Source organism: Herpailurus yagouaroundi, unplaced genomic scaffold (genome assembly GCF_014898765.1).
Source record: "Herpailurus yagouaroundi ecotype Mexico unplaced genomic scaffold, PumYag 77, whole genome shotgun sequence".
In the NCBI taxonomy this organism is placed as follows: Eukaryota; Metazoa; Chordata; class Mammalia; order Carnivora; family Felidae; genus Herpailurus; species Herpailurus yagouaroundi.
The window spans coordinates 25,105,001-25,166,308 of record NW_024412388.1 but is presented as its reverse complement, the minus strand read 5'-3'; the positions used below and the strand labels follow the sequence as shown (position 1 = coordinate 25,166,308).

Below are 61,308 nucleotides of genomic sequence, written 5' to 3'. Positions count from 1 at the left end.
CATACCATTGTGCATTTGTGCAATTGTGAGTCAAGCCTCAACTTCAAACCAAGCCTCATGTGTCTCTCAGGGCCAGGGGTAGACTCAAGAAGGCACTAGGTGGCCCTAAGCAGGTCCTTCTCTCTCTCCTTGGGCCTCAGTTTCCCCATCTCTGTTGGGGAGGGACTGGGAATCTAGTTAATTGATTGCCAAGGTTCTGGCTCTGATTGGCCAGGGTTCTGTAAGCCTAATGCAGGGTTTGTCCTAGTCAGAACCTAACAAGGCCATTTGCTCTGGGTCTTTCTCTCTGGGGTGGCAGCAGGAACAGAAAACAACAGAGATGACGTCTCTTGGCAGCACAGAGCTCAGCCAGAGAGGTCATCCCCGGAGGCTGACAGCTCACACCTAGGCAGCATTCCCGGCTTCCTCTCTCTGTTCACCATCCCCAAACACTTCACTAGGAGGTCAGCTGCAAAGGGCCATGTCACAGGCTTAAATGAAGGGGGCTTGGAGAGGAGTGGGGTTGGTTGGGGGGTGGGAGGGAGGGGGGGGGGAGTAGTGGGTGCTGGCCAAGGTGCTGAATTATCATTATTGCCCACCCGGGAGTGGGTTATTTCTCCTTCCTCTGGGACACCCACGATTCTACTCTGTCTCCCTGGGAATCCTGACCCACCCTTGAAGAAAGGGTGATGGGAAACAGAGTAGAAACAGAGATAGAAAGAAAGAGAGATGCAGTAAGGAGGCATAGCCTCCAAAAAAAAAAAAAAATAGCAGGAAAGGATACTTCTATTTTGAAATGTGTTCATTTCCTTTGTTTTTCCTTTTATCTGGATGAAATGACAGTATGTTTGTTTTTGTTTTACACTGGGTACAGAATAAAAGTCTTTTATCTTCTTTCACAAATTTGACAGTTCTATTATATTTCTGACTATTTCAGAATGCCCCCCACTCACCCCGGGAATTAGATGAAGTATGGGAAGGATTGCCACTTTGGACCAGAGGCCTAGGGGCTTCCTACTTTGATGTCATGACAAGGGGGACCTTTCAAGAGGCTGGATCCAGGGGCACAAAGCCCAATTCCTGTTGAGTTCCCCAAAACTGTGGTCCTGAGTGTGATCAAGCCTGAATGCCAATGGGGCCTGGGGGATCCTGAGGCCCAGAGAGGGTTGATTCCTAGCTCAAAGGCATATAGCACATGGCAGAGCCAAGACCTGATGTCCTGGTTCCCAATCAGTACACAGGAGAGGAAGAGCAGCCAGCTGAGAAGGCCCCGCCTAGGCAAGGAAAAGGAGCACAGAGGACCAGCTGGAAGGGGGCTGGAGCAGGGCTGAAGAGGGAGGCGCTCAGAGAAGGATCTCATGTCTAAGGTCAGCAGGGGTGGAGGGGTACCCTCAGTCAGCACCTGCACCCCTCAGAGAGGAGGAGAGAACAAAGGGGTCACAGGGTTGGGAAGTCCTCTCTGCGATGGAGACAACCCAACTGAACATGTCAGTAAGCACCACAGGATGGCTGCTGAGAGACCACTGACATCAACTTTACAGAGAAGAAAACTATGACCCAAATGAGAAGACACCAGCCTGTGGGCCATAGCCAGGCCTGGCCCAGGCCTCCTGCCTCCCCACCATGTGCTCTTTCCACACAACCTTCAATCTCCCCTCAGTGGATTCTGGTGCCTCCTCCCACCCCTGGGGAACCCGGAGCCTGAGCAGAAGGAACAAGGGAGTGGCCATGGCCCCCACAGCCCTGGGCACCAGAAGCGGAGTGCCTTCCTCTGTCCTTTTCCCCAAGAACGAGGGACAGTTAGCCTGGACCCTAATCCCCTTCCCCAGGGCAAAGCCAGTTGGTGCCTGCCTACACCTGGGACCTCCTTTGCTGGCAACACAGTCTGGAGCCAGAATCAGCCACAGTAGGAACAACGTCACCTGGGTAGCTGCTGGACCCACAGGGAGTTCCAAGTAAGTGAGGACATCAGGGGCGATAGCCCAAGGGAGTCCCCTGATTCCATGGCGCGAGAGTTAGCCCTGGGACTTGGGTGATTTAGAGGTTTTGGAATTTTTTTCCTAGGGAAGGGACTTTTGCCCCCTCACACCCTGTCGGCTGAGCCGCTGGGCCTGCTTCCTCTGTCTACCACAAACCCCAGGCAGAAGCCCCTCCCTCACCAGACTGCCAGATCTACAAACCAGGAATGAGGTCCTGGGGCCCAGCAGCAGTGTTCTTGCCACGGGGAGAAGGAAGATGCAGATAAGGGCTCCAGGAGGTCCCAGAAAAAGCAGAACTGGCTGGACATGTGTGCATCTCACAGGTGTGGAATGCAGGGTCGAGACCTGGGAGAGCCTTGCTACACCAGGAGTGGACTCTGGCTCCATCCCTGACTCTCCAGTGACCCTGGACAGTCCCCTTCATCTCCACCTTAAGAGTGTTCATTCTTCATTGGTTCCCATCCAAAAGGGATGGGTAGCCCTGGGTGATGGGGCAAACTCGAGTTCTAAGGTTCCAGCTTGAGGCTGTCTCGGGGAAATTGCCCCACATGGCCCACCCCTTCACCCTCCCTCCTCTTCCTCTGTCACACTCCTTCCTCCATCAAAACACACCCTCCTGTGCTCCTCAGGATAACTGGCTTATGGTTCGAGATGCCGCCCCCTTCCCATCCTCTGTGCATTCATAATAGAGCCACTCCTGAAAGGGTAGCCAGAGGTGGGATTTCAGGGACCACACCAAGCAGGTAGGCAAAAGTTTATAGGGACAGTAGAAAGAAAGAGGGGGCTTTTTGAAAATGACTCTATTCGGGCAGCACGAGAGCAGCTGTTACTGGATGGGCACAGAGCTGGCTAGCAGTGGCAGTGGCCCCCGTGTACCTGGCCAATGCAAGCGCTGCTTTTGGCCCAGCCTTCAGGCATCACTCCCTGTCCCCAATACCCCTACACAGGGTGCTGGCCATGACATGGCTTTTCCGTTTCCAGGGGCTGCCTGTGGAAGAGAGAAAGACTGCATAATAATGGTGGAAGGAGAGCACTCAGAATATTAGGATCCCAAATGGAGCATGTTAAGCATGCTTTGGTCCTTAACACCTCTGCTTCTGTCATACTCATCCCCCTGCCTGGAATGCCCTTTCCCTCCTTTTTTCCTCCTGTGGAAATCGTATTCGTCCTTCATCCACCCAAGGTGCAGCTCTCCCAGGCTTTCAGACTTCGAAGAACTCAATCTCCCACCATCACGAACATCTTGAGGCAGGGATCACATACCCCAGCTCTGCCCACTGGGTGCAGAGACAGGCTCAAGAAATGCTTGCTGGCTGGAACTGGCTAGTGCCAAAGCTGGATCTTGAAGCCACCCCAGCTCCAAGTTGGGAGGCAATCTTAGAGACCAGAGAAATCTCCTCCCTAAAGACGCTTGGATGGAAACTGAGCCCACAGGGTGAGCCCACTGTCCTGCCCCCCATCCCAGCCAGATTCCACACTGGGAGAACCAGAGAGAGCCAGCAAAGACCAGGAATGTTGTTTGATTGTTTGCCTTTTTAAAAAATTACAAAATAACTTACCCTCATTGTTTAACAATTCAAATAAATGAAAGACTATAAAGCAGAAAACTCCCTCATCTGGCTCCCAGAAATCAACAGCTGTTAACAGTTTGATTCAGGTCCTTCCAGGCATTTTTGCTTATGCATAAACAAAACTAGAGCTTTCTTTTACGAAAATATGATCATTCTTCATGTTTCTGTGTGTTCTGTGGAGTAAATTCCTACAAATGGAATTGCTGGTCAAAGGCTTGCTCATTTAAAGTATGTCGCTTTCCTGAGTAAATTGTTTATTTTATTTTTATTTTTTTAATGTTTATTTATTTTTTTGAGGGGGGAGGGGCAGAATGAGAGGGAGACAGAGAATTCGAAGCAGGCTCCAGGCTCCGGGCTGTCAGCACAGAGCCCAATGCAGGCCTCGAACCCACAAACCACGAGATCATGATCTGAACCGAAGTCAGACGCTCAACCAACTGAGCCACCCAGGCACCCTGAGTAAATCTTTTTCTTATTACGTGCTCATTATAGAAAATTTAGAAAATACAGTCAAGACACAAAAAGGAAACATCATCCATCAGCCACTGTTCAGAGATAACCACTGATGGTGCTTGGGTGATAACATTTGCAGTCTTTTTTCCCATGTGAGTATGTTTATATACAAGAATCAGAACACACTTTCTTATTGCTCCATAGCCTGTTTTCCCCACTTTATAATAGATTGTATTCATTTTTCCAGGTTGTCAAAAGTCTTCTACGCATCAGTTTAACACCAAGAGGGATGTCTGATCTCAGAGCCCCTGGAGGCCTGCTTTTCCGGCCCTCCTTTCTGAGTAGGGAGCCTGTTGCCACAGCTGTTCCAGGATCTAACCTTGGTCTGCCCCTCCTTTTTAGAAAGGGGAATGCCCTGAGCCCCTGCCTACCTCCACCCCTCCTGAGCTGAGGCCCCAACACCCCACTGATGGGCACAGAGCCCCCCTGCAACTGCTCCACGGATACCCTCCTGTGCAGTAAGTAGAACCCCGCTCCTTTCCTCTACCACTTTCTTGAACATTGGGCTCCTCCCATCATGGGGTGGGGAGGGCTCGGGTGGACTTTGAGGCAGAGGAAGGCCTCTAGACTCAAGTGGTGGCGTGTGGGATTCAAGAAAAATGTTACCCTTGTACTTCAGCCATCTCTTTAGCCAGCTTTCCCCCATTCTCAAGGGACGGGGCAAGGAACAGGGTCAAGCCCATGCTAGGGGTGGTGGGGAGGGAGCTCGGCCACTTGAACATTTTCTGGTTCCTAAAGCAAATACCTAGCTTCCCAGCCCAGGCTCACCCTCTGCCCCAGGAATTTTCCAGCCAAATACTGTGGACTTGAGCGTGATCTTGGGCAAGACCCTTCTCTGCTCCAGGCGGGGGGAGGGTGGTGAGGGCGGGGGTGGATCTCAGTGACCTCACCAACATACCATGTGGTTCCTAAGGCATTTTCCCAACTCTGGAATTCTATAACCCAATTCGAAGCCATGTTTCCAAATGCTCTCTTTTTTCTCCAAGTCCCTGCACACCTTATGATTTATTGAATCTAATTGTGCACCAAGCCTTGTTTGAAGCATTATTAGTATAGTAATTATTATTAGCTGTCATCTCAGTTAATCCTTATGACAAGCCTGAGAGGAGGTACTACTTTTATCCCCATTTTACAGATAAGAACACTAAGTCCAGAGAGTTAAGATGATTTTCCAATTAAGCAGTAGAGTTCAGATTTGAACCCAGGGCTGGGTGACTCCCAAACCCATGCTCCTTGTCAGCTTCCCATCCCCATGCCATCCTGCGATATGTGTAGGGATCCGTTTCCTTGCTACAGTTGGGGAAACTGAGGTCAGAGAACGAAGGTGAATTCCTCAAGGTGACACAGCAAGTTCATGGCAGAGCTTGGTAAGTCCAGCTTACCCCCACCTACTGCCCAGCACTGGCTAATTTCCAAGAAGGGAAGTTGATGAATCAGAAAAAGCCCTTGAGCTGGAGTCAAAATGCCCAGAACTGAATGGGGGTGGAGTGGCCAGGTGAGGAAGGTCATATTTGGTCAGGCCACACTGGGTCCACCCTCCCTGAGTTCAGTCCAAAGAAGTATTGCTTTGGGCAAGTTCTGAAGAAAGAAAAGGTGGCATTACGTGTGGGGTGGGGATGGTCCAGCCAGAGGACTCCCCTCCTTCTCTACCTTCTTCCAAAACAGCCCCACTGTGCTCTCCACTCTCTCCCTCTCTCTTTCAGTCATTCACCCAACAAACCCCTCGAGGGTGCCTACTAGGTGCTGTCACTGAGATAAGCAATGACAGGTGCATCCCAGGTCTCTATCAAAGAGTCACAGCACATGGGCAGAGGCAAGGCTAGAGAAGAGGCTGCTGGAGAAGCAGAGGTCTGCAGGATAAGAACTGCAGGATGGGCAAAGTGTACCAGGAAGAGGAAACAGCATATGCAAGGTAGCCGGAAATGAGGCTATGTAGCTGAGGGTTGAATGTGATGCAGGGAGGCAGAGCGATGCCGCTGGAAAGGAAAGCAGGGCTGGGCCATGCCACTCTGTGAGACATCTGAGGACACTGTGGAGCCAGGACAAGGTTTTGCTTTATTTTTTTTAATGTTTATTTATTTTTGAGAGAGAGAGAGAGAGAGAGAGAGAGCGCGCAAGCATGAGTGGGGGAGGAGCAGAGAGAAGGGGAGACACAGAATCCAAAGCAGGATCCAGGCTCTCGAGCTGTCAGCACAGATCCTGATGGGGTTCGAACCCACAAACCGTGAGATCATGACCTGAGCCGAAGTCACGCTTAACTGACTGAGCCACCCAGGAGCCCCAGCAAGGTTTGAAGCAGGGGAGAAGTGAGGTCATATTTGCATGTGGTAGGGCAAAGCTGGAGGCAGGGAGTCCAAAAAGAAGGCTGAAAGGCTGGTAAGGCTGAAGCACAGGATAGAGAGAAAGACAGGAGTGAGAATTCTCCTGGGAGCACTGGGGGCTGTTTCAGAGCTGTATTGCTCAGCCCCACTCCTTTACTACAAGAGCCCCAGTGAGGACAGGTACAGCAAGCTGGCAGTTCCACGGAACAGGACTCAGAGCCCCCATGCTGTTCCTGGCACCGGCAGAACCCTTAGAGTGTGATTCTTGCAGTCTCGCAAACCGTGGCATCCCTGGGTATGTTTGTTGGCAGGGAGCTCATTAGTTCTGCCACAGCCCATCCCACTACTGGACAATAATAATCAGGAGGACTTTCCTTATGTGGTTCCTCTTGTGTCCCCACTGGTCCTAGCTCCGTCTTCTGTGTCCCCCAGACAAGAATGGCCTCCTTTTCATAGGATGGCCTTTTAAAGATCCAAGGACACCTCCCCATTCTTCAGCTGAATAAACTAAGGCAGTAGTACTGGATTCCTCTGCTGCCTAAGCACCTTAGAGGACGCGAGAAAAGAGGAGTCAGCCCGGGTTTGAATCTTGGCCTTGCCCCTTTCCAGCTGGGTGATCTGAGGCAAGACATTTCACCTCCCTAGCCTCAGTTTTCCTGTCTGAGAAATGGGAATGATACTATCTATCCTTACTCTGAGGGCCAAGTGGGTCAATCTAATATTAATACATAGTGAGAGCTAGAATTTGTTGAGGGACTGTCGCGCGCCAGGTGTTGTCTTACTGGGCTGGCCCATTCTTGTTGGGAAACACGTCAACAGCATGAAGACCTGGCAGCATGCAGACCTGGGTTCAAATCCTGCCTCTGCCCCTAACTAACTCAGACAAGCCAACTTCTGCATCTCAGCTTCTCCACCTGGTGGGGGGTGGGGGGGAATATCACCGGCAGCTTGTCAGGTTGGATAAAACAAGGCATATAAAGCACGTGGTGTTATTAACATCGCTTCTCTCCCCTAATAGTCCACAACCGTGTACCAAGTACCATATACTTCTAAGTGTAAACCTCTGGGGGAAAGGAACTATTGGCTCCTTGCCCAAGGCCACTCAGTCTTTGCCTCCAAGTCTATTCTTGTCTCCTCCAGACCTGGGACCCCAATATTCTGTGGGCACAGCTACCGAGGGCAGGGGCACTGCCTGCCCCTGGGAGCAGTCTGCTACCCCTGCCCTGACCTCTCATTCCCTTTGGCCACACGTGGGTGGCTCGCAGGCTGCAGTGATCATTGTCCCAGCCCTGTTCTCCTCATCCACTCTGCTGATCTTCAGCTGCATGTTATGGAAGACATGCTCCCAGTGGTCTTGGGCCGCCCACCCCAGCCCACCGTCCCCGTCAGGGGCCCAGGTAAGCCACTGAAGGGCCAAAAGACTGAGGAGTTCCCATTTCTGTTTTATTCTCAGTCTCCTTGTGCATAACACTCGGGAAAACCCTATCAAATCTGCATTGCCCAAAGGTGTGATATGTGTGACCCTTAAGAGAAGAAATCCTCTCATGAGAAGAAACCATGTTGTATGGCCTCATAGTCTCCTGTGCCCTTGTCCAGGTTCTGTTGGACATTACTCACAAACCCTCAGGTCAGGAAGCCCATTCTGCAGCCCCTGTAACTATGGCTCTGGGTGACTATGAGACCAAGGCTGCCCTTGGCCACATGCTTCCCACTATCTCTCTGGGAACCCCCCTTCCCTGGCCTGGGGGGGTCTCCACAGGGAACCTCACCAAGGGCAGGAAGTCCTTCTCCAGGGACTGGATGAGAGCATACCTGGTTTCATCCCAACTGGGCACTGGCTTACCAGATTATCCAAGGCTTAGTGTACCTGGAATTTTCCACTTGTCATATCTTAAAACACCCACCTCACCTTTGCTTTCCTGAGGTCATGGAGTTTCTGCTTATTACATGGTTCTTCTGGGGAACATGGCCTAAGCCCCTGACAGGCAAAGCCTGGATGGCATGGAAATTGCCAGGGCCCTGAACCCCTGTCCAACCTGGAGCCTCTCCTCTATCTTACCCACTGCCTGAGCTCTGGGATTCAGAGGAGCAACAAAAAGAGGGAGTGGGTCTCACACACCTAATACAAAAGCCCAGAATTCTCACCACTGCCCTAAGATCTCAAACATTTGCTCTGTCCGCCAGCCACAGATTCACGGCTCCTTCCACCCATCCAATGATACCCAGGTGTGCTGGGTGCTGGGTTCTTAATGATAAATGAGATCCAGACTAGTAATCTAGTGCTTGGAACAGAACAATGACAATGAGAAGGCTTGGATGCGGTACAGGAGTTTGTGGAAGCATAGGGAAGAGGCCATTAACCAGACAGGGAAGGAGAGTTAAGGGAATTTCCAAGAAGTGGCATCTGAACCAAGGACTGAAGAATGACTAGCAGCTTGCTGGAAGAAAGGTGGAAGAGGATAGTATAGGAGGCAAAAACGGAAAGTACAGTGTAGGAGTTGGCAAAATATGACCCACTACCTGGTTTTACAAATAAAGTTTTATTGAAACATAGTCATATATCCGTTCACTTATGTATTGTCTCTGATTGCTTTTGCTGTACACAGCAGAGTGGAACAGTTGTAACAGAGATAGTATGGCTTGTAACGCATAAGATACTTACCATCTGGCCCTTAACAGAAAAAGTTTGCTGACTCCTAGAGGTTACAGAACTCAGACTGCCCTTTAGGAATATAAAGGCTGGAGGGTAGAGGGAGGAAATGGAGAGCAAGCAGCTCACAGAGTCCTTAATGGATTGACCCAGGAAAAGACATACCTGATTTAAACTATCTATTCAGATTCTCTCTTCCTAGGAATTTGAACTGTGGCATATAAGACCCAGAAATAGAGCTGATTCACAATAACGTCTGCGAACCTCTGCTGCTGAGGCCCCAACTTGACTTCACTAGTTACTATCTGTGCTAGCCAAGCTACTTCCTATCTAAGCCTTGGTCTCCTAGCTTGTAAATGGAAATAACTTAAATGGTTGCTATGGTTAGCAAGTCAGGTGCAGTTCTAAGCGCTTTAAACGATCATTAATTTAATCCTTAGAACAACGGTATGAGGTAAGGACAATTATGCCATTTCACAGACGCAGAAACTGTGGCACAAAATGTGAACCTGCCCCAGGAAACAGGCAAGAACAGACAGAACCAGGATTACAACACAGGCAGCGAGGGGTCGGAACCTGTCAAAGTAACTTGACAGGCTTGCGCGGATGAAATGAAATAAAGCGAGCGAGGGGCGAGGGCGGGGCATGGCACACAGTAAGCACTCTATTCTTTCAAAATGTAAAATCACTTTGGCCTCCAGCTCAAGATTTCGTTCAAAGCCCCTGTTTTTCTGCGTGAACTCATCACGTGTCTCTCTCGGGTACGAAACGTACAGGCATAGAGGAAATTTGAAGACAAGCCTCCCGGCACCCTACTGACCCCGGGTCCTTTTACTCGAGGACCCTCCCACTTTGTAAAGCGAGGCGGAAGTAGCTGGGGGGGGGGGGAACATGCCCACCTCCCGGGGTTACTTTGAGCCTTTCTAGCCCGGCCGAGACCAGGTCGCCGCCTTCCCACGCCGCTTTCGTCCCGGCCTGACCCCTTTCCTGTGGGAGCCCCGCCCACGGCAAAGGTTTGGTTTTTCATTGGTGGAGGCTGGTAGCAGCGTCCGTCTTTCAACCAATGGACTCCGCTCTCTCTTCCCTTTGGTGAAGTCGGCTTCTCCTCCGGGCCGGCAGAGGGCGCGATAGCACGGGGCTCGAAGCCTAGGAGGCTCTCTGGCACGGAAGTGACATCACGCCACCGGAAATCCGCGGCCGCCGCGGTTGAGAGCCGTGCGTTCGGTGTTCCGTGAATCCTTGGCGGAATCGTTTCCGCCCTCGACTGGTGCTAAGTGAGAAAACCGAGCTCCTGCAGGCAGGGCCTTGCACGTATTCACTCAGCGAGAAACTCTCCTGAGACCAGCGCGCTCCCACACGGCTCAGCGGAGGGACAGCCCCTATGGGAGCATTCCTCCGCCTGGGGGGCCGCCCGAGGCTGGTCTCCCAGAAATACCCCCTTTCACAGATGGGGAAAACGAAACCCAGCGAGAGACAGGGTAAGGTTACCAGTTTTAGCAAATACAATGCAAGACGCCCAGTTAGAGCTGAATTTCAGATAAACAAGTGACGTTTCTCTGTAAGAGAATACTTACAAATACTGCACGGGATAATCGTTTACTAAAAAAGCGTCCGTCGTTTGTCTGAATTCAGGTTTATCTGGCAGTCCTAGGCCAAGGCCACCTAGCTAAGTGGAGGAGCAGAAAGAGCTCTTGTGGCACCGTGTGTGCCTTCCTTCCCAAGGACCCTCCCTCTGCAGGGTCCTGGCTGCTCTTCTGGAGCTGAGCCGAAGGGGCTAGATGCCCACCCGCCCCGCCCTCCATGACTAGTTTACTCAAAAGACGCTAAACACCTAGCCTACAGGCACAAATCCAGTCTCCAAGTGACGCTGGCAATTAAGAGATACTCCATATCTTTGTGGGGTTAACAGATTGGCAAGAAGAAAAAGTAGACAAAAATTACCTTGTGATCAACCGCTCTTTAGTATGATTAGATAGAGGATACTATGAATGCTTACAAAGCAGTACGTAACCAAGGCACAGAGGAGGAGAAAAGGGAGAGGTGCCTACGCTGAGATCTGAAAGATTCCTTCTTTCAGCAGTTATTTGTGGAACAGCTATGTATAGGGCACAGTTCTAGGCACTGGGGACAGGGCAGTGAACAAAATAAATCTGTGCCTTTAAGAGCCGAATTCCAAATAGACGGTATAGTCTGTCAGAAGGTGAGCTATGGGGCGGGGTGGGGGAAGGGGAAGGGTACCAAGAGATAACAAAATGCTGGGGTGGGAATGTTAGTTTTTAAAGAGTGGTGGTGAGCAAGGCTTCACTGAGAAGGTGACATTTGAGCGAAGACCTGAAGGAGGGGGAGAAAGAGATCATGGAGCTCTTTGGGGCTGTAAAGAAATGGTGCCTGGCATGTCAGAGGAACAGAAATAAAGGAAATGGTGTATTATCTCCAATAGGATAGCTTCCTAAGGATATTCAGGGACAATCCTGATGTGGGGTTGTTTTGTTTTTTGTTTTGGTTTTGTTTTGTTTACCTAAAATAATGCCTTTAGGATCTAATTCTTATAAAATGTGACCTCACCTAACATGGACAGGGGGCCATTTTGTAGAGGGTGTTCAAAAAGGCCTTTCCAAGGTGGTGACATTTAAGGTGACCCTTTAAAATGAGAATGAGTCAGCCCAGGAGAAGCAGAAGGAACAGTGAGAAAATGAGGGGCGCCTGGGTGGCGCAGTCGGTTAAGCGTCCGACTTCAGCCAGGTCACGGTCTCGCGGTCCGGGAGTTCGAGCCCCGCGTCAGGCTCTGGGCTGATGGCTCAGAGCCTGGAGCCTGTTTCCGATTCTGTGTCTCCCTCTCTCTCTGCCCCTCCCCCGTTCATGCTCTGTCTCTCTCTGTCCCAAAAATAAATAAACGTTGAAAAAAAAAATAAAATGGAGCAGAGTATTGAGTGGGAACTTCCATCCTGTTGCCTTCCTTGTGGTCCCTTTATAGCTGGAATGAGCTGGCCTGGGCAGGTCTGTTTCCAAGGGGAGGGATGACACCCAGAGAGCCACAGTTTCCCTCTAGGACAAGGGTAGACAGAGGTGACAACTGTGTCCCTTGGACCTCTGTAAGGCTCCCTGGCTGGGCCCTTAACCAGGCTGTCGGGGGAAGGAAGTGCATGCTACCACCAGCCCACCAGGTCTCTTTCCTCTGATCTTTTTGAATATACTTTCAATTATCTTTTCCAAGGTCCTGTCATGCTTCTGTTCCAGAATCATGTGGGGCTCCCTACGGCCTACAGAATTAAGATCAGACTCCTTACTCTCATTCAGGCTTCTCTATGACCACACTGCCCTGTGAGTTCCGTGAGGACTCCTCTGCATCCCCAGAGTCTACTGCAGGGCATGGCCACAGTAAATACTCAAGGAATTTCCTTTCAACATCATTTACTGAGCACCTAATGATGTGCCAGGCCCTGAGCTGGGTGCTTTATACCATTTTCTTACTCAATCTTCACAGTAACCCTTTGAGGGCAATTTGGCAGCCGCATTTTACAAATGAGGAAACATATTCAGACAGGTCAAGTTGCTATGTTTATTCACTTGTCCACATGACATACACTTTTTGAGCACCTAGTTTGTTCTAAGTAATGAAGACCTAGCAGTGAAAAAAATAAAAGTTCTTGCCAAGCTCACATTCTGGAGGAGCTGACAGATTATGCACAGACGAACATGTAAGGGAGTGTGTCGAGTGCTGATAGGTACTGTGAAGAATAAAACCAGTTAAGGGAGAAGAGAGAGCCTGGAAAGTGCCTTTTCCAAAGAGTCATCAGAGAAGCCCTTGCCTGGGGAAAACATTTGAGTAGAACCTGAATGGAGTGAGCCCCACAGATAACCCGGAAAGGTCATTTCAGAGAGAGGGGGCAGTAAATGCAGGCCCAGCATGGGTGCCGTGCGTGGAGTGTTTGAGGAATAGAGGGGCCAGTATGTCTGGGGAGTAGTGAATAAGGGAGAAAAGGGAGCCCGAGAAGAAACTGGGCAAGGACTTTAAGTGTTATTCTTGATGAAATGGGAATCAGAGGTGACTGGATCCAGTGCTGAGTAGAGTGGACAGTGGAGGGGAAGGAGGGGGCCAGTCCCTGGGTGAGAGGTGACAGGAGTGGCTGTAGCAGGTCTGTTAAGCTCCCGGAGTAAGTAAGTGAGCTAGTAAGCCCACGGGAGGAGGCACAGATGGATTATGGGGAGGTGTTGAGAGGAGGGTGTCCCTTAGGTGAGGTCCCAGGGCAGGATGGGGTTGGGAGAGGCCACCAGGAAAGTGATCTCTGGGGCAGCCAGCATGGCACGCAGTTTCACTGCCAGTGGCTTGCTTAGGGAGGCACTCAAAGGAGGCAAATGCCTGTGCAGCCCAGGCTCCAGGAGACCCCAGTCAAATTCCCCTGTACAGGCCTGAAAGGCCCTCAACATTCTCCACGTGTTTAATACTTTTCACACAGAAAAAAAGATGGAAATGACAAAAACAACTGAAAAGAAATGACTGTTTATTACCAAGTAAGTCACATCAACTTCTCTGTATAGCTTTCTCAGAAAAGTAAGTTTCACACATTTCTTGCAGCAAATGGAACATGAAACCTTTTGAAAGGCTCCAGTGAGAAATCTGTTCAAACTCCCTGCCAGCTGCTGTCACTTTAAAAGCCACAGACGCATCTCCCCAGTGAACCTGCCTCAGACAAGGTAATGAGTTAGGCCTAGATCTCACTGCAGCCAGCGGTCTTAGCAGGGCATCTGCTGCCCTTGGAAGGAGACACCCGCTTCCAGCAGAAGAACCTATGTTTGCCCTCTCCTTCCCTTCCCTCCAAAAAAGCAGGAGTGGGCCCAGGTCTGCTTGGGCATCAAAACAGAAGTCTCAGAAATGGCCTCATAGACGAGGGCTGAGCCCAGCACGGTAATATGTAAAACCTGGTCATGGGTGAATAACTAAGGGGCAGTAGAGTGACCCTTTCTGATTGGTCTCTGAATCTCTTGGTGTCCTGTCAGCCTATTTAGTGTCAAAGTATCAAAAAGTAGGCCAAGCCTGGAAAAGATATCTCTGCTTTTGACAAGCACCCAGTTCACTCAGAACACACTGCCTCATTAGATGACCTCAGAGCCACACGCAGGACCCAGGACTGGCTGAGATGCTGAGACAGGATGATGAGATATGATATTATGACTTACAATAATAAATGTACATTTTGTTTTCACCCCCATTCCTGGCACAGAGATCCTAAAAATCTTTGGAATTTCCTAAGCGATGAGAGTGACAAAGGTGTCTTTTGTTATATCCTACCCTCAAACTCTGGGGAGGGGAGGAGGCTGGAGACTGAGTTCAATCACCGGTGGCCAATGATTTCATCAGTCCCGTGTAGGTAATGAAGCCTCCATAAAAACCCAAAGGACAGGGTTTGGAGAGCCTCCAGGCTGGTGCGACATGGAGGTGCTGGGAGGGAGGTGCACGCTTTCTCCACACCTTGCCCTGTGCATCTCTTCCTCTGGCCATTCCTGAGTTACATCCTTCCACAATAAACCAGGAATATAGGAAGTAAAGTGTTTCCCTGAGTTCTGTGACCCATCCTAGGAAATTAATTGAACCCAAGGAAGAGAGTCATTGGGACCTCCAATCTACAGCCCGTTGGTCCAAACACAAGGCACAGCCTGGACTTGGTGATTGGTATCTGAAGTGGGGTGGGGCGGGGGCAGTGAGGAAGTCTTCTGGGACTGAGCCCTCAACCTATGGGATCTGAAGTGATCTCTAAGCAGATGGTGTCAGAATTGAATTGGACTGTGGGATACCCAGCTGGAGTCAGAGAATTGCTTGGCGGTGTGGGGGAGGAAAAAACAACAACAACCCACATACCAGGCTGACCCAGAGAGAAGCTCAAGTGAAGGTATAAAAACATTATTAATATGTCTGGAACAGACAAATCCATGGGGATGCAAAGTAGATGAGTGACTGCCAGGGGCTGGGGAAGGGGAAAAAGAGGAGTGAATGCTGACGAGCACAGGGTTCCTTTTTGAGGTAATATACATGTTCTGGGATCGGACAGTAGTGATGGTTGTACAAACTCCGTGAATTATACTAAAAACCACTGAATTCCGTGCTTTGAAAGGGTGGATTTTAAGGCACGTGAATTACATTTTAATGGTTTTTAATTGCAGAAGAAAAATCTTTTGAATCCCCTGTAGCAGCGAGGGGAACTCTAAATCTGAACTCCTTTGCTAAGCAACTCACATACCCCAGGTGCATAGCCTGGGACCCTAGCAGTGTGAAGGAGGCTTTATCCTGATGATAGACTTCCAGTCGAGAAGACGTCAGTCTCAGGGCCCCTGGCACTGGATGTGGCAGTGCCCCGGGGCCACCCTGTTATGGCAGTTACTGCCTGAGTAAGTGACACCAACCTCCATGTATTTGTATTACTCCTACTGCCTTGCAGACCTGCGAGGAGAGTAAGGGTGCAGGTCTCCTCAAGACCTCTCAAACACCCATCTCTTTGCTCTTTATCTTTGGCATGTATTTCCAGAGCCGTGTCAGATATTCAGTTGCCCCTGTGTTGGGCCAGGCCTTAGGCTGGGTATTGGGTTCACATCGAGGCCCCTCACCAGTCAGGAGATGCAGCTCTAGGGCTGAAGGGTGGCAGGCAGCTCTGACCCCTACCTCAACCCTAACAGCTCACTCCTCCTCATGACACCAGGCATCGCAGCCTATGCAGAGGAAAGAGATGAGTCAGAGAAGCTGGGTGCCAGTGGGAGAGACTGCAGCCAGGTCAGGACTGAAGCAGAGGGCATGGGGTCATCAGTGTAGGGTGGGCTAGGCCCTGGCCTAGCCCAGGCTGCTTTGTGAATTGAACTGCTAGATTCCACTGAAGTATTAAAAAAAAAAAAAAAAAAACCTAAATATTTATTTGCTTCATATTTACAAAGTAGGAAGGAGACCAAGGGAGACCCCCAAGAACACCCCCACACCTGGCTGACCAGGCCCCTTGCGCTGCAGAGGAGTCAGACACAACTGGAAGGGACAGGATTTATGTTGCATACTTGAACTACAGTGAGTGTAAGACTGGTCCTATTTACAGGGCAGAAACACTACAGGTGGGGCATGGGAGGCAGCAGAGTGAGCACCAGAGTCCTGGCCAAAGGGTGCCCCTGCTCGCTGCCTTCCCCAAGTCTCCCAGAGGCATCTCTGCGGCCCCGCTAGAGTTCTCCAGGGGTGGGGGGGAACGGGGTCCGCTCACATGATGCTCGCCGGCGTGAAGACAGGGCCCACGCACAAGGTGTCTGTGATCTCCCAGCCACAGGACAGAGGCTTGCACATGCCCTCGGTGTCCTCGTCCTGTTCTGCAGGCAGCAGCTGCCCTCGAAGGGCTTCCCTGCAGGCAAGAGAGGGGCACTGGAGGCAGCCAGCATGGGGCCCACAGGCCAGGGGCTCCTGAAGGCCCCTGCACCAGAAGACCCAGCCCCCTCGGTATAGGGTTCCCACATGGGCCCCAGAGCCCAGCCTAGGGCAGGAGTGGGGCAGGTCTGCTGAACTGTCCCCGCACCGCTCTATTCTCCCCTATGGTCCACCTCCACAGTAAGGGGAGAGGAACCCACATTTATTGAGCACTCACACTATATGCCAGACGTTGTGCCAGGCACTTTACTTACAGTGTCTAATTGTATCCTCCCCCAAATCATATAAGCGCAGCATTATTATCCCCATTTTACCGGTAAGGAAGTTGAGACCCAGAGAGAAGTGACCTGCACAAGGTCACATCCTTAGAAGGTGGTAAAACTAGGATTCAACCCAACTGTTTCCATCTAAATCCCACAGTCTTTATAGCCCAGGCTTAGGACTTCAAAGAATAAAATCACCTCCTGCCCCCTCTCAAAATCCCTACGAACCTACCTACCCAGGTTGATAAATGGCTCTACCATCTGACCAGCTGCTCAGCCACAAGTTGGGAATCTTGTTCTCACACCCAGTCCATCCCTGCCAAACCCAGCTCCAGAATTCCCTCACAGGCACCCATCTCTCTCCATTCCCAGTGCTGCCACCATCTCTAGCCGGGGCTACACGGCCTCCCTGCTCTGCTCCTGCCACCACACGATTCAGGCCCAGGTTCGTCTTTCCAGGAGGCAAATTCCTGTCCTTGAGTCATCAGCAGCTTCTGTTTGCTCTCAGACGCTGCTCAGCCCAGTCTCCCACCTGCAGGAGGGCCTCCCTCTTTGCTGATGTGTGCAGTTGGTGATCAGGCTGTTCCTTCTGGTGGAAGGCTCCCCAGGCCAAGCACCCTCTGTCTGTCTCCTCATCGCTCCAAATGAATTGGCCCAGTTTCTTAAAAAGTATCAGTGGCTCTCTAGTGCCTTCAAGATCAAGTCCAACCTGGACCTGCAAGGCCCTCCTCCATCCAGTCTTCCGCACAGGCCACTCCAGTCAGGCACAACTACTTGCAGCTCTGTGAATGGACTGGACTCAAGCCCCCACATCTCTCGGCCCAGACTGCTCCCTTTCAGCTTTCCCGCGCCTGGCTGCCTCCTCCGTACCCATCAGCCCTGACCACCCCTCCCCAGTCTGCCGTCTCTCACTCCCCAGTACCTTTCTGCCCTCTGTGCCAGTGTCCACGTGTGCAGGTCACCATGCTGTCTGAGGTGCTCTTTTCCCCGCAGGGCCCAGCACAGAGCCAGGCTTGAAAGCAAGCAGGATGTCTTGCCGGGATTTCTTTGATACGGGGAATTTTTCGGCATGGTCATTTTAATACATCAAAATTTTTTGTTTCTAGTGATGAAGAAACTGGCTCCCCACAACCTCCTCTGTTTGCTTAAGGTGGAGCTGGGATGGGATAAGGAGGCCTGTGTGGTACATTTTTTAAGTTTGTTTCAGGCCTTGTCACAATATCCCTGAGGTCACAATGGCTGCATCAGTCCATCCTGTGTCCTTGCGGCGAGGAGGTACAACCAAGGACTGTTGACTGGATGAATGAAATGTGACTTTGATGCTGCGCCCCATCAAGCGGGGGTTGCTACATTGTTGGGGGGAGGGGGTCCCTCAAGCATCTAGTGTGTCCCCCAGGACACAGGCAGCACTCACTCCTGAGGCCCAACATGGAAGTCCCCCCAACTGCTCCTGCCTCCCCAGGCATCTCCCAGCCCCGAAAGGGGGCTCTTCACCACTGACCAAAACTCTCTGTGATAGCACGGATCCTGCAGAGTTGTGTGCGGGTGAGAGGAAATAATCATATGATTCCTGACCTAAGGCCTGACAGGCTCAACAAACGTGACTTCTGTCTGCCTTGTGCCCCCCTTGCCACCCTGAATCCCAGCACTGGCCCGGTGAGGCAAGCAGGGCTAGTGTGTGCATTTCCTGTGAGGCTCGGCCAGCAGGCAAGTCGTTCCCGGGCCACAGAGCAGCCACCCAACTGGTCTGCTCAGTCCACATCTGCCCTTGTCCTCCCTTCTTTCCCCCCCCCCCCCCCCCCGAGTAGCCACCGTGGTCTTTCTAAAACCCAAACCTGACCGCGTCACTCCCCTGCTTCAAATCAGTCCATGCTTTGCACTGCTCAAAGCCTTTCACTCGGCTTTCAAGGCCCTTCCCAGATCCAGCCCTGCTCCCTCTCCAGCCACAGCCAGCCTCAGTTTCTTGAGGGCAGCATGCTCACTCCCTGTTCCTTCTGCCTGGAGCCCCCTACTGCCTCCTGCTGGCTAACTCCCATTCATTTACCATCTTCTTTCCTTTGGGGAAGTCGGTCTGGGCATCAGGGAGGGTTCTCAGGTTCCACAGCCCAGCCTCGCCCCCCGGTATTATGAGGAGTGCCTGTCTACCTGTGTCTCTCACAGGGTGCTGAGCTCCTCAGGGGAGGCTCCATCTCATTCATGGTCATGGCAAGGTGCCAAGTGCAGGCCTCACTCGGAATCAGCAGCCAAGAGCTACTTGTCAAGCTGGATTACATGCAAGCCAGTCTCCATTCTCAGATTTACCCCCTTTCCCTACCTGTTCCCTTCTCCTCCCCCACCCCCTTCTCAGGGCCCCCTTACCAGGCCACCCGGGACATGGCATACGTGACTCGGCATGTCTGGGCCCCCTCAAGGAGGGAACCCATGCCCACAGTGTAGGCGCCCATGTTCTCAAAGACCAGCCAGTCCCCTACGTGTAGTTGCGGCAGCCACAGGCCCTCAGCTATGCAGTCACAGCCATCGACCACAGGGCCCCACAGGCTGCTGCTGTACAGGGGCTGCTCCATGGATGATTTCTGCAGGAGACAGGGATAGTCACATTGAGCGCAGCCTTAGCATTCCTCCCTCAAAAGCTTTCCATGGCTCCCATAAGCAGTTCAGTAAAGACTGGATGGGCACGTAAGGCCCTCCAGCTTCTCTGCGCTCATTGCCTTATACATCCTGAAGCCACAATGCCTGGTCTTAAAGCCAGCCTCCAAGACTTACTAGCTGTGTGACCTTGGGCAAGGTACTTAATCCCTCTGTGCCTCAGTCTGCTCATTTGTAAAATGGGAATAATTGTAGTACCTGTCTCCTAGGGTTACTGAAAGGATAAGTGAGCATATGTAGAGCATTCATAACAGTATCTGGCACATGACAAGGGCCCAGTAAGGTAGCGCTATCATTATTGTTACTGTTACCACCTCCTCGCTTTAGTCTTCACTGGCATATCTGCCGCTTTCCGAACCTCTGTAGCTCTTCCCCCTTCCTCAAATCCACCTTGACCTCTGGGCCCAGCCCTGGGGCTCCCTTTTCTATGAAGGCCTCCCAGTTGCTCTCATTTCTATGCCAGGCCCCATCGGAGAAGCCAGAAGTACATAGGTGAGTAGAACCCACCCTCCCTTGGGCTCTCAGACAGGGGACGAAGATGGGCCTCCAACAGATAATCACAGGGTGGCCTGGCAGAGGTCACAGAGGACCCCATGGGGTAGACAGAAATTCCTCCCATTCAGGAAAACTGAGGCTCTGAGAGATTGAGTGGCTTGCCCAAAGACACAACCACCAATTACATAAAATGTTTTTTCTTAAATGACTGAAAAATCCAGGAAAGAACTCTGTAACACAGACCATTTGCTGACAACCAGTGCAATTTGTCACAGTGTGGGATCCTGCCAGGCAGGTCCTAGGAGGAGAAGTCATGACCGAAAGATGGATGTGAGCAAACCCTGACTGCCTTTTAGTCCCCTTGTCCATCCCTGCTGTGCCATGTTCCAGTCACTCCAGTTGCCCTGGGCTCCCAGGGAAACCCTGTTTCCCTTCCCCCAGCCCCAGCACACCCCATGATGTTCCCTGAGGAACGCCACCAACTCCTAATTTTCCTTCAGATCTCAGCTACAATGGCTTCGTGAAAGTCTTTGCTAAAGCTCCATGCTCCACCCACAAACTTTGCCTTCATGGCCTTTGTCAAAATTTATAATTAGGTATTTGTGAAATGTATCTGCTCAGGCCTGTCTTCCCTGTCAGACTATAAGTTCCATGACCCCAGAGATCATGAATGACCTCCTTGTTCACCCCACCGTCTCCTCCATGCCTAGCAATCTGGCATATAGTAGGTGCTTTTATGAATAATATCTTTTAAATGAATGAATGAAGGGGTGCCTCGGTGGCTCAGTCAGTTGGGCGTCCGACTTCAGCTCAGGTCATGATCTCGCAGTCCATGAGTTCGAGCCCCGTGTCAGGCTCTGTGCTGACAGCTCAGAGCCTGGTGCCTGTTTTGGATTCTGTGTCTCCCTCTCTCTGACCCTCCCCCGTTCATGCTCTGTCTCTCTCTGTCTCAAAAATAAATAAACATTAAGAAAGAAAAAAATTAAAATAAATAAAATGAATGAATGAATGAATGAATAGCAAATATGAGTGGTGAGAAAGGGAAGGAAGGAAGGAGAGACAAAGGGAGAGAGAGAAAGGGAGGAATAGAAGCCATCCAGAGTCTAGAAGGAGGTAGTAGAGAAGACCAATGAGGAAAAAGAAAAGGTGCTTCAATTCCTTAGCCAGCAGCAGGAATGCATAAAATTGAGAAAGAAAAGCTATAGATTCCATAGGCAGAAAAAATATTCATGTATATGAGAAGTTAGTAAGCCATTAGTCTCATTAATAAAGAAAAACATGCACAGGGGCGCCTGGGTGGTGCAGTCGGTTAAGCGTCCGACTTCAGCCAGGTCACGATCTCGCGGTCCGGGAGTTCGAGCCCCGCATCGGGCTCTGGGCTGATGGCTCAGAGCCTGGAGCCTGTTTCCGATTCTGTGTCTCCCTCTCTCTCTGCTCCTCCCCCGTTCATGCTCTGTCTCTCTCTGTCCCAAAAATAAACGTTGAAAAAAAAAATTAAAAAAAAAAAAAAAAAGAAAAACATGCACATATTAAAAGTCAGAAATTCAAACTATCCTATATTCATTAATTGATCCATTCAACAAATACTTATTGAGCACCTACTATGTGCCAGGCTCTGATCTAGGGGCTAGTTCTGATCTAGGGGCTAGTTCTGATCTAGGGGCTAGTTCATATTCTAAAAAAGGGAGACAAATATATCCTTGTTCATATAACTTAATGTTCTTGTTTATGAGCTTTTTGTTAATAAGTAAAATTGATCTCAATTGCTCTGAAGTATTTCCCTTAGCTCCACTTCTTAAAAAACATTAAGCTAATTTCTAAAGCTTTTGGGGGAAAATTCTATATATGAATCTATGAGGATCCTGAGAAAAGAGGTTCCAAAGGTTCTTTCACAATAAAGTAAAAAGAAAAGACACACTTGCATTATAATGAGTTCTCTTCTTATTAGTGGCATAAATAAAAAATCAGTGGGGAAAAAAATTAACTTCGCAGGGAATAATGCAAAGCTATCCTTTTGCCATTTAAAGCCATTTTTTTAGGGGCACCTGGGTGGCTCAGTCAGGTGAGCATCCAACTCTTGGCTTCAGCCCAGGTCATGATCTCCTGGTTTGTGAGTTCAAGCTCCACGTCAGGCTCTGCACTATCAGTGTCGTCCAAGAGCCTGTTTGGAATTCTCTCTCCCTCTCTGACGCCACCCGGCTTGTGCTCTCTCTCTCTCTCTCTCTTGCTCTCAAAATAACTTAAAAAAAATTTTAAGCCATTAAAAAAAAAAAAAGAAACAAAAAGTGCAAAATAAATATTCCAAAAGCATGTGGCAACACACTTGTTAAGTCCTCACTCTTTTTATGAGTCTGGAAACTGAGTGGAAATGGACAAGCACCTGTAAAAATATCAGCTGCCCAATATGCTACGAGGCCCCCCTCTGTGAGAGGGCAGAGCGTGTCCACCACTACTTGACAGCTCATCTGAGAGGCAGCTGCAATTCCCATTTTACAGGTAGGAAAAGTCAGAGAGTGCAAGTGACCTGCTGCACATTCTGGAGGACGTTAGTAGCAGAACTCCGAGTGGTCCTGGACAAGGGGCCTCCTAGCTGCACCAATGGGCTGCCTTCCTCAAAGAGGCCCAATAAGTAAGTGGATCCACAGAAGAAATAAGATCAAACACTTAAAATGTTTAGTGGCCCTGATGGAGTCCTCACATAATTCCCCAACTTTTAAAGAATGAATCAAGGGGCGCCTGGGTGGCGCAGTCAGTTGAGCGTCCGACTTCAGCCAGGTCACAATCTCACGGTCTGTGAGTTCGAGTCCCGCGTCAGGCTCTGGGCTGATGGCTCAGAGCCTGGAGCCTGTTTCCGATTCTGTGTCTCCCTCTCTCTCTGCCCCTCCCCCATTCATGCTCTGTCTCTGTCTGTCCCATAAATAAATAAAAAAACGTTGAAAAAAAATTTTTTAAAAAAAGAATGAATCAATAATCCCTATTCTACATAAAGTACACAAAAACATTTTAAAAGGAAAAAAATGGAATGAACAAGAGCAGCACACAAAAAGGGGAAAAAGCAGAACAAAAACATATGGTCACAATTTAACTTATGAACATACAGGAAAATCTGAAATGAAACCGTAACTAACCAAATCTGCCCTCCTAGTCAAAGAATCACCTTCAGTGATTTCCTTCAATATGGAACAATATAGACAATTTGCCTCTGTATGAAAGGCAGGGACAATATGAGCAAGGCGAACACTGACTTCATCATAATATGGAAAATATAGGTCTACAATTGAAATCTAATTTTCCTAGTACATGTCAGTATGGCATTCAATAGCCTATACCGTCTATTCTTGATTAAAACTACAGACAAAACAAAATCAAACCCCACAATGCAGAGAAACTATTTAAAATAAAGAGGCAACTCTAACTTAATGGAAATACATTAGAATGGCCTCATTTCAGAACCAGAAGCAACCTTAGTAATTAAGTTCAGCCCTTCATTTTTCAGATGAAGAAACCAGAGAAACAGGCTGAGATTAAGGTCAGTTACTTAGCCAGTACATGGTAAAGTCAGGACCCATGTCTTCTGACTCCAAGTCTGAAGCTTTCTGTCACCATTCCTATCTTATATATCATCTAATAGCCATTAGGAAAAAAATATTTTAAAAGGTATAGTATATAGAAAATGAAAAAAAAATAAAATATCACATTGCAGATAACATGTTTGCTTACCTGGAAGATCCAAAGGGAAGGAGGTAATTTATTAGAGGAAATGAAGGAGTCTCGGCATGCAAGCCATTATCTCAGCTCAAAAACACAGGGAAATGTTTCCATTCACAATAGTAATGAAAGCATTACATTATTAAATTCTTGGATGTACTTGGGCCACAATAACTTATTCAAAGAAAATAATAAAACCTTAATGAGAGAAATAAAATACAAGAGCTCTACACTCTCTTAACTGGAAAAACTTAGTAAAGCAAAAAAGAGAATTCTTCCCAATTTAATAAAGTAGACTACTACTAATTAAAACCCCCAAGATATTTTTCTGAATGTTAGACATGGCATGATAAAAGAATAAATGTGAGCCTATCAAAGAATAATAATAAGCAATAATGATAGACTCAATTTTGTTAAATATTTAATTCCTACAAAAGAATATGTATACCATGTGTAAGATGTAAAGAAAAATAATAAAATGAATATCTGTGTATCCACCACCAGCTAAAGAAATATAAAATTTCTAATATCTTTGAAACTCCCACGTGGCCCACCCAGTGACATGCCACTTCCCTAACCCCTCCGGAAGTAACCATTATCCTGAATTTTGTTTTCATTATTCTCTTGCTTTGTTTTCCACAAGCATAGTATTTAGTTTTGTACACTTCTGAAATTTATGTAAATGAAATTATAGAGTATATAATCTCTGCAACTTGCTTTTTTTGTTGTTGAAACTTACACTCCCAAGATTCATCCAACTAACATATATATATATATATATATATATATATATATATATATATACAGGTGTGTGTGTATATATATATATATATAGCCATAATTCACAATATGCTGCATAGAATCCATTATATGGAATACACGGTAATTTGTTTATCTATTACCCTGCCAACAAACATTAATGTTGTTTCCAATGTTTTATATTATAAAAATTGCTCCTGTGAACATTCTTGTATTTTTCCCCAAATACATATAGGAACTTGCTGGAAGATACGTTATACACACGTCTAACTTTACCTGAGTAATGCCAACTTGTTTCCCAAAGTAGAAATACCAACTCCTACCTGTCAGTGTCTAAGCGATCCAACTACTCTATACCCTCACCAACTTTTGATATTGTCATGCTTTGTTTTTTTCTAATCTAGTCAGTAGAAAATGGTGTCTCCTCATTTGTATTTCCTTGATTACCAAGGAGGTAGAGCACTTTTTCATTTTCTATTTGGATTTCCTCTTCTGGGAAATGCCTGTTAAAGTCTTTTTGCCTTATTTCTGTTGCTTTCTATTTTGTATTGCTTTTCTTATTTTCTTAAGATTCTTACATAAGAATCCTCCATATATTCTGTCTACTAATCCCTTATCAGTTTATATATGTGTTTCCATATTTTCTTACAGAGTGTGATTGCCTCTTTCCTTTTGCTAACAGATGAACAGAAGCTCTTCATTTTAGTGTAGACAAACATCAGTTTCTTCCTTTTTGGTTTTTAAGAGATTTTTCACTGTTCTTCCTTGTTTCAAGGTCAGACAGATATTCTCCTATATTGATATCTGGGATTTATATTCACATGTGCTGTGAGATAGGGATTCAATTTCATTTTTTGCGTGTGGACAATCAGGTGTCCCAGCATCATATATTAAACAATCCCCAGTGATCTTCTTTGCAAGCCTTATCAAAAATCAAGTTTCTAGATATATGTGGGTCTTTCCTGTGCTCTCAACTATGGTTTTTTGCCTAATTCTTTTATGCTGGTGTCCAAACTAAATCATTTTAATTATCATCAGTGTTGGTAATTACATTATATAGTTATCTAGATATTATATATTTCTATTATATACATTATCCATTATATTACCTATTTTTATTATTTTATGGTTACTCTAAACATTTACCTTTTAACATGCATGCCTAACTTAAAGTCTAAAGTCTAAAATTAATCAATATCTTCCTCTCAGTTAAAAACCCTAGAACACCAACTTGGTCACTTTACCTCCCTACTTACATTCTCATGTTGTCCAGTGTTCTGTTTGATCTTATTTGTGGCAGAGGCTGCTAATTGCCTACCCCAGCAATTCCAACCCTCAGTTTTTTCTAGGAACATGACCACCTAGAATAAAGACCATATTTGCCAACTTTCCTTGCAGGTAGTTAGGGCCACGGGACTAACATCTTAGCCCCATAGCTATGGGATAAAAACACAAGTGTTATGTGGCTACTTTTAGGAAGTTTCTTTAAAAGACAACTGGAACGTGGGCTTTACTTCTTCTTCTTTCCTGTAAGGGCTGGCACTTCATTTTGTATCTACCAAGATGAGGACAACACCTAGAAATAGGTACAAGTAGAAGCAATATGGTTCCATATGACTCTAAAAACCACTATACCAGTTCCAGATTGCCTGCGTCTAGACATCTACATGAGCAAAATAAGCCTCAGTATTTCATTCAAGTCATGTAAGTTGGGATCTACTCCCAGCTGAAGCTAATCACACCTGAAACCTATTTTCAACCCCACAAATTAACTGTTATTGTTGGGGTGGTGGTGACAGTGAATGATCCTTTGGATATACCCAAATATTTAGCTGTCTTTGGTCACCATTCCTTCTTGCAACTCAGACCATCCATCTGGAGTCATTTTCCTTATGCCTGGAGTATAACCTTTAGAACTTCTGTTTGTGAAGGTGTGTCTCTCAGTATTTGCTTTGTCTGAAAATGCCTACATTCCATACTCTTTCTTGAAAAGCAATTTTGCTGGATACAAAATTCTAGGTTGGTACATTAAGGCCGCTACCCCAGGATCTCCTCCTTCCATTGTTATGGGAGAAAAATAAGCTGTAAGTCTGTCATTATTCTACGGGTAGTCTTCTATCTGTCTCAATTCTCTCACTAGTTTTAAGATCTTCTCTTTGTCCATAGTATTCAGTCTCACTAACGTTTGGGATTTGTTTGGATTTCCTAAATCTGAAGATAGGTCTTACTCTCTCCCAGTCTATTGACTCTCTGCCAGTTATTAACTTTTTACCTCTCAGCCCCCAATCCACCCTTCTTTGCCTTGCTTTGTGGTACTGGAGCTGAACGCTATAGACTTTCCTTATTTGCCAGGTAGCTCTAAGTTAGGCTTTGTCAACAGAGGTTGCTGGCAAGATCGGGAAGAAAAGACTTTTCCTCTTTTAGTATGCTGTTTTTCTTTGTGGCCCCCTATGGCTCAGCATATGAGGGTCTGGTAGTTCTTACCTCAGTGGCCTTCACAGTTCAACCTTGGCCCACACCCTCCAGCAAGTTTCCTCTCCACTCGGCAGCAGGCTGCCCCTATGAGTCAGTTGTGGTGGGCACCCTCTGACAAGTTTCTTTGTCACTGGCAGGCTGCATGTCTCTGTGACAGTCACAGCCTTTCTTCAAAGGTTTCAACCTCAGCCTTGGAAGGGGAGCCCTCCTCTGAGTTGCTTCCTTCTTCACTCTCTCTTACCAGTGGTAGTAACTGCTTTTGACCCTTTTAGTAATTAACCATATTTAAATGTTGACAATTCTTTATATTAAAATTTCCCTGTTCAAATTACTGGTGTGGTTTCTGTGTCCTCATGCAATCTCTTCCTGAAACTATGATTATAGTTCAGACATTATGCCTTCTCACTCTATCTGCCACTTCCTGTGCCTTTCTTATTTTCTGTCTCCATGTCTTTGTGCTACATTGGCATAATTTCTTTAGCTCTGTCTTCCCATTCTCTAATCCTCTCTTCAACTGTCTCTAATAGCTTTGCTTACTCTGTGCACTATTGCAATTTTCATACTTTTCATTTTTAGAAGTTCTATTTAATCCTTTTAAAATCTGTTACATAATATTTTTATATTTGCTTATTCTTTGATGTAATTTTCAGTTTCTTATTTCTTTAAACATTGTAAATATTTTGTTTTATCTTTAACATATGATAATTCTAATACATGAAATAATTGCAGGACTGATTCTGCTGTCTGTGACTTCTGCTGGCTTTCCTTCAGGGTGACCTATTTCTTTGTGTTTTGTGATTTTTTTAATGTGAGCTCATGTACTTTGGCACTTGTGAGAATTCTTAGAAGCCTAGGCTGAATATTTCTACTGCAGAGAGAAGTTGTGTTTGCTTCTGCAAGATAAAATAAATTCTAGCCTTGAGGTTTATCAGACAACACATCAGACAATATGAATTTGGGCAACAAAGCCAGGAAAAGGCTGGCTTATGGCTGTAAATTCTTAATTTTGTACCCTCTTCCAACCACTACCAAGGTCAAAAAGACATGTTTTTGTTGTTGTTGTTGTTGTTGTTGTTGTTGTTGTTGTTGTTGTTTTTGCTGGCCTCCTCTGTGGGACACGTGTTTTCTGGTTTACCCTTACACTGATGATGATGTACTTTTGGGGGGTCTACAGCTTTATGTGAGGGATCCTATCAGATTCCCCATCCTGACTAAGTCCCTAGGAACCCATGCAGCTATCAAAACTGAAGATCAATGCTACAAGGATTCAGCATACACTCCCAGAGAGAAACCAGTTTCAGAGTTAGGTTTTCTCTCTAGGTTAATTAATTCATTTGACTCATATTTGAATAGTCACTATTTTATGTGCTTGGGACACACTGGCAAACAAAATAGACAAAGTCCTTGTCCTATGGGGTTTACAGTCTAGCAGGAGGGAGGCAAACAACAAAATAAAGAAGTAAATTATATAGTATATTGGGAGATAATAAATGATATGAAATAAAAGAAAGAACAGAGTGGGGGAGGGGCAGGTTGCAGTTTTATATAAAGCGTAAGGTCTCACTGAGAAGATGACCTTTGGGCAAAGATGGAAAGGAGGTAAAAGAGTGAGCCCATGTGGTACTTAGAAGAAAGGCGATACGGGCAGAAGAGCAGGTGCAAAGGTGCTAAGGCAGGAATGTGCCTGGGGGAGTTTTGACGAACTGCAAGGAGGCTGCGGTCACTGCAATGGGATGAGCAAAACCAGAGAGTGGTGAGGGAGGGGATCAGAGAAGAGACAGGGCGGGTCACAGAGGGCCTTAGAAGCCCCTGGAAGGCTTTGGCTTTAATCTGAAGCAGGATGGGAACCAGAGTAGGGTTTTAGGCAGTTTTAATAAAACTAGACGTGATTTGACTTACATTTTTAAAGGATCTCTCTGGTTAGTGGGTGGAAACTAGACTGGCTTTCACTCTAAGTGGAGATGCCTGCTTTCATTTAATTTTGACCTCTGAAGGATCCCCTGCTTTCTTGTAAGTCAGGATACCGTTTTCTTTGTTGTCAGTGGGGCGGCTGTTGAGAGTATCTAGACTACCACGTTGCTGGAAATAGAAGGCACCCTGCTGGTTTTCTAAACACAGTACAAAGCTATTGTCAAAACACTACGGAATAGGCTGAACAAGGAAAAAAATTATCAAAAGGTCAGGATAAAGACAAGACATAGTTGAAAAAAAAATAAAACTAGTGTATAGTATGGCAAAGAGTAATTTAAAAAAAGCATTAGGAATCATTACTTAAGGATTTTTAAGATAAAAACTAACCAGATCCACACTTGACAAATGCTATTGCAATACACTCAAGACAGAGTCCTGCTTTTTTTTTTTTTTAATTTTTTTTTTCAACGTTTATTTATTTTTGGGACAGAGAGAGACAGAGCATGAACGGGGGAGGGCCAGAGAGAGGGAGACACAGAATCGGAAACAGGCTCCAGGCTCTGAGCCATCAGCCCAGAGCCTGACGCAGGGCTCGAACTCACGGACCGCGAGATCGTGACCTGGCTGAAGTCGGACACTTAACCGACTGCGCCACCCAGGCGCCCCAAGAGTCCTGCTTTTTTAACCATAAAACACTAGAATAAAATACAATGGCAATTAAGAAAGCCCAATCATGTCAACAGAGAGAGGGTCTTCAGGTAGAGTGGGGGTGACTGAAGCTTGTACCCTGAATTTTGGTTCCCAAGATTCTTATAAAACTTCTGTGGTACTTACCTCATCTGGGCCCCTCTCCGCACCCAACTATAGCTTGCATTTATAAAGTGCCAATTCACATTTATTAAGTCGTATCTTTAACCCTAAATATATGTCATTTTAGACCACTCAATGAATGCTTAAAATGTCTATACATTAAAATTCCACCTGGGGCACCTGGGTGGCTCCGTCATTTAAGGTCCGACCCTTGATTTTGGCTCAGGTCATGATTGCACAGTTTGTGAGACCAAGCCCCAAACTGGGCTCTGTGCTGACAGCTGGAGCCTGCCTGGGATTCTCTCTCTCCCTCTCTCTCTACCCCTACCCCGTTCTCTCTCTCTCTCTCTCTCTCCCTCTCTCAAAATAAATAAACTTAAAAAAATAAAAATAGAACTATGGTGAGACACAGCAATCCTACTTCTGGGTATTTATCCAAAAGAATTTAAATCAGGGTCTTTAAGAGGTATTAGCTCTCATGTTTACTGCAGCACTATTAACAACTGCCAAGACCTAAATGTCCATTGACAGACGAATGAATTAAAAAATGCTGTATAGGGGCGCCTGGGTGGCGCAGTCGGTTAAGCGTCCGACTTCAGCCAGGTCACGATCTCGTGGTCCGTGAGTTCGAGCCCTGCGTCGGGCTCTGGGCTGATGGCTCGGAGCCTGGAGCCTGTTTCCGATTCTGTGTCTTCCTCTCTCTCTGCCCCTCCCCCGTTCATGCTCTGTCTCTCTCTGTCCCAAAAATAAATAAATGTTGAAAAAAAAATTTAAAAAAAAATGCTGTATATACATATATCCAATGGAATATTATCGGCCTCATAAAAGAAGGAAATCCTGCAATATACAACAACGTGAATGGACGTTAAGGATGTTATGTCAACTGAAATAGTCACAGAAGGACAGATACTGCACAACTGCATTTATACGAGGTATCTAATAGTCAAACTCACGGAAACAAAGAATAGAAACATGGTTGCCAGGGGTGATGGGAGGGGAAATGGGAAGTTGGTAATCAATGGACATAAAATTTCAGCTCTGTAAGATGGACAAATTCTAGAGACCTGCTGTGCCTATAGATAATAGGACTGTATTATACACTTAAACGTCTGTTACAAGATGTTTATGTTAAGTGTTCTTACTACAATAGAAAAAAAACTATATTAAAAAAAGAAAAACCTATATGAAAAAATGGTAACACATGAGTCAACACATGGGTACTTTGCATGAGAGGAGACAAAGGAATGAGGTGGCAAAATGGTAAGAATGCTTATTACACTAAAAAGAAAGTAATACACTTTGTATTATACTACAGAGACAAGTTCTCCCATGAAACATTTTTACCCCAAAACTGATTGGGAATCTAATGAAACCATTCAATCTAACGACCTAGTATCAAAGAAACACAAGGCACGGTATAACGTATTCAATAACAGTGAAGGGATCCAGAGAATTCACCAATCAGGAAAATCCAGAATGCAGGAAATTTTAGGGCCAGTTTTAGTCAGTTTCATCAACAAATAAAGAATAAAAAAAAAATGTTGGCGAGACTAATAGGATAGTAGAGAGACAATTCAACCACATATAGTATGTGAACCTTTTTTGGCTGCTGATTTCAGCAAATCAACTAGAAAACCCATCTATGAGGCAAGATGATAGGGGATACTATGGAATTGTTCATTTCTAATTTGATAATGACATTATGATTTTTCTAAAGTCTTTTCCTTTAAAAATTAAAAAAAAATTTTAATGTTTATTTATTTTTGAAAGGAAGAGACAGAGTGCAAGCAGGAGAGGGGCAGAGAGAGAGGGAGGCACAGAATCCGAAGCAGGCTCCAGGCTCCCAGCTACCAGCACAGAGCCCGACACAGGGCTTGAACCCACAAACTGCGAGATAATGACCTGAGCCGAAGTTGGACACTTAACTGACGAGCCACCCAGGGTGCCCCAAAAGTCTTTTCCTTTTAAAGATATATACTAAAATCTATTTTTAAAAATTCCAATAATACCTGTTCTGTAGTTTTCTGTACTTTTCTCATGACACTGTTGTAGCCTAGGTACTAATCACACACACACACCCCTACCCAGCAGAATTGTATTTCCAAAGCATAGACCTTTTTTTCTCACCTACTATTCTGTGCAGGCCTCAGCATAGTGCTTTGCATACTGAGAGCACTCAAATATTTATTAAATTCTTCATTTTGTTCATGTCTTTTATTTTGAGAGAAAGAGAAAGTGTGTTTGTGTGTGTGTGTGTGTGTGTGTGTGTGTGTGCGCGCGCGAACGTGCCTGCAAGTTGGGGAGGAGCAGAGGGGGCGGGGAGGAGAGAGAATCCCAAGCAGGCTCCACACCATCAGCACAGAATCTGTTGTGGGGTTCGAACCTACGAACCATGACCTAATGCTGATCATGACCATGATCATGACCTGAGCTGAAATCAAGAGTAAGATGCTTAACAGACTAAGCCACCCAGGCGCCCCTTATTTAATTTTTAAAAAGAAAGGAAGCAAGCAAACAAAAAAGGGCCAAGTAGGCTCCAGTGATGAGAAGTATAATTTGAACCAAGATTTATGTTTAATGCGACTTTCTGTACGTGAGGTCCAAACACAAAGTCCTGGGGAACAAAGAGCAGGGATGCAAAGCTGCCATCCTGACTAGTGAAGGGGATCTTCCTTGGGGAAGAAGGTACAGAAACCCCCAGCCATCCTGGGTCCCTCTGACACACTCCAACACAATTGTAGCTAACTTATTATGTGTGCTGTCATCTGTCTCCACCACCAGACTGGGGCCCGACCCCGCATCTGGTCACATGGCTGGACCTGGTAAGTGGTTGACAGCCCAAAGGAAGAAACTTCAACATCATCCAGAGGAGAAACAGGACAGACCACAAAGAGGATCAGTAACATCGTGGGGCCTGAGACAGCAACACCAACTGGAGATTAATCAAAACAGAGACTCTGGATGGGGGGTGTGGTAGTGGGCTGGGCCCACTCGTTCATCTGAGGAGCTGAAGGGAATGGGGAGTGGATCAGGGACTGCATGGACCAGAAAGAGGTGCACTGGAAGGCGGAGGGGATCTAAGGGAGACAGGAACTGAGAAGCAGCTGCCACCCTCCTGTATGACGCGGGGCATGGCTGCCCGAGGCCAGCCTGGTTCTTTCTCAGTGCAGAAGGATGTGGGAAACCACAAGAATGCAGGCAGGGCTAGTGCGTCACAGTGGAAAAGTGAATTCCTGAGCACATCAGGGAGGCTTACTCAGACTAGCCGGAGGAAACCACATTTAACAACCCAGCTACAGAATGAGGATGTAATCAAGTTGTGGCCTGGGCACCTGGAGGTAGGAGGGCTCCTTCTGCCTGTGATAGACGAGGGGCAGGAGGAGCTACAAAGAGGAGCTGACATCTGAGTGGGTCTTGAGAAACTAGACAGGATGGAAAGAGAGAGCAAAACAAAAACACACTGAGCACTCATGATGGTCTAGGTGCTGGTTAGGCACTTGAGTTCCCTTCCAGAAAAGGGGCTACATAGACAAAAATACAACGGTGTGCCTGATTGTCTTCCCCCTCTTTGTCCATTCCTATTCCCTTGTTAGCCTAGAAAAACCCATTAAAGACGAACTGTTTCTTTTTACTTCTAGAAATTCACTCCAGGGCTTGATCAGAGATGGATGTCAAGATATATTTGCAGTGCTCAAAAACAGGAAACCAAACCACTAGGGTTAGATTAGTTAAAATACTACGTAGTCTTCAAAAAGCATGTTGTCAATGATTAGCTAATGGTATGGAAAGAGCTATACCCCATATTGAGTGGGAAAAAAAGCAGTTACAAAACAATACAATCCAACTTTATTTTTTTAAGTATAATACATTTTTTAAAGACTGAAAAATCTAATGTTCAAAGCGTCTATCTCTACATGGTAGGATTATGGATGATAATCTTCTTCATCCCACTATCTTCTATAATGAATGTTTTACTTTTTAAAAATTAAATAAAAACACCCCCAAAATGTTATTTAAACACACACACACACACACACACACACAACTGAAAACAGGCCCACGTGGGGTAGGCTCACCTTCTGTAGGATGGGGGTAGGGCAGGTGTTGTCAAACAAGACTGAGTTGAAGATTCCATACACGCCCTCACCGAGGTGGTACACGATGGTCTTGGGGGTGGAACCGCTTTCCTCTGTGGGGAGGGGAGGGGTCAGGGGAAGTACAAGCAGCAGTGTGAGGGGGGCTGGGGCTGGGGAACTGGCACAATGGTAGGCTCAGCAAGGATGATAGGTAACTGAAGCAAAAAGGTTGCCCCTTCCTCAACTATGGGGTGGGTCCTGCCTCCTCCTATGACATGAGGTTCATGTTGTGCACACTCACCCTTGCAGCTGAGCAACCCTGCCCAGGACATACTTCCTGCCTGCATCTGAGCCCCTGGATGCCCAGCAAAGGCAAAAGAGCAGCCCAACCAAACTCAATACCCCAAGATGTTAAGCCACTTGCTCAGAGACACACGATGGGGCAAGTGCATGAGCTGAAATGAGAAACCAGGTCTCCTGGCTGGATTAGATACGGCAATCACCCAGATTTATAAAGGAAGTAGAAGAATGTCGTCTCTACACACATACACACACAGGTACACACACACACACAGAAGACCTTCTACTGGAGCCCACCACCCTGCCAAATGGATTCTCAGGGGAAGACACACAGACCTCAGCTCTCTTGCCTGGGGTCCTAGAGCAGAAGACAAAACCCCAAGGTCAGAGTCCCTGACCCCACTCGCTCAAGAGGCTGACGGGAGAATTGATCTATCTGAAAAGGCAAAGATGAGTGCTGATGTTGCAGTGTGGGCAGAGAACCATGAGTCAGTCCAGCCTGCACTTGAATCCAGGCACTGCCCCTTACCAGCTGTGTGACTTTGGGCTAGTGACTCAACCTTTCTATGCCTATGCTCTGTCATCTATAACTAGACTTAGACAAATATAAGTTGTTATTAATTATTTTCATTATGTTATGAGAATCACTAGGATGAGTAAGAGTCTGTACTTTGGAGAGGAGACAGACATGAGGTCGAATGCAGGCTTTACTTTTTCCTATTAAGCAATTCACTTGTATTCTCTTTGGCTCTCAATTTTCTCATCTGTACAATGGGTTAGTAAAGTATCTATTCTCCCTGAGGTTGTTTTGATCTCAATCTTCACAAGATATAAACATGCATAGGAAGAAACAATAATAAGTATCTTGGAGGTAAGAAAGGACTTGGTTGTAAGTTTCCCTAAAGCAAGGATCCATCCTTCAAATTCCCCATTCCCTAAAACCAGACCTTGCTCGGCCAGCCACTGTCCCTAGCTTGAGGAAAAAATGGGGCTGTGCTGCCCACCTGGCACCTACCCTCCCTGCCAGGCTGGTCCAAAAGAACCTCCTTCTTAGCGATGATGCTGACTGCCAAGGTGAAGGCCGAAGTCACATAGTAGCGCCCCAGCTCCGCAAGGATGTCCACACCACATCCCTCTGGGAAGTACAGGTCCAAGGCTGAGTTGATCACAGAACAAATCTGGTGGTAGGGGGATGGGAGACAATTACATATTTGAAATGTGGGGTTTACGTACTAAGGACTTGCTATAGCTCCAAGTGTATTTCTTTTTTTTTTTTTAACAGCTTTTTCTCTTTTTTTAAAGTTTATTTATTTTGAGAGATAGAGAACGAGCAGAGGAGGGGCAGAGAGAGACAGAGTGAAAATCCCAAGCAGGCTCCATGCTGTCAGTGCAGAGACCAACACAGGGCTCAATCCCACAAACCCTAAGATCATGACCTGAGACAAAATCAAGAGTCAGACACTTAACTGACTGAACCATCCAGGCACCCTTCCAAGTCTATTTCTTGAAAGCTTCTTTGATTTCAGAAAGAAGGACTTGGCAGCTGCTAAGTTCCCAGCTGGGGACTGCAGACAATTGGCCAAGAAGGTAGGAGGCAAAGAGAGCTGGGTCGAGACTCTTATACTCATGTAAGTCAACTTCCTCAACGCCTACATTATGGGAGGAGGTATTCTCAGATTCCAGAAGCCCTGATATGGAACTTTCTTTTATAAATGACCAATCTGTTAAAAGACACGTGTTTTTTTTTTTCCACAGAAAATAAAGAGAAGAAAAAAGATCAAAACCACCCTTAATTCTATCATGCAGATTGTTAATGATTGTTAACTTTTTGGAGTAGTCCCTTTCTTTTTTTTCTCTTTCATACAAATGCCATTTTTATTATAAACATAATAGGGCTATATATATATATATATATATACATACATATATATGTATATGTATACATATATATGTGTATATATATGTGTGTGTGTGTGTGTGTGTGTGTATATATATATATATATATATATATATATTTCATAACCTTTTACTCAACAGATTCTGTGAATGACCTCAGTGGGTAAGTCATACAAATGTTTCATAATTTAACCAATTCCCCAGTGTTAGATGGACCAGGAAAGTCCACTGGACTTTTGTTATGAACACCGCAATAATGCTCATCCTTGAAGCTCTTTGTGTCCATCAGGGGTTATTTTCTTAGGGTCAGTCCCTGGATGTGGATATTCCAGGACCAGGCTCTTACTAAGGAGAACGACCCCTAGTGGTTAGAGTGGGGATTGCGGTGACACATTTTTCTTGATTTCATCTTGAGAGGAGTACACAGAAGGTGGGCTTTTCCTTTTCCCGCCCTCCCCTTTGATTTCTCATCAGCTCACCCAAGGGAGAACAGAGCGTACCAGGCCCTCAAAGAGTTTTAGGACTTAGCAAATAACACTGGTTAAGCTTCAAATTTGTGCATGGGCTAGAGACAAGCAGAGCTGGGACTCAGAAAGTGACATAACCTCCAAGAACCTCAGTTTGCTCAGCTGTAACACAGGGCTAATAATAAGATAGTTCAGGGGCTCCTAGGTGGCTCAGTAGGTTAAGCATCAGACTTTGCACTGACAGCGAAGAACCTGCTTAGGATTCTCTGTCTCCCTCTCTCTCCGACCCTTCCCCACTCACGTGCTTGCTCTTTCTCTCTCTCTCTCTCAATAAATAAACATTTAAAAAAAGATAATCCAGGTAAAGCACCAAGCACAGTATGCAGCACATAGGACCCACTCACAGTGCCCAGTACACACCCCCCACCCCCCACAGAGCCCAGTACCACACTTCTGACCCCAGGATTACCTCTTCGAATCTCACTTTGGCCCCCTCCAATCCAGGGAAGCCACCACCAAGGTCCAGGATGTGCATCCTGTGGCCCAGCTCAGTGCCCATTTCAAACACAAGCCGGGCGTCTGCGATGGACTGAGTGTAGGCCTGAAGGTCAGGACAGCCAGTGCCAACGTGAAAACTGAGGAGGGAGGAAGAGACTTGGCTTACGTGCAGGGCCCCAGGTGCCACCAGCTCAGCCCCAGCCAGGAGCAACCCTGGACAGGCACATTGGACACTGTGCCCATTCTACAGATGTAGTGACTGAGGGTCTCAAAGGTTAAATGCATTGCCAAGGGTCTTGTGGCAAGTAAGGAGTGGACAAGAGACCAGATCTAAGGTCCACTGGTATTTGGTGTCCCTCCCATCCCTTTGTGCTGCCACTGGGGCTGAGCCTTCTGGGATGAGGACCGGGGCCCTACCGTCAGCCAGGTCTGTATGTACCTGTCAGTGGTGTAGCCTGCCTGTGCTTTAGTTTCCCCATCTATAAAGTGGGGATAAGATCCCACAGGGCTGTGGGATAATGTACCTGAAGCATTTAGCACAGTGCCTGGCATATCCTAAGCACAGGATCAATGAAAACTATACTGTTAGGCCTTTATTATGACTTCTTCCATATCCCTGCAAGAAAAGAGGCACAGCAAAGATGTGGCTGCATAACCTTTGGCCTACAGGCTGGTCTAACTCCTGCAAAGACAGGTCTCTCCGGGAACCTCCAAGGACAAGACCTTGTGGGGACCATGGGGTTGAGTCAGCGGGACACTCCAAACCTTCTTTCCAAAGAGAGGAAAGTCTCCGATGGCAGGACTCTAGGCCTGTGGCCTGAGGACTCTGTGCCTCTGATGGCAGGACTCGATGGCCTCCTTTGGAGGCCCTGAGGGGGCTCTCGTACAGAGTTGATTAATTCCTGGGAAAGGGGCAGCGGGCCCGGCAGGGGTGGTGGGGCCTCCAGGTACTCACCTCACACCCACCACCTCCATGTGGCTCCTCTTGGCATTTTCAAGCAGGTGTCTGCAGGATTTCAGCAACGCCCCAAACTTGAAGCTCAGGCGGCTCGGGGAGTCCTCAGCAGCGATGTGCAGAACCATCCTGAGGAGACAGGCACCTCTGCCGGGTGGACCCCATCTCCCCCTACCCCAGCCACGTCCTCTCCAAGAAAAGGGGTGTAAACTCAGAGCTGCCCGCCCCACAGGTCCCTGACCCCTTCATGTCCCTGCACTGCCGGTCAGCCTCCAGGGCCTGTCAAGTCCATTCTCTGAACGTCCCTGGGCCCATCCCTAGGCCCCTGCCCTGGTCCTGACTTCCTCAGTCCTCTCCAGAAGCTACACCTCTTCAACCAGCCTCCACACCAGCCAGACTTTTCCAACTTTTCTTGCATGAGAGGCACCACTTTTTAAACACAGTCTTATTGAGAACCCCAATATCATGTAAAACAGACAAAACGAAAGCTGCTTTGGGTGAACCACAGTGGTCCAGCCACCTGGCCTCCCCATCATTCTGAGGAGGCCCTCCCTGGAATCCCCAGGGTGTCAAGTGACCACGTGCAAGCCACAGCCCGAGCAGAATGTCCAGCCCTGACCCCTGCCAGAGCCCGTTTGCACCAGGCCCCTGCCCTGTGACCGTGTTGACCAACACGCACTGTTGCCCTCGCCCTGCACACATGGTATGTTCCAGCCACACCAAATTCCTGCTTATGTCTCAAACGCCCCCTGCTGTTTCCGACCTCCTTGAGTTCCTTGCTTCAGCAGTTCACTCTGATGCACTGTCTGTGCGCCCTCCTAGTTCTTTTCACCCCTCAGGCGCACCTCAAATGCCACCTCCTTGGCGCAGCTTTCCTGACCACCCCCTGTTGCTCTCGGCCCGCGACTTTGACCTCCATAATACTGTGGGCTTTTCTCTGCTCGGGCTGTAATGGTTATTCTTGCCTTTGTCCTCGTCAGGCCCTGGCATGCTGGGTCCAGTCCGGGAGTGCCCACCCCAGCCTCCCGTGAGTGTGGCCAGGTCCAGGGCAGGGTCCTCTGCTCCACCTCTACCCCGCCCATGCCCGCTGTCCTCACACTCGGCCCAGCCCCCCACGTGAGCGGTCCTCGGCTTACTTGGCACTGGGGTGGCTCTTTACCACCTTTGCCAGCTCCAGCTCGTTGTCAAAGCTCAGCAGCCGGACCCCATGCTTGGCAGCATACTTGATCTGTGCAATTTGCTTACAGGGGTTGGCGTAGATGATCTTACCGGCGGGGATGCCAATACGCTGGACCAACTCCATCTCTGCCTGTGGGGTCCCAAAGGTGAAGGTGAGGAGGCTCAGGGCCCATCGGGCCCACAGAAGCCAAGAAGCACAAACGAGGGGCAAAGTCATAGCTACGCATGGGGACGTCCATAAGAAGGGGGCCTCATTTTCACACAACAGAGACATGAAAATCGGGACTCACGCTGGTTCACCATTCTCGGACAGGCAAGGCTGCCACAGCCAGCTATGCAGGTAGCACACTGTGCAGTTGAGGGGGGGGAGGTCCCATCCGCAGAGGATACATGGTAGATTTATATATTTGTTACAACTTCCCGGCAGTAAGGCCTCTCATCCTGACAAAATCAGTATATTCATCACAACTGTCTTAAGGGATATATTTCCTAATTCACACAAAGACATGACATGGAGTCATAACGGCCCTGACAGTAGGCATCTGACACATTTTCCTGACAGATTTAACGTTTAAAGATTATCCCTTGATGTGGTGGAAAGTTCACCGAACCAAGTCATCCCACATCCAAAGTCCTGCTGTGCACGTACCACTGTGCCGGGGGACCCTGGCAAGCCCCTGTCTCCAAGGGGCCTCGTCTTCCTCACCTTTACGGAACACTGTTCCACGAGATTGTTGCATTCATGGTGCAGACAGTGATGATGATGAGAGCAGCCATCGTCACTGAGCGCCCACCACAAGCAGGCACCGAATGCGATGTTAGTAAACCTTTTCTGTAAAGGGCCAGTGAGCAAATGGTTTAGGCCGCGTGGGCCATGTAGGTTGTGTGACAACTCCTCAACAGCAAAGCCGCCAGAGAGAATACATAAGTGAATGAGCGTGGATGTGACCCAGTCAAGCATCACAAGATCAGGCAAGTGGCCTGGATGTGGTAACCATCCATGGTTTGCCAACCCTTGCTTTGGATTAACTATCTTATTTACCCCTTAGAATAACCCCATCAGAGGGGCACTGGATCCACTCTATAGAGAAAGAAACTAGTACTCAGAGAGGCTATGCAGCAACAAGGAGGCAGGGCCAGCTTTCAAACTCAAGTCTGACTCTCCATGATTAAGGGAAGGAAGTCAAGAGGAAGCCAGTTCTGAAATGCTATAGCAGGCACAGGGCCATTTTTAGCCACTCTGAGTTTTTGATAAGACTCAAAGGGCACCCGGGTGGCTCAGTCGGCTAAGCGTCTGACTTCAGCTCAGGTCATGATCTCACAGTTCATGGGTTCAAGCCCCGCATTGGGCTCCGTGCTGACAGCTCAGAGCCTGGAGCCTGCTACAGATTCTGTGTCTCCCTCTCTCTCTCTCTGCCCCTCCCCTGCTCATTCTCTGTCTCTCTCTGTCCCTCAAACATAAAAGTTAAAAAAAAAAATTATAATAAGACTCTAATGTCAATATAGCAACTTTTCAGCACGAGGTACTACTGTGACTTATCCCATGTGATGCCAGTAACTGTCCTATGAAGTATTTATTGGCCACATTTTACAGAGGACAAAATCGAGTTCAGAGGACTCCACCTGCCTACAGAAACACAGGTAGTAAGGAGCAAAGTGGGACAGGGCTGGCGTTGCAGCCGTCACAGCTTGCTTTCAAAGACCCTGAGTCTGAGTGGACATGAAAATGTGTTTTTGCTCCCAGCTTCACCACATGAGGTAAGAGAAGAAGCAATGGTAGCAATTTGGGACTTGTGATTTAGCTTCGATTATACTTAAACAGTGTATACTTAGATATATATATATATTTATACTTAAACAGTAACTACTGTTACTCATTGAAGGATCACCATATGCCAGTCATTGCATTAAATATTTTATATACGTGGGACATCTGGGTGGCTCAATCGGTTGAGCATCTGACTTCGGCTCAGGTCATGATCTTGTGGTTCACGAGTTCTAGCCCCGCTTTGGGTTCTATGCTGACAGCTCAGACGCTGGAGGCTGCTTTCAGATTCATTGTCTCCCTCTCTCTCTGTCCCTCCCCTCCTCATGTCCTGTCTCTCTCTCTCTCTCTCAAAAATAAATAAAAACATTAAAAAATACATTTTATATACACTTTCATTTAATCCTCATAGGAATCTTATGAGACAGGAAACAGAGGACAGAGGCTCAGAGAGGTTAAGTGACTTGTCCAAAGTCTCACAGCTTTCGAGTGGCAAAGCAGACCGGACTGCCAGACTTTAGCCTACACCAGCTCCTAGCCACAGTACTGTAACGGAAAATTCAACCCCAATACTGAGTTGACAAGTGTTTGCTGACTATCTATTAACATGCCAGCCTCTGTGACTGGTGCTAAAGAAAACAAGTGGTGAGTAAAATAAAGTCTCTGACCCTGTAAAGCTTTCAGGTTGGGGAAAGTGGCATGGTGAGACCCAGGTGTGAGGAGTGAAGGACAGCTTTTCTGAGGGTCAGAAAATTAAGCTGAGCTCCACAGGAGGTCATATCCAGGGGGAAAAGGAAAGAAAGAATGTTTCTGGTGCAGATGTCCTGAGGCGGAATGTGCTCGGCCTAGTCAAGGAAGAGAGAGCGCTGGGGGGGCCTGGGCAGGGGGAGAGCAGTGGGGGAAGATAAGGCTGCAGGGGGGTGGGCTGATGTGGATTTATATTTAACCCTGCGAGTCACGGGAATCGGGAATCCGTTTGAAGGGTTTCACGAGGGGAAACGGCAGGGTCAGATTTGCATTTTAAATGCAAGGTTTAAATGCGTATCACTCTGGCTACCATATGAACTCAGGGCTCAGGAAGGGCCCAGAGGATTCTGGAGGGACCGGTCACCATTGCCCTGGGTGAGGTAACAGATGGGGGAGTTGTGCTCTGGAGGCAGGGCTGGCAAGCGTGGTGGTGGATTGCAATGTGGGCATGCCTGACTCCACATCCTGCGGGCCGAGGGGCCCTTCTCGAAGGGGGAGATCATGAGCGCCTTTGAACACCCGGGTTCCGGGCACCCTGGGGTATCAAGTCAGCTGCTGGATAGAAGGTCTGGGCTGGAGATCAAAATGCGGGAGGTGGTGGCACATTGATGGTATTTAGGGCCGTGGAAGGAGATGAAATTCCATAAGAGGAAGGAGAGTTTACAAGAGAAAGGGAGCCTGAGACAGAATCCAGAGGAATCTCCCATCTCGAGAGCAGGAAGTCGGCACCTGGGGCCTATGGAGAGGGAAGGAGAAAGAACGCGTCCAGAAGAGGGGGAGCGAGACACAGATTATAACATCACTCCCATCACAGCAAACCTTGCCTCGCAATTCATGTCTATACAGGAGAAGGGTGTCGGGTGTCAGAGGCGCCCCGTGCGAGGTGGGGCAGGTACGGAGCTGTGTCCCCCATCAATTGATTTGCTGCTGAGGGCTTTACAACTGGGAGCATAGGTGACTGTTGAGTGTTTTTAAAAAGAATATGTCACAAATGAGGAATTGCTATTTAGTGGGCATAAAGTTCCAGTCCTGCAAGATGAATTAAGTCCTAGAGATCTGTAGAACCCTGCCTATAGTTAAGAATACTGTATTGTACCCTTGAAGATTGGTTAAGAGGGTAGATCTCACATTAAGTGTTATCATCACAAAAACAAACAAACAGTCACTGTGCTGAATGCTGTTGAGAATCAGGATAATAAGAGGACCTGTGTCCCCGACAAGGTCTAAATGCATCAACATGGACAGATTTCCAACACCTGCTGAGTTTAAAGCTATTGAGACACAGTACCCACCACATAAATATCTTTTATATTTTGTATATTTTCTATGGATCATATTTGTAAGTATTTTTTTAACTACCACATACCCACCAAACTCAAACTCATAATGGTGATTATCTCTGGAGACATAAAGCTGATGGCCTACGTGTGTGTGTAAGTGAATCAACGGGTTATTTGAATAATTCAAAGTGAATGTTGAAAATAAAGTGCTTACTGGATCCTGGAGATCTCTGGGGACGTTGGTAAGAGGAGATTCCTCAGAGTAGTGACAGTGGCAGTGGGGAAGCAGTGGCTCAGATGCAGGTGCTGAAGCAAAGAGCCAGGTGCACGCAGACAGGCGAGTGTAGACAACTCTGTTTGGCCGTCAAGTGGGAGCATGGGACCGGGCAGGGGGGTGGTATGGAGTCCCGGGAAGGCTTTTTAAGATGGGAGGATGCTGATAGAGACTGCAAGAGAAGGCAGGATGGGGGCAGGGGAAGTGACAGAAGGTCCTTGAGAAGGTGGGTGGGTGGACCGTAGCCCCATGCGAGGCGTGGCCTGTGCCCTTGACCTGTCTGTTGCATAACTGTACACCCGGCCCTTGCTCACACCCGGCCCTCCCTCCGTCAACCCTCCGTCAACGTTGGCCAAGGCGTGGAGCTGTCAGGCGTAGCCACTAGTGATGTCCCACCAGAAGAGGGCAGCCTTGGCCTTTCAAGAAAAGCTGTGCATCCCAGAGCCACCTCTCAGTGAATGTACCCTAAGGCTAGTGATCTTCCCGCCTGCGGGGAGGGGCCTTGGCCTCTCCCAGCCCACGCGTTAGCTAAAGCAATGGTCACCAGCTGGGGCCCAGCTCTGCCATCCTCTCCCCAAGGACAATGGAAAGATGCAGTGAGAGAGCCGGAGACCGCCCCCCTGCCACTGGCCCTACACAAGCGGCCACTTGCCAGTGAGTCCCTCACCCTCTGTGCCTCCTTTCCCGTACGTGAAATGCTTCCTCACAGGGCTGTTGTCAGAATCAGGGTAATAATAATTACCTCACAGGGTTGTTGCGATAATAAAATGAGATCACCTACAGAAAACGCTCAGCAAAGTGCCTGGCCCGACAGAAGCACTCAGCAACGGTACATGCTTTTAATGTCCCTGTGGACTTCAGGATCCTTCTGAGCCCTAACACCCCACAACCCTGCTCTTTGTGGAGGCCGGCCCTGAGCCAGAGGGCCAAGCACAGTGTACCACCTCTGGGTTTCCAGATGCACAGGAGGTCCTTGACCCTAGACTGAGAGGCTGGAAAAGGATCCCCTTCCTCCTCTCTGGGAGCAGAGCCCCCAGCGTGCTGCAGGGGGAGGTCCTGGTCCTGCTACCGGCAAGCTGTGTGTGGCTGGCCGATGGTTTCCTCAACTGTAAAATGGCTATCTCTCTCCCCATGCACCTCCCTTCATGTGACACACGCACGAAACTAGGTGTGCAAAGCAAGTGCTAACGCAAAGGGGCTTTGCAGTGACAATAGGGGTGGACTCAGCTATCACTCACTAAGAGCATGAACACTCGTCTTTGATAAAGGTTAACCTTCTCATTCTCACTGTTCCACCATGGTGCACACCTCTTTCCCACCCAGAATCTTCCTACCCCTGTCATCCTGCCCAGGCTAGCTCTCCTTCTTTCTCCTCCAGGGTCCCCTTCTAGAATCCTCCTCACTAACCAAGAGGTTAAAGAGGAAAATGAAAAGCACATGGAAGCCAATGAAAATGATAACACCACAGCCCAAAACCTCTGGGACGCAGCAAAGGCGGTCATAAGAGGGAAGTATATGGCAATCCAGGTCTTCCTAAAGAAGGAAGAAAGGTCTCAGATACACAACCTAACCTTACACCTTAAAGAGCTGGAAAAAGAACAGCAAATAAAACCCAAAACGAACAGAAGACAGGAAATGATAAAGATTAGAGCAGAAATCAATGCTATAGAAATCAAAAACATGGTAGAACAGATCAATGAAACCAGGAGCTGGTTCTTTGAAAGAATTAACAAAATTGATAAACCACTAGCTAGTTTGATCACAATGAACAAGGAAAGGACCCAAATAAATAAAATCAAGAATGAAAGAGGAGAGATCACAACCAATACTGCAGAAATAACAAATAATAAGAGAATATTATGAGCAATTATATGCCAACAGATTGGGCAATCTGGAAGAAATGGACAAATTTCTAGAAACATATAAACTACCCAAACTGAAACAGGAAGAAATAGAAAATTTGAACAGACCCATAACCAGTAAAGAAATAGAATTAGTAATCAAAAATCTCCCAGGGGCGCCTGGGTGGCTCAGTCAGTTGAGCACCCGACTTCGGCTCAGGTCATGATCTCGTGGTTCATGGGTTCAAGCCCTGCGTTGGGCTCTGTGCTGGCAGCTCGGAGCCTGGAGCCTGCTTCGGATTCTGTGTCTCCCCCTCTCTCTGCCCCTCCCCCACTCACACTCTGTCTCTCAAAAATGAACAAATGTTAAAAAAATTTTTTTTTCATAAATTAAAAAAAAAAATCTGCCAAGAAACAAGAGTCCAGGGCTGGACGGCTTTCCAGGGGAATTCTAACAAACATTTAAAGAAGCATTAGCACCTATTCTCTTGAAGCTGTTCATAGAAATGGAAGGAAAACTTCTAAACTCATTCTATGAAGCCAGCATTACCTTGATTCCAAAACCAGACAGAGACCCCACTAAAAAGGAGAACTACAGACCAATTTCCCTGATGAACGTGGATGCAAAAATCCTCAACAAGACATTAGCCAGCCGGATCTAACAATACATTAAAAAAAATTATTCACCACGACCAGGTGGGATTTGTACCTGGGATGCAGGGCTGGTTCAATATCCAGAAATCAATCAATGTGATACATCACATCAATAAAAGAAAGGCTACGAACCAAATGATCCTCTCAATAGATGCAGAGAAAGCATTTGACAAACTAAGGCATCCTTTCTTGATAAAAAACCCTCAAGAAAGTACGGATAAGAAGGATCATACCTCGAGATCATAAAAGCCGTATAACGAAAGACCCATCGCTAATATCATCCTCACTGGGGAAAAACTGAGAGCTTTCCCCCTAAGGTCAGGAACAAGACAGGGATGTCCACTCTCGCCACTGTTATTCAACATAGTATTGGAAGTCTTAGCCTCAGCAATCAGACAACACAAAGAAATAAAAGGCATCCAAATCGGCCGGGAGGAGGTCAAACTTTCACTCTTCTCAGATGACATAACACTCCATATGGAAAACCCAAAAGATTCCACCAAAAAACTGCTAGAACTGATCCATGAATTCCCAGCCATATTGCTGACAAGGGTTTAAACGGAGTTCCCCTAAAAATAATCATTACTAACCATTAAAAAAATAGCAGTAATGGGGCACCTGGGTGGCTCAGTTGGTTAAGCGTCTGACTCTTGATTTCAGCTCCTGCAGTTCATGAGTTCGAGCCCTGCCTCAGGCTCCATGCAGAGCCTGCTTGGGATTCTCCACGCCCCTTCTGCCCTTCTCCCCCTCCCTCAAAATAAATAAATGAACATTTAAAAAAATTTTTAAAATAACAGTAATGACAACATCACAAAGCAACAACGCACCGGGTTTGCTCTCACCTCAGGGCCTTTGCACTTGCTGTCCCCTCTGCCTGGAATGTTCTTCCCCTAGTTCTCCACCTGGCTTGACCCTTTGCTTCCCTCAGGTCTGTATTCAAATGTCAGTGAAGCCTTCCCTGACCAAACTATATAAAAGTATAATCCTCCCTCCCAACATTTCCTACTTCCCTTCCCCACCTCAATTTTCCCCGTAGCATCGACCATCTTATAAAATAATATAGATTTTCATTGTTGAACTTGTTTTTTAGAAAGCAAGTTCCATGAAAGAAGGGCCTTTTTTGTTTTGTTTGTTTCATTCACTCTCTAAATCCCCACCTGAAATAGGACTTGGCCCCATGAGAGTTGCTCAAAAAAGATTTGCTGAATGAATAAATATATCCATAGCTATGCTCTGAAGAAAATTTTATAGCTTAAAGGCTTTTATCAACTAAAAACAGGATGAAAATGATAAGCTAAGCGTCCTCAACTCTGGGACAAGGGAGCCTGGCTTGCTCAACACTGTGTTGCCATCCCTACTTACACACTGACCAGCACATCGTAGTCTCAACGACTAGAGAATGATAGTAAATAAGCAAAATAAATCTAGAGACAGCGAGAGGCGATTAAGACAACAGCATTAATCGAATTAGAAGGGCAGCAAAATGGGCAACACAACAGAATTCTCGAAGGATTAGTTGAGAAAATGTACTGTCACACATTAATAAGACTATAAAACAAACAAATAATGATAAAAGGTGTTTCCGTTTTGTTTCATTTTAATCGAACATTTTATACCATGTATAGCTCTAGGCCAAGAAGCTTGAAAATCTCCATTGAAAAGGTGACCCACCTACCCAGAGACACACAAGGTTCCAATTTAGAACTTCCATGCCTGTTTTGCCCTCCCTCATCCCTTAACCGCCTCCCAAGTGGGTGGCCCTTCCCAGAGGGCAGGGGCCAACTGCAGGCCACCCCTGCTTCCCCGGCGGGGGGTGGGGGGGGGGGGCCACCCGCAGCAGCCCAGCCTTGTGTGTGTTGAGTAGGCAGCGAGGGGCAGTGCGCCAGTGGGGGGCACGGTCTCACCTTGTTGGCACAACTGAAGCCCAGCCCCAGCTCGGCCAGCACCTTCAGCACACCTGGGCTGCTGTTGCACTTGACAGTGTAAAAGGGCCGGACCCGCGGCAGGCACTTCAGAAAGCAGAAGTGCCTCCTCACGACGGCACCCAGGTCGGCCACGAAGAAGGCAGCAACATCACCCTGCACGAGAAGGGTAAATGTGAGGCCCCGCTCAGCCCCCTCCTGCTGCGGGCCGTCTCTATGGTCCTCCCAGGTACCTGTCCCGAGCCTGAGCCCGGCTCCGCCACAGCCACGCTACTCTAAAAGTCTCTGCACAGAAGGCACACTCCTCAGCCTGCGTTCAGGGGTTCTGTGATCTGGCTCCAGCCCCTCCCCTCGCTACAGCTCAAGCTCCAGCTGCACGCTGGAGTGTTTTCCCACCTCCAAGCTCTGGTTCCCACCGTGCCCTTCACGCAGAAGACCCTTTCTCCGAAAAGGCAATCCACCTTCAAGTTTCAGCTCAAACGCCACCTCCCCCAAACCAATAAAGCAATTCTGCCTTTAATGCTCTCACTGCATTTTGCACACGCTTCCAAAGTATCGGAACCGTGTACACATTCATCTGATAAATCCCTGCGGGCCAAAGCTATGGCCTGCAGCCCACTGTCTTCCACATATAGGTGGTCGCTGAAGCCTTGAGCTAATTCCACGGCACTGCAACCCGTGCCTGTGAGCTGGGCAGCAGATTTGCTGAGGGCTGAACATGAATGAGACTGTGGGTGAGACAGCATCACTTAAACCCTCATTGGGACTCAGTTTCCTGTTTATGCGAGACTTTTTTACTGAAGCCCATTTGGCGTCTGACATCATGCTAAGGGACAGAGATGACCAGACAGGGCTTGGGTCTTGAAGAGAACAAAAAACCCTTTAAGAAATTACAAGCCCGTTCAATAAACTCGACTGGAGTTCCCACAGAAGGCAGTGGAAGCCACGGAGAAAGGGACATAAAAAATCCGCCCCGGAGAATAGGAAAAAGTAACACTGGTGAGTAATGAGGAAGGACAGAAACAGAGCGAGAGAGGCCGGCAGAAGGGCATTCCAGGCAGAGGGAAGAGCCCAGGAAAATGGGGCGATAACAGAGCACATGGCATCGCTGGGGAAAATACCAGCAGTGGTTGGGCTCTGATGGAGCATGATAGGTGGTGGGGAAAGCTGGGAGAGGGACTGTGAAGACAGAGAGTTCTGGCTTGGCGCTGCTGGTCGCGGGGAGCCACCAAACAGTTCTGAGTTTGAGCGTGGCCGTGATAAAGTGGGAGCAGGCAGCATGAGGCAGGGAGGAGGTTAGAGGGCCTCTAGAGAGATGAGGCCTGATCTACAAAGCCAGGGCGTCGGAAGACCACAGGTGGTGGTCAGAGCTTGGTGAGGCGCCAACGAGAGGGGTGTGGGTGGGGGAAGCAGGAGTCCCAGGTCTCTGACCCAGAAGGCTGGGTAGGTGGTGGTGGTGGTTCATCGGGGCAGGGCAGGCAGGAAGGGCAAAGTTTGGGGACAAGGACAAGGAAATGGGGATACGATGAGCCCGTCTCCGGCCAACAGCAAGGACTGAACACCAAATAAGTGAGGGAAGATGAAGGCCTGAGAAGTCCTTTCGGAGAAGGCAGCTGGGCCTGCACAGGGAACAGGGGACCCACCCCCGCTCCCAGCGGCTCACCGTGGTGGCCTGTGAGGCCCCCAGAGTGAGCTCCTCCAACAGGTCTCGGGTGCTGAAGCCCTCCTCCACCATCACAAAGTCCGTTTCGCTCAAGTAGCCAGCCATGCCGAGAAGGAGGAGCCGATGGGCTGGATGGAGCCGCCGCCCCGCCGCCGCCTCAGAAAGTATGCAACACACTGCAGGGAGGGGAGGTGTAGAGTGAGGGAGCTGCTGGAGGGGGTTGCCCTCCGCTGCCCTCTCTGACCTCCCCCAAGCCAGAGCTCTCAGTCCTGTCACACCCGCCGCCAGCACAAGCCCGGGGAGCTTGAGTTCACTGGGAAGTGTGGGGACGATCAGGAACCCTGTATTGCGACAAGGCATTACATGCCTAGGTGTCATTCACTGCCTCTCCGAGCCTCAGTTTCCCAAACTGTAAAATGAATGTATTATTTTGGAGGTCCTTTCCAGTGATGAAACTCGGGTTTTAGCAAAAAGGGAAAGAACGAGAGGGTACAGGAAAGCCAAGAAGCTCCAGTGGGGAAGCTTTCAGGGGACCCTCAGTCTTGGCCACGCCCAACTAAGAGAGTGGCCCCACCAAGGAGTCTCAGCCCGAGAGCAAGAGCTTAGGTTCGAGTCTGCCCTCTGCTGCGTGACATTGGGTACTCCCTAGCCTCAGTTTCAACGTTTGTAAATGGAGGGCCAGGCTGGTCCTGACGTGCTAGGGTTCTAAGGGTGCATGGGGCCACATGGTGGGTGGGGGTCGCAGGCTCCCGGGAGGGAGCCGAAGGCTGAGGTTCTGTCCTGGTGAGCCCTCCCGAGTGCAGGGCCGAGGACCCGCCCCCCCCCACACCGCCTTACCAAGCCCGGTCCTCCTTCGCGGGGGGGCCAGAGCCAGGCGCGCTGCTAGGGGGGGTCGCCGGTGACCTCGAAACTTGTGCAACACCCCGAGGAGGAGTGGCAGTTGCGGAGCCGAGGCCCCTGCTGAAAGGAGGCAAGGGGGCCGGGGACAGGTCAGCACTGGAGCCGAGGGCGCCCGCTCCCGGAGGCTCCCCGAGCCACTCCCCGCACTCGCCTTAAAACGCATTTACACGGCTTCGGCCCATAGGTCTCCCCAGCGAGTGAATCGGTTCCTCGGCGCCTCCGCTCGCCCTCTCCCCCCCCACCCCGCTCGGGCAGCACGGCCTGCGCCCCGCCCGCCCAGCAGCCACCGACCCCACGCCCCTCCTTCAGCCTGCCGTCCGCTTATATAAGCCCCGCCCGGGCCCCGCCCCTGGGCCCAGGCCCCGCCCCTCTCGGCCCCCTCTGTAGCCCTGGCAACCGGGTGCCGCCATCCCATTGGTCGATTCCGACAAAAAGCATTGCTCTCTGCCACCCTGCGCAAACCTGTGTAAGCTTCAGCCCTCCCAGCGGAGCTGGCTTCGCTGCTCCCCACACTGGGAAATGGGAACTGCAGGGCCGCCGCCTCAGAATCCCCAGCGCCTACGCGGTGGGACGCTTAGATCCTGGATCTTGGATGTTAGCGAGGGGCAGGAAGCCAGGAGGTTTCCTATTTGCTCCGGGAAATCTTTTCTGTGACGACCTCCACTCTCCTCTCCTCTCGTGATCTGCTCACTCAACCCTCAACGCCCAGGTCAAATGTCATCTCCTTGTCATCTCCTTTTCTAATAAAATCCTCTTTATTTAATTGACCTCTTCCAGCATCTTCTCTGATTCCTCCAACTCAAAACCCAGCTAACATGTCTTCAGAGAGCCTCCTTGTGACCTTCCCAGCTCAGGGCAATCCCTCCCTTCATCCCACCCTCTGAATGGGGCAAATGCCTACTCACCTCTCAAATGAAATGTCTCCTCCAGGAAGCATTCTCTGAATTCCCCAACTCAAAACATTTCTTCTCTTCTATACCTGACAAACTCCTGTTCACCTATCAAAGTACACTCACTATAATGTCACCTTCCCTGTTGAGCCTCCCATGACCTTCCTAGCCTGCAGGGACAATGGAACTCACAGCAGTTATATCTGTGTGTCCCCCTCACTCATTTGGCTCTTGTCACCCAGAGCATGAGATTCCTGTTGTTTTACACTTCCTGTTTGGTTACACTTCTCAGCTGTTTTGTGAGCTCCCAAGGGCAGGAATTGAGTGCCTGACTTCTCAGAGTGCCCAGTGACCGTATAAACAAGGGTGCTGAAGAAGATTCAGTATCAGTGTTACTCAAAAGCGAATTCAAAAGTTCATATGAGGAGCACCTGGCTGGCTCAGTCGGTAGAGCACGTGACTCTTAATCTCAGGGTCATGAGTTCAAGCCTTATGTTGGGCATGGAGCCTACTTAAAAAAAAAAAAAAAAAAGAGGAGAAGAAGAAGTTAAAAGTTTATCTGAAGCAGTGATTGTATAAGAACAGCCACGACAATCTTGGAGGAAAAAAAAAAAGAGGACTTCCTCTACCAGGTATCAAAATATGTTCTAAAGCTGTGGACTTTAAAACATCATGGTGCTCTGCAGGAAGAGACAGCGGTAGAACAGTCTTCTGCGTATTGGATAATTTGATACATAATGAGGGCAGCATTTCAAATCAGTGCGGCCAAAGGGCTTTTGTTCTAATGTATGTGTTTGTCCTGCCTCAGTATCTCCCTAGGGCATTCTGCACAACCTAATCAGAAAGTGCTTAGCGCACATATGGTGTAGACCATGGAGTATGGAAAAGCCGTTTTCTGCTCCCTGCTCAGCCTGGCTGCATGACTCCTTGGTTGGGTCATCCTGCTTAGACCAAGTTACTTGTGCCTAGTTTGATTACCCCACTGTGAACTGAGAGGGTTCAGACTGAATGAATTCTCTAGGTCCTTCTGCCTGGAACCTCCTTGCTTTCTATACATAAGAACAGTCTTTCAGGGGCAGCCAGCTTTACAGGATGGGTCATTTGCAGGTCCATGCTTTGAGAGATTTGTAGTCATTTGCACCATAGTATGAATCAGTGACATCTATTTTGAATTGAACATCTACTGATGGGGAGGGGGTAGACCAGCATAGCCATGGCAGAAACCTCGAAGGGAGACCTCAAGAAAAGATGACAGTAAGAGAAGAGGAGGGGCGCTCAAACAAATTTGGCTGTACTTTTTTTTTTTTTTTTTTTTTTAGTTGTTCTTTGAGAACAGCTGTCTGTACCTGGATACTATGGTCTAAGTCCACCTCACTAGCTCTTTTCATCACCTGGTACATAGTAAGCACATAATGGGCACATTCAATATTCTTGCTGAATGAATCAATAAAGGTAAGAAGAAACAAGCTAGAATCCACTCTGTTCATTTGTAATCTGTCAAGGGTTAGTAGTCACAGCAGAAAAATCTATAACCTGGACAGGATACAGACACACTGTGGATTTATCTTTTTCCCTACTGGATATGGGATGTCACTGAATCTCCCTGACAACCTTACGTCATAGGGGCTATAATTGTTCCCATTTTACAGATGAGGAATCTGAAACTCAGAGAAATTCGGTAACCTGCCCAGGGTTACAGAGCAAGTGAAGGTGGAGCCTGTATTAAACCTATCTATCCATCCTGATTCAAACTTTATGCTTACCTGCCAACCAGTGCCTGAGCATTTTGGCCCCAGCTCAACAAAAGTCACCCAGTCATCCTGCTGGCATCCAACCCAAAGGCTGGTGGCTCCTCTCCTGCCAGGCTCTCCTACCACTCTTATCTGCGCACAGCCCTCAAAGACATGTTGTTGAAGCAGAACAAAGAGCCTCTGATCTCTGGCCAGGATCATGTCAGTCTGTTTCAATCCATTCTTCCTAAACCAATCATAATTCTAGTCACAAACACCACAATAATAAAAATGCCTTAACGTGTGCATAGAACTGGAGAGTTTACAAAACACTTTCTGGTTCATCATTTCATTCTGGCTTCCCAATCCTTCGTGGGATTGGATGTCAGGTAAATTTAGGTTTGGCTGAAGAAAATAAAAAGCCACAACCCACAAAGCCGTAAACAAACACAGGTTTATTCTACCATGTCCACAATATAACACTGGAGGTGGGCAGCCCAAGTCTGGTGTGGCATCCCCACAAAGTCATCAGGAACCAAGGCTCCTCCCCTCTTTCAACTCTGACATCCTCAGCTCCTTCCTGGCTTCTAGCCTCATGGCCCAAAATGGCTGCTGGAGCATTCCCAGGACTAACATTTAACCAATATGACCAGACAAGTTGTTCATGCCCGGTATCCTCTCTGATTAGTGCCCATCTCCATACTGATTGTTAACTACATTAAACACCAGCGCTGTATATCGTAGGCATCAGGAAGGCTCACTTCAGGCAGCCGTCACCAAATCGCACATTTGTTAATTTCCTAGGGCTCCTGTACCAAAGTACCAAAACCTAGGTGGCTTCAAACAACAGATATTTATTGTCTCACAGGTCTGGAGGTAACGAGCCCCACATCAGGGTGTGAGCTGTGCCATGCTCCTCTGATGGCTCTAGGGGAGAGTCTTCTCCTGCTCACAAGGCTGTCTTCTCACTGTGTGCCTTCACACCATCTCCCCTGTGTATGTATCTGATTCTGTGTCCAAACTTCCCCTTTGAATAAGGGCTCCGGTTGTATTGGACCCACCCAAATGACCTTTTAACCTGATGAACTATGTAAAGACTCTATCTTCAAATAAGATCACATTCTGTGGTGCTGGGGCTTAGAACTTTAACACAATTGGGGGGGGGGGGTAAGGGTGGAGATACAATCTGACCCATCCCACCACCCCAACACTTCCTTTCACATCATTGGCTAAAACATAGATACTCAGGGCCACATAGCTGCAAGGAAGGGATGGGGGAGGCATAGTCGTTAGTTGGGACACATTGTTGCTTCTTCCCACCCCAATAAAGTCAAAATACGGTAAAACTTTGGATTGCGAGTAACTTGTTCTACAAGTGTTCCTCAAGACGAGCAAACATTTCTAATAAACTTTAACTTGATAAACAAGCGATGTCTTGCAATATGAGTTGTACATGATGCTGAACGTCCCCTGACGTTCAATGGGACGTTCAATGAACCAATGATTCTTCTCTCTCTCTTTCTCTCTCTCTCTCTCTCTCTGTCTCTCTCAGGGGCTGTGGGTTATTGTCTCCCGTGTTCGGATGTTCGGTCTCAGGCCATGGTGTTTGGCAGAAATCAGTGACTTTTCAGAACATTGGAAGGTGCCCGCGACTGGCACTAATGTATTTTTTGTCACTTCAAAGCACCGATGGACAGTCCTTTGCTTTTCCATACAAGAGTAAGCTTAGGAATGCTCTGCTTCATTCTAGGTCAGGCTGCCTGGCGTTATAGACCCTCTCCTCTGCTGCCTTATTGTCAGTTACATTAAATACAGTCGATGACAAGAGATTATTAATACCGTACCGTAGTCAGCATCCATGTGAGCGTATACAATGGCCCCCATGCAGAAGAAGGGTGAAAAGAAAGGCGGTGAGAAGAAGAAGATTACGGTGGAAGTGAAGAGGGAAATCACCGAGAAGTAGGAGTGAGGTATGCGAGGGGCCGAAATTGCAAGATTTCATTAGACGGCTACGTTGGCCATCGGCACAATATTAAAGAAGAAAGAAGAAATGAGGGGGCTGGACGCAGCAAAAGAAGTCACGAGAACATCAAAGCAACGACCACGTGTTCTGGTTTGAATACACAAGGAGCAACTAGCAGGCGATAGTGTGACTAAGAACTTTATCTGCGAGAAGGCAAAAGCCTTGTACGCCGACTTTGTAAGCAAACCACCACGTACGTCAACAGAAAAGGAAGAAGGCTTCAAGGCAAGCAGGGGGTGGTCTGATAACTTTAAGAGGAAAAGTGGCATCCACAGTGTCGTGAGGCAGGGAGAGGCTACGAGTTCTGACGCTGAGGCAGCTGAGGTGCTTGCAACAGAATTCCAGAAGCTCACGGTTTCCAAGTGTTACCGGCCAGAACAAGTCTTTAACTGTAATGAGACGGGACTTTTTTGGAAAAAGATGCCAGAGAGGACCTACATTACAGAAGAAGAGAATGCAATGCCTGGCCACAAGCCCATGAAAGACCATCTCACCCTCTTGTTTTGTGCTAATGCAAGCAGGGATTTCAGAGTCAAGTCCCTGCTCACGTATCATCCTGAGAATCCACGAGCCTTCAAGAAACACAAGGTGCAGAAGGGCCAGTTAAACGTTATGTAGATGTCCAACAGCAAGGCTTGGGCCACTCATATCTTGTTCATTGAGAGGACCAACGAGGTCTTTGGTCCTAAAAGAATCTGCCATGGGGGCACCTGGGTGGCTCAGTCGGTTAAGCGTCCAACTTCAGCTCAGGTCATGATCTCACGGCTTGTGAGTTCGAGCCCCGCATCAGGCTCTGTGCTGACAGCTCGGAGCCTGGAGCCTGCTTCCGATTCTGTGTCTCCCTCTCTCTCTGCCCCTCTCCAGCTTGCGCTCTGTCTCTCTCTCTCTGTCTCTCAAAAATAAATAGGTGTAAAAAAATTTTTTTTCCTAAAATAACCTGCCACTCAAAGCCTTGCTGGTTATGGATAACGCTCCTGCTCATCCTCCAGGCTTTGAGAACGACTAACTGGAGGAATTCGAGTTCATTAAGGTCAAGTTCCTTCCTCCCAACGCCACTCCAATCCTCTAGCCCTTGGATCAGCAGGTCGTTTCAAACTTTAGAAAGCCTCACACCAAAGCACTATTTCAGCGATGCTTCGAGGTGACCGAAGGAACAAAACTTACCTTCTGAGAGTTTTGGAAAAATTATTTCCACATTGTGAACTGCCTCAAGATCATCGATAAAGCCTGGGATGGGGCCAGCAAGAGAACCCTCAATTCTGCTTGGAGGAAACTGTGGCCTCGTTGACTCGGAGGGGCTTGCTCATGAACGGGAGCTGCCAGCTGTCGATGAAATTGCGTCCTTGGGGAGGACCATGGGACTGGAGGTGAATGAGGATGACATTCAAGCGCAGGTGTAGGAACATGGCCAGGAGACGAGCACCCACGAACTGATGGATCTGCATCGCCGGCAACAGCAAGAGGTTATGGGGGACATCTCCTCTGCAGAGGAGGAGGGGGGAAAGGTGGAGGAATCCCTCACTTCAAACGAGATTAGGGAGACGTGGGAAACGTGGGAAACTGTGCAAAATTTTGTAGAAAACACCACCCAAAAAAGGCTGTCACAGTGCGAGGGAGGAATCTGCTTAACAACAAAGCAACATCACATTTCTGTGAAATCCTCAAAAGGAGACAAAAGCAAGTGTTACTGGATAGGTTCCTTGTTAACGTTGCGTGAAAAGAAAAAGGTTCCATTGAGCCAACAGATAGCAGTGATTCCGTCAGTGATAGTGAAAGTCGTCCTCCACAATAACCCTCCTCTCTCTTGTCTCTCTCACACCAGCCCTGAAGGTTTTCAGAGGCAAGTGCAGGTGAATTTAGTTTTCTTTATATTTTGTATTTTCTTTATTATTTTGTATTATATTACAGTATCGTAATCACTTTTGCATGAATATTTTTGGGTTGTGGAATGAATTGTCTGCGTTTCTGTTATTTCTTACGGGGAAATTCACTTTGAGGTATAAGTGCTTTGGATTACAAGCATGTTTCTGGAACGAATGTTGCTCTCAAATCAAGGTTTTACTGTACTAAAGAAGAGGACACCTGGGTGGCTCAGTCGGTTAAGCATCTGACTCTTGAGTTTGGCTCAGGTCATGGTCTCACCGTTCATGAGATTGGGCTCTGCACTGACAGCCTGGAGTCTGCTTGGGATTCTCTCTCCCTCTCTTTCTGCCCCTTCCATTCGCTCTCTCTCTCTCACTCTCTCTCTCTCTCTCTCTCCCCCTCAAAATAAATAAATGAACTTAAAAAAAAATACTAAAGGGGCACCTGGGTGGCTCAGTCAGTTGAGCGGTCAACTTCAGCTCAGGTCATGATCTCACGGTTCATGAGTTCAAGTCCCGCATCAGGCTCTCTGCTGTCAACGCAAAGCCCACTTCGGATCCTCTGTCCTCCTATGTCTGCCCTCCCCCACTCACTCTCTCTCTCTCTCTCTCTCTCTCTCAAAAATAAATATTAAAAATTTTTTCAAAAATTTTAAAAATATTTTTAAAGTTTATTTATTTTTGAAAGACAGAGAGAACAGAGGAGGGGCAGAGGGAGAAGAGAGAGAATGTCATGCTGTCAGTGCAGAGCCCGGTGCGGGGCTCAAACTCATGAACTGTGAGATCGTGACCTGAGCCAAAACCAAGAGTCGGACGCTTCACCGATTGAGCCACCCAGGCACCCCTAAATTTAAAAAAAAAAAAAAAAGAAAGAAAGAAAAACTAGGTATCACATGGAGGCTGGAAACATTACTTCCCCCTTTTACAGACCGGTATACCCGTTCAGAGAGGTTCCGGGATTTGAACCACAGGGAGAAGCAGACAGAGAAGTAAATAAACATTGTGGAGCACCTGTTGTGTGACAGGCACCAACCATGCTGAGTATTTACAATGACTGTGTTTAATCCTTGGACAGCCCTGCAAGATACACATTAATAGTCCCACTTTACAGATGAGAAAATTGAGGCTAAAGCGTTTGTCTGAGGTTACACGGCTAGTAACAGAGCTGCGACTTAACTCTGGTCTGGCAAATTTTAGGCCTATGACTGGAGTCCTGGGAATGAGGCGTGAAGCCAGAACGAAGAATTCTAAGACCAGGCCAAGAACAAATGACAGGAGACCCCGAGAGAGGCTGAAACGCAGAGTCAGACGCAAGATGAACTGGCAGAAATTGCAAACTCCAGGAAGGCATCAGTGAGATGGAGACCCCGAAGCCACCAGAAGTCAGAAGGGGAAGCAGCCTCAGGTATCGTAAGGTCAGCACTGTCTGCAGGTTAAGGATGGAAACTGGGGGCGCCTGGGTGGCTCAGTAGGTTGAGTGTCCAACTTCGGCTCAGGTCACAATCTCATGGTTTGTGGGTTTGAGCCCCGTATCTGGCTCTGCGCTGACAGCTGAAAGCCTGGAGCCTGCTTTGGATTCTGTGTCTCCCTCTCTCTCTGTCCCTCCTCCACTCATGCTCTGTCTCACTGTCTGTCAAAAATAAATAAATGTAAAACAAAAAAAAAATTTTTTTTTTAAATGGAAACTAACAATAACACTAGCCACCATTTACTGAGCATCTTCTAGATTCCAGGCACTGTATTATGTGCTTAATAATAATAATAGCTGGGGTGCCTGGGTGGCTCAGTCGGTTGAGCGTCCCACTTCAGCTCAGGCCATGATCTCATGGTTCACGAGTTCGAGCTCCGTGTCAGGCTCTGTGCTGACAGTCGGAGCCTGGAGCCTGCTTCCGATTCTGTGTCTCCCTCTCTCTCTGCTCCTCCCCCGTTCATGCTGTCTCTCTCTGTCTCAAAAATAAAATAAAAACGTTAAAAAAAAATTAAAAAAAAATTTTTTAAATAAACATCAAAAAAATTGTTTTAGTAATAATAATGGCTAACATTGCAGAATACACGACATTGTAAGATGGATATAACCTTTAACCTCACGGCCTATGAGGTATGTGCTGTGGGGATTACAGGGGAGAAAACAAGCAGAAGAGGTTAACCTGCTCAAGGTCACCCAGCAAATGTGTGGCACCACTATGCTACCTACATTTCCTCCGTCCTCGCAACAAGCCTGCCAGGTGAGAATTATTACTCCCATTTCACGATGGAGGAACCTGAGGCCCAGAGAGGCCAAGTGATTTTCCCAAGAGGACACAGCTGGCACATGGCAGAGCCTGGACTCACCCTCAAGGCTATACATGGTCAGGAACTTGAAATGGTGGAGCAGACCGTGGACCCAAACCCTGGAACCCGGAATCCTAGGTATTAGTGAGGTGTCTCTGTCCCCTGACACAGAGGCAGGCAGGACAGAGGTCCAGGATGAGGCACTGAGGAGGCAAAATTCAAGTGCGTTGCCTGCACATGGGATTATAGTCACACCCCTTCCCTAGACAGACAGAGATGCTAAGATGCTGAATTTCGCAGTTTGGATCTCTTTATTTTCACTCTCTTCTAGGCTGAACACAAATGTGAAAAAATCGTAATAGTGGCAACAATTAAGGAATTCACACACTCTCTCGCGCCAGACCTGAGTTGTTTCTGACAAAATGTGACAAGAAAACAATGGCAACCAAATAAAAAATACGCAGCCGAAAATTCTCCCTTTCTCCAGCTGCCAGCCCCAGGCAGCGGAACGGAAAAGGCTGTCGTCTCTCCCGAATTCTCCAGTGGTTCTCAGACGGACATGCATTAAAATCACCTGGAGGCCTTGTTAACACTGACTTCCTTCTAGGCTTCACCCCAGAGGTTGGGATTCCGTAAGTCTGAGGCGGGCTCCAGAATATACCTTTCTGACAAGTTCCCAGGTGATGCTGAGGCTGCTGGCCCAGGAATCACACTTGGAGAACCCTTGCCTAAATGAACTTGAAACACCGCAGGCCAAGAGGTCAAAGCTGTATACTCTTGAGAGAGTCCCCAAGAGGCAGGATGGGACAAAAACCGACCTGAGCTGAATGGCTGTACTGTCTCCAGGTAGCAAGAGAACATATTTCAGGGGTACGTAAGCCTCAGCCCATTTCCTGGCTGTGTGACCTCGGCAAACTTACTTATCTTGTGTGAACCCCACTTTATTCATCTGTCAAATGGGCATGAGAATGCCTACTTCCTAGAATTGGGGTCAGGAATTCACGAGTATATATAAGCTTGGCCAAGTGCCCGGCACATACATTAACAAATGCATTCTAGGGGCGCCTGGGTGGCGCCGTCGGTTGAGCGTCTGACTTCAGCCAGGTCACGATCTCGCGGTCCGGGAGTTCGAGCCCCGCGTCGGGCTCTGGGCTGATGGCTCAGAGCCTAGAGCCTGTTTCCGATTCTGTGTCTCCCTCTCTCTCTGCCCCTCCCCCGTTCATGCTCTGTCTCTCTCTGTCCCAAAAATAAATAAACGTTGAAAAAAAAAATCTGTAAACAAATGCATTCTAAGTAGTAGTTATTAGTGTGATTACCCTGAGCTAAGGATGCAGGAGACCAGAGGAGAAAATCCAAAAATGTGTCCGAAGGATATTGCTGGGGCAGGGTGGGAGAAGCAGCGCCCCCCCCCGCCCCCCCCCCCCCCCCCGCCCCGGGGTGGTTTGTTTGGGGACCCGAGCTGAGGAACACCCAGCAGGGGGGCAGGGGCTCAGGGAGAGACAGCCCAGAGTAAGGGGGTGGGTGGTAGAATTCTGTCCCATTCCATTCCATTCCCAGAGAAACTGGGACTGAGGCCCGAGTGCTGAGCACTGAGTCATGCAAGCCTCACCCAAGCTTAAATTCTAAGTCACTGTAGTAGTCGTGTTCTCGTCTGGAAAACTGCTCACTCACCCCCAGGAAGAGCGGAGCCAGGCAGCCCTGTCTGAACCCCCGGGGGGCTCTCTGCTCCCCTCCCCCACTGCTGCCTAAACAGCCCCGAATCCTCAGGCCCCCAGTTAACGCACAAATCAGAGACACAGAGACTGCGTTCAGGTGATAGGTCAGAAGCAGGGTCAGTGGAACCCACTCCAGAGGGAGCCAAAGAGTGCTTTCTTCTTTGAGGCTTCCGGCCACACCTAGCGTCCAGGGAGAGAGTCTGGGTCCTTTGGGAAGGCCCCTTCACAGAGGCCACATGGCAGAGTCCTCAATAACATGGACACCAGACCTCCTGCCCTTGAAAGGCACAATGTCATTTCCTCTACATTCCACTGGTTAAAGTGGGTTATGGAGCTGTCCCAGATTCAGTTGGCTCATTGGGGGCCATCTTGGGAGACTGGCTGCCACAAAAGCCATCCAGTCTCTGTAGTTCCCACGGCCCCAACTCTGTCTGAGTCGTCCTCGTCATCTCTAGCCTGGAGGTCTGCAATAATTTTCTAAGTAATCCCCTTGCATTACTCTTACCTCCAGTGAATCTAGTCCCCACACAGCCTCCAGAGTGTTATTAGAATGCAAATAATGTCAAAATGCAAATTAAGTCAATCCCTCTTTCAAAGGCTGCAAGACTTCCCTTTGCTCTTGGGATAATGTCCCAGATCCTACCTGTGAGGCCCTTCATCAGGGACCCAGCTCCGGCCTCCTCTCTGCCCAGCTCCTCACCCTCCCTTCCACTACCAGGCCCCCATCCTCTAGCTCCTCCAACCCTCCACGGCCTTTCCCTCCCTGGAGCCCTTTGCCTGCAGCATTTTCCCCACCTCCTCACCTGCCCCACTGCGCATCTTCCAGGTCTCTGCTTAAGCATCCTTTCCTCAGAGATGCTGTTCCAGACGTTTTGGATCAGTCAACACATTTTTTTGTTGTTGTGAGTAAGAAACTCCCAACACTCACAC

General features: G+C 48.0%; 1 protein-coding gene and 2 long non-coding RNA genes across 8 annotated transcripts; 2 read left to right on the top strand and 1 right to left on the bottom strand.

The window, feature by feature from the left end:
• Positions 1-10,190: 10,190 nt before the first annotated feature.
• On the top strand, positions 10,191-14,223 carry LOC121025731 (uncharacterized). The gene is made up of 2 exons (XR_005788137.1): positions 10,191-10,491; positions 13,590-14,223. It is a non-coding gene; the product is annotated as an uncharacterized LOC121025731 (long non-coding RNA).
• Positions 14,224-15,896: 1,673 nt separating this feature from the next.
• AZIN2 (antizyme inhibitor 2) lies at positions 15,897-49,947 on the bottom strand. 6 transcript variants are annotated; one of them, XM_040468383.1, is made up of 10 exons: positions 49,825-49,947; positions 48,988-49,163; positions 47,307-47,480; positions 38,799-38,971; positions 37,663-37,791; positions 36,679-36,844; positions 34,862-35,024; positions 33,547-33,659; positions 19,025-19,239; positions 15,897-16,380 (listed from the first exon to the last, which is right to left on the bottom strand). In XM_040468383.1, exons 2-10 carry the CDS (start codon positions 49,090-49,092, stop codon positions 16,242-16,244), a joined length of 1,377 nt encoding a protein of 458 aa, XP_040324317.1. In that variant the 5' UTR covers positions 49,093-49,163; positions 49,825-49,947; the 3' UTR covers positions 15,897-16,241. The 6 variants fall into 6 exon arrangements, with proteins under 6 accessions (XP_040324317.1, XP_040324308.1, XP_040324327.1 ...); XM_040468374.1 differs by having other exon boundaries at positions 19,138-19,239; XM_040468393.1 differs by lacking the exon at positions 19,025-19,239.
• On the top strand, positions 17,887-18,966 carry LOC121025723 (uncharacterized). The gene is made up of 2 exons (XR_005788136.1): positions 17,887-18,211; positions 18,827-18,966. It is a non-coding gene; the product is annotated as an uncharacterized LOC121025723 (long non-coding RNA).
• Positions 49,948-61,308: the final 11,361 nt, after the last annotated feature.

Bases quoted from the DNA above. Each gene is read 5' to 3' on its own strand.
- AZIN2 (XM_040468374.1), bottom strand. From the start codon at position 49,092: ATGGCTGGCTACTTGAGCGAAACGGACTTTGTGATGGTGGAGGAGGGC. The intron at 35,025-36,678 runs GTAATCCTGGGG...CCCTACCACCAG, and splicing joins CCAAAGTGAGATTCGAAGAG to ATTTGTTCTGTGATCAACTC. The intron at 19,240-33,546 runs GTGAGCCTACCC...TGTCTCCTGCAG, and splicing joins CTACCCCCATCCTACAGAAG to AAATCATCCATGGAGCAGCC.